The 60948-nt window shown below is 39.9% G+C and overlaps 1 pseudogene and 6 gene segments (V, D, J or C); 4 read left to right on the top strand and 3 right to left on the bottom strand.

The window, feature by feature from the left end:
- LOC136694154 (immunoglobulin kappa variable 4-1-like) overlaps positions 1-445 on the bottom strand; it is a 556-nt gene extending 111 nt beyond the window's left edge. Inside the window, 2 exon segments of the V gene segment in view lie at positions 1-215; positions 397-445. The exon segment at positions 1-215 is cut by the window's left edge and continues 111 nt beyond it. Coding sequence covers positions 1-215; positions 397-445 — 264 coding nt within the window.
- A 23927-nt stretch (positions 446-24372) lies between these two features.
- Positions 24373-26866, top strand: LOC136694159 (Ig kappa chain b5 variant C region-like). The segment is given in 2 exon segments: positions 24373-24427; positions 26550-26866. Coding segments are annotated over 2 exon segments (372 nt in total).
- Positions 26867-40073: 13207 nt separating this feature from the next.
- LOC136695667 (immunoglobulin kappa variable 4-1-like) lies at positions 40074-40823 on the bottom strand (annotated as a pseudogene).
- Positions 40816-48540, top strand: LOC136694161 (Ig kappa chain b5 variant C region-like). The segment is given in 3 exon segments: positions 40816-40828; positions 41617-41700; positions 44897-48540. Coding segments are annotated over 3 exon segments (414 nt in total).
- On the top strand, positions 48242-50364 carry LOC136694162 (Ig kappa chain b5 variant C region-like). The segment is given in 2 exon segments: positions 48242-48254; positions 50048-50364. Coding segments are annotated over 2 exon segments (330 nt in total).
- Positions 50365-52777: 2413 nt separating this feature from the next.
- Positions 52778-54655, bottom strand: LOC136693761 (immunoglobulin kappa variable 3-15-like). The segment is given in 2 exon segments: positions 52778-54302; positions 54485-54655. Coding segments are annotated over 2 exon segments (360 nt in total).
- On the top strand, positions 54532-56658 carry LOC136694164 (Ig kappa chain b5 variant C region-like). The segment is given in 2 exon segments: positions 54532-54544; positions 56342-56658. Coding segments are annotated over 2 exon segments (330 nt in total).
- Positions 56659-60948: the final 4290 nt, after the last annotated feature.

Here is a 60948-nt window from a genome sequence, read left to right on the forward strand (position 1 = left end):
TCCACTGCCACTGAAACGATCTGAAATACCTGACTGTCTAGTGTTAGCCAAGTAGATCAGGCGTTTAGGAGCTTCTCCAGGTTTCTGCTGATACCACGCCATATGGTCGCCATCATGAACTCCGCTACTGGTTCTACAGTTGATGGTGACTGATTGTCCTGTAGAAACAGTTTTCACTTCTGGAGTCTGAGTAACAGTCACCTGACCACTGGATCCTAGGCAAAAAATTAATAAAACAACTGTATTAATTTATACAATAAACTTTTATGTTATACACTAAGTCAATATTATTTAATAAATGTTATTTTTTGCATGAAGCAATACATTATTTTTTTGTCTCTCGAAGTTAATGGAATGAGTGTTACCTCCTGTATAAAAGTTTATTGTGTTTTTTACCTCTCATCCAGAGCGCCAGTGTCCAGATGAAGATGGAGACCAAAGTCATGGTTGCTGTGGGTGAAGTGTGTGGGGCAGCAGCTCTCAGTCATGAAGTGTTAAACTCACAGGACTATAAACACTAGCAGAGCACTGAAGCATGGGCTCATGATGCAAAGTGGACCCTCTCTATGGAAATCATCTTTCTAACAACACTGAGGAAAGATCATCATATTTATTTGATATTGTTTGATCAAACATTTCTGCTCAGTGTGGAGTCTCATGTTTAAAATCCTAAACTCTAACTGTCTCTGCCTTTCATTTGAGGTTTTCTGCAGCTGCTACTGCGGCTCCATCTGTCTGGATCAGGGCTGGAGGACTTTTGGGTGGAGGAAACACAATGATAACAGTAAAATCTTTTAAACTATTAATGAATGCTGAACAGTTTTCAACAGCAGCTCTAATTTTTACTGATTGAATTATTTATGAACACTTCTGATGAAAGTGAACATATAATCACCAACACAGAGAGTGGAGCATGTTTTTATTATTGTCATTAATTGGATCTGGTTTTAATATTAGTTGATATGATTGTATCTGTGATTGTAATTGGAATCTGAGATGAAAACATGTTTCTACATGTAGTTTTATACTTTTATATCAAGTGTTTGTCTGTTGTGGAAATATAAAAGAACAAAGTGTGTCCTGGGTTTAGATATTTTAATGTTTATAAAATAATCCTTGTTGAGAATCTGTAGCTTCTACAGTTTGGGAGTGTTTTCCATTATTAATAGCTGCAGAATCCATTAATATTGTGTTCTAGTTCAGAAATAGTGTGTGTAAAGGCTGAAGAGAGCGGTGTGTTTAGAGCAGGAGGTTTTTGTACGGCCAGTAAACGAGTTTGTATCACTGTGGTGGACTTTTGGTGGAGGAACAAAACTGGATGTTGGAAGTAAGTCCACTTTTACTCTTTATTCAAAAGGAATCTTTAATTAAAATGATTCTGGACAACAGTAGAGATGCACTTGATGATCTTCTGAATAAATGATAATCCAAATGTGAATGTATTTAATTAGAACTGCTCTGAAGTGTGGAGAGTGTGGAGCTTTAGGTTTCACCACCAGCTCCTGTTTCTGAACTGGATTTCTTTTCTTTAAAATACAAATATTTCCTAAAGGTTTCCTGTGAAGTGTTCAGTGATGACATTTCTTTTTAAAAAGATCAAATGTAAAGCTGGATTGTAGAGTCAGTGTTGGGTGATTAGAGCCGTTCTGTCTCCATCTGGACGCCACAATGTGGAGGTTATTATGAGCAGTGTTTTCTGTTCTAAAGCTTTGAAGACGTAGTACATGGAGACTGCAGCTTGATTTAGTTATTGATTATTTACTGTTTTGGAGGAAATCAAATCATCTTTTAAACTTTCACATCATGGGATGTGTGTAATGTTACAATTATAATGAATTAAATGAAAGAAATAGTTTTAAAAGTATTCTGAATGAAATGTATCTATTAATGTAATTGTAAATATTAGTTCATATTTGAAGCGGTTCAGTTTAAGGTTATAATTAGAGCGTTATTTTAATGCTTCACTGAACTCAGTTCTGCTCTGTTAGAAAAACAGTTATATGCAAATGTTTGGGGACGCCTGGTGAAATCATAATGTTCTGTAGATGTTTGTAAGTGAAAACTCTGTAATATTTAATGAAACTGAAATCCTCCTCTGAATGTAATTGTAAATATGAGTTTATTTGTGAAAGTGGTTGAGTTGAAGGTTGTAATTAGAGTGTGATTTTTACTGCATCACTGAAGTCATTTGTGCTGTGTTAGAAATAAGGGAAATGAAACTGTGTGTGTGTGTGTGTGTCCTAGCTCCGACCCGCCCCACCCTCACAGTCCTGCCCTCCTCCAGTCTGGGGCAGGGGAAGACCACACTGGTGTGTTTGGCCAACAAGGGCTTCCCCTCAGACTGGAAGCTGAGCTGGAAGGTGGGTGGAAACCCTCTGACCTCTGGGTTGAGCTGGAGCAGCACCCTGACCCTCCAGGAGGACGAGTGGATGAAGAAGACAGTGACCTGTGAGGCCACCAAAGGAGGCCAGACTACTGTCAGTGAAACACTGAAGAGAGATCAGTGCACTGGACAGTGAGGGTCCACACCTGTGTTGGAGCTGATAGGGCTCCTCTTCATCTTCAGTGTGTTCAAACATGTCTCTGATTAATGCTCAGATCTTCACATCAGCTTCTGGAGCAGCTCAGTACAGAGTTACACTCTCTATATATACACTCTTACACTGTTTGTTGATTATTGTTTCTGCTCTAACCCTATCCCTGGCCTATCTTTCTTTTAAGAATGTTATATTCATTTGTAAAAAATAAAGCTTTGAAAGATCTGCAACTGTTCATTTTTTGGCTCTATTAGTAACTCTAATGTGTTTAATAAAAGTTCAGACTTCCCAAATGTTCTCTCATCATAAAAAGTAAGAAATATGATCAATGGCCTACGACCAGAAAATAATATTGACATCAGTTAATTGATGAGAGTTAAAAGGTCTCCCTGTTTCGAAATTCTGTCTAGTGCAGACCTGGCCACTGTATGGCCCCCGGGCCACATCCAGTCCTTTGTCTGTTTCTCCTCCGGCTGCGTGAGGTCAGTGCTAATTATAAGCGTACTCAGGATAAGATGTAAAATATCCTTTGCCAATCAATTAGAGATTCACACAGGACACACCCCTCTTCCTACCTGCAGCCACAACATGTCTGTTGTTTAAATCCTACACCTAAATACTAAGGTTACTGTGGCCATTTATGATCCTATCAGCTGCCAGCTGTCCTTAACAACTATGTAGGCATCTCCCCCTAGAAATTAAACATAAATCAGTGAACATTATGCAAGAACTACAACCAAACTGCTTTTATTTTGAAGAGGTTGCTTATTCCAGGTCACATAAGTCGTACATTCTTGCATGTGTGAGTGTATAGGAGAGATGTGAATCAGCTGTTAGCTCACAAAAAATGTCAGCTCATGATACAAAAACAAAGGTTGATACAGAATGTAGGGTTTTTAACAACACATTGAGTTCTAAGTATTTTACTAATGTCAAAGTCAAAGTCCTGTGCATAGTTTGTGAAGAACAGGTTGCTCTGTTTAAGGATTACGACTTGAATCCCCATTACAAGACTAAACATGCAGAGAAATACAAGAACTTCACTGATGAAGAGCACACACGGACACCGGAAGCTTTCTAGCTAATCTGCAAAAGAAACAAGGACATTTAACCAAGCTTCACACCTCCAAAGAAGCAGCAGTCAAAACCAGCTTTGTGATATCCCACTCACAAAAATCAATAAGCCTTCCTCTGATGAGAAATTTGTTAAAGAGTGTTTGGTAAACTTTGCTCTGCTAATCTGCCCTGAGAAAAAAGAAGCATGCCTTTGAGAATGTGTCCCTCTCATGGTGAGCCGTAGCCAGAAAGAGTGAGGAAATGGCAGAAAATCTGGAGCCACAGCTGCAAAAAACAGCAGACAGTTTTGACTTTTTCTCTTTGGCTCTGGACGAGAGCTGTGATGTCCATGACACTGTGCAGTTGCTCATCTTTGTACGTGGAATCACAAAAGACTTTGATATTACAGAGGAGCTGGCAGCAATTGGACAGACTGGCAGGTGATACAATTGATGACTGTAACCTGATATCATGGCTGAAACGTACCTATGCTACTAAAAGACCTAAAACGTACATTTAACTATGTTTAACTTGATATGCGTCCCCTAGACCACAGATATCATTGTTAAGTGAAAGTGGTGTGTAACATTTCTGAAGAATAAAATGACTCTCACATATCCTTAGGCCCTTGTGAACACTGACTACTGAATGGATCTAGGCAAGGCAAGGTTTATGATGATGCCTTTTGGCCTACAAGTGGCACCAGCCACATTTCAGTATAAGGTAGGTGGATGATAACATACCAGACACGGCCTTTGTCATGAATGACGTCACTGATAAATGTATGGGTGAATCTTTAAATTACAGCCCACTGTAAGCAGCCCACAGAGTAAGTGCCTGTTTAATAATTAGTAAGAAAATAGAAGTACAGAAGAAATAAAGAGTATGTTAGAATATGTACATGGTTATTACCAAGTTTCCTATGTTGTTTATTTACTGTATTGTGAAGACAGGCGATGGAAAAGAATCTCCGCAGACACGGTTAAGTGTCAGGTGTAAATACACATACACAGAACAGTGAACATCTTTTAATGCTGCACTTAAGACCCTATGTTTAAAATATACGTCAGCTACAAACGTTTTAAACATACATTAAACTAAAGTACCTGTTAATTGCCATACACAAAGTTAAGTTAAGATAAAGTAAATTGTATGTTAAGAGAAGTAATGATTAAGTGGATGTTATCTTCCCACATGGGTACGACAGGGCATATGCATCAAGATTGTTTTCCCTTTTTCCTGCTTACACCCACACAATAGATTTTCTTCATATATCACCCCTCTTATATAAGGTGCTTTTAAAGACCCAGAAAATAAATGAGAGCTCTGCTGACTTTAAACTTTTAGCAGGGAACCGGTATGTTCTGAAATTCTGAAATTAAACTAAACACCCTGTGTGGTGTAAATGTAGCTTAAACTCTCTTCTTTCTTCAAAGCAACCACTAAGTGTGGTGTTAGTATAGCTTAGGTAATCTAAAGTGAAGCTTTTTAATAACAATAATAATAATAATAATAATACATTTTATTTATAAAGTCAATATAAATAAAACAAAATTAAGACACAGGACAAAATATATCAAAGGACAAACAGGGCAGTACAAAAAGGTACAAAACAACTGAGACAAAAAGTAAAACAAGGGTGCACAGAGGCTAACGAGCAGCATCAAGCCGCAGGGTTAAACTAAGTCCCAAGATTGACAGTCATTGCTGTAGATATATTAATGGCTGGTAGCCGGAAGTGGAATAGTACCAGAGTCCACAAACACGAGGAGCACATCCTCCATCCCAAGAGCCTTTTGAACATTTTGAAATGTGAGGGAAAGAAGTATTGTTTGGTGGGAGTGGACATGTTCCCCAAATCGGTGGAATGTTTCCCCTCCAGCAAGAAAGATGCACAGGCTGTGGCAAAGATTCTAGTGCAACACATTATTCCACGTTGGGGTATTCCCCGACACAATCCCTGTGGGAAAACTCATTCCACCATGGTTAAAAGAGCTTGAAAGCTGGTGCGTGGACGTAGCTAGGTCCCAGGGGCAGTTTCAGAGCACCAAATGAGTGACCAATGGAGATTCAATGTGAGCACCTTCTTCTAAGACCCTCCCACATGTGAAATTTGTTTCAGAAGTCAAAATCAAAGAGAAGCAAAGAGAGATACCAGAAGCAAAGGACCTTACCCGAAAAAAATAAAAATAAATAAAAGAAAAAAAAAATATATATATATATATATATATATATATATATATATATAATTTACCACCATGCCAACTGTGAAGGCATCAAATGTAACAGCCTTTTCAGCATTGATCTTGTACTAAAACACAACAGAATGTGGATGAAGCAACTGTACTGAGTACTCTCTGACCGCAACTCAGAAGGGGTCAAGGAGCAAAGATTCCAGTATGTACAGGTAGGTGTTCAATACTGCAGTCTACTCCACAGTACAAGTCTATATTTCTGTACCACTTACATTCAGAAAGATTTTTTCATAGAGAATGTTTCAAATGGATTCCTCAGACCGTCCACATGAATATATTTATATAGATGAAGCTGGGTTCAATCTCACCAAAAGGAGGAGGAGAAGCAGGAACTTGATTGGTCAACAAGCCATTGTTGCAGTCCCTGGCCAGTGTGGTGGCAATGTCAAGTTATGTGCTGCCATCAGCAATCATGGGGTTCTCCACCATCATGCCACATTGGGGCCATACAACACTCACCATCTCTTGGCATTTTTGAGTGATCTTTCATATATTGTGTTAGGGAGTGAGCAGCAGGATCATGAACACACAGGGCATACTGTCTATGTCATTGTGTGGTACAATGTGAGTTTTCACCATGACGTCCAGGTCAGACAATGGTTCAATATCAACCAAGATTTCCTAAATGTTTATCTTCCACCATACTCCCCTTTCCTCAACCCAACAGAGGAGTTCTGTCCTGTAATGACATAGGGGCTATGGAAGTGTCCTGTAATGACATAGAGGTAGATGCATGCCAAGCATGGATCCGGCATACTAGGAGTTATTTCCCACACTGCCTGGCCAGGGAGAATGTGGCTTGTGATGTAGATGAAGTCCTGTGGCCTGACCCAGCACATCGACATGATGCTGCATCATTTGTACACAGTACATAAATACTCATTTTTGTTAAACAAGAGTTTTGTTTTGAAACTGCATTTTCCTTTGTGGATATTATTTCTACAGCTTCATGATCTGATCATTATGTTTTCCTTTTTTTTGGTGTTGTGTATGATGACTGTTCAGTGCTGTTTTTCATTTTGATTGACTCGAGGCTTGATTTGACAGCATTGTTTGGTTTTGAGCACTGCTTGAATGGTTTTGAGGTAATAGCTTGTTTTGCTGGAAGAGTCAGAGGTTTGGTGAATTTAGTGTGTGGGTTTTGTGTTTATAGTTTGGAGAAATGGATGCATGGTTTCAGGAAATGTGTCTTGGCAATTGAGAAAAACTGTAATAAAGATTAGATTTTAAAAAGTTCAAATGTCAGAGATAAAATTTCATCATTCACACAATGTTCCTTTTTAAAAACATTTGGAGTGTATATTTGTATTTGGAGTGACAACCATTGTCAGAGCTATGGAAGAGCAAGCTTATTTTGATATGAATCTGTAGTGTGTTGTGGGTCTGAGTGAGATTTGGAGGAGAAATTAGATTAACCCTTTGGCTGAGGCCTACATTGGTAATGCAGTCTGTGTAAACAGTATTTAAATGACTGCAATTGTCACAAACTCTATTTAAAAAATGTACCTTGGGGGGTACAGTTTGGGTACAAACTTTACAAAAAAAATGTAGGTGAGTGTTTGTGCATGTTGTGTTTGTAAAATTTTGAGGTATTTGTGTCGTGTGTCGTGTGGAGTGTGCACTGATTGTGTTGTTTGTGGAGTGTGCAGTATGTGTTTGTGATTTGTTTGTGTTATGTGCATTGTTTGTGTAGTGTGCTGTGGTTTTGAGGTGATTGTGTTTTGTGTAGTGTGCAGTGTTTGTGTGGTGTATGTTTGTGCACTTTGCAGTGATTGTAGAGTGTGCAATGTTTATGTGGTGTGTGTCTGTGTTATTTGCTGTGTTTGGATTATTATGTTTAGTATGTGATGAAGTCAAGTGGCATTGATTATCACCAAGACGGTGGACACATAATACACCCTAACATTGAATACTATTAAATAAGAACATACAGATATTGGAGTACTTACCTCTGGTCCTATAGGGGTAGACACGCTGCTGGGTAAGCCTTTCTCTGGTGGCCAGAAGTTTCCATGATTATCCTGGGTAAGTTTGGAGGGGTAATCACCTGAAATAAACCTATAGGAAAGAGAAAGAGTAATTAACCCTCTGAAGTCAGAAGCCTTTCAGCAATGTCTGGGGTGATGTGACATGCCTTGACATTTTAACAAATTTCACCTACCTAAAAATGTCTGTTCCCAAAAACTTACACATGCTAATATTCAGCACAAACCCAGTAACAAAAATATACGACAAATATGTATGTCAGTCTTCAGTTTTTTGTTCATTTCCACACGTTGTGTTGTGGTCATAATCCTGCTGGACTAGCATGTTATTATCATATGAATATGAATGGATGGGGGTCTGTGTCTGTGCCTATAGCAACAACCAGAGGGTCCAGTCAGATTAATTTGGCTCTCTGAGCCAGCAAACTAACAGCACAGCAGTGATTGTAGAACACTTGTGTGACGTGGTCCAAAACATTGTAAAAGCACAAGAGGAAAGGGGGAAGATTTCCAGAGACAGGCAGTGAAGCAGGAACAGAGGTATGGCTCACTGCAACACATATTTGGACTAATGCAATCAGAAATGCAGTGCAACCAAAGCGAGTTTTCAGCAGGGTAAAATGAAGCACTGGAAGTGTAAGCAGACAAGGGCATTTGAGAAACCTCTCCTTCATCTCTCTGAATAAATAACATGATTTGTGTTAGACCTTTGCTAATTGTGACCAGTGCTGAGAGGAAGGCTCTTTTAACAGCATCTTATGGTAACGGTTCTTTTGCTTATCAAGATAAGTTAAGTTTCATATCTTCAGTGAATGAAAGCAACTGTGGAGAACTCCACCTTGACTCTTCTAGTGTATGTCAGGCTGTAGCAGAAATATATTCATGCCATCTGGAGCCATAGATTTTTTGGAAGTTGTTAGCCTGTTTACAGTTTTTTTTTCCATTTCCTTCAATGGTGGCACTGCTTTCAATCAATCAATCAATCAAATTTTATTTATATAGCGCTTTTCACAACAAAAAGTCGTCACAAAGCAGCTTTACAGAGATCCGGGTCCAAGCCTCCTATGAGCAAGCCAGGGGCAACAGTGGCAAGGAAAAACTCCCTCAGCACACGAGGAAGAAACCTTGGAAGGAACCAAGACTCATACGGGGAACCCATCCTCCTCGGGTCGACACCGGAGACACAATAGAGAACAGAAGTAAAAGTGAAGGGGTTATAGTAATATAAATGTAGTATATTAGTGATGATGGAGAAGTAGAAATGAAAATGGTGAGGATGATGATATTAGTGATGTATGAGTCTTAGCAAGGCCAGGATCTTGTACAGGACACGGGCTGGATCAGGGCAAAACCTGGAGAGCAGCAGGACATCTCAAAGCATGAGAGAGAGACAGGAGAAAGAAAGCCAGACAAAGGGAACAAATAAAAATACAAAAGGTTAGTAGGGTCATGGTAAAGAACGGGGAAATTTGTCCTGCGAAAAAAGCTTCCACTGGTCAGGCAAGAGAACCCAGCGACAGACAGCGTTGTTGGCAGTTACTACAAAGCTAACTAAGAATGCTGTAGCTATGGTGATATGACAGGATTAATACAGAACAGTGATAATATGAAAACCAGCCCGAACACCAATATAGAAGGAGTAACCTGAAGGTGAGTGATTAACCAAAAGCTTGTTTGAAAAGGTAGGTTTTTAATCTAGATTTAAAGATTGAGAGTGTGTCTGAGCCCCGAACAGTAACCGGAAGGCTATTCCAGAGTTGAGGAGCTTTGTGAGAAAAGGCTCTTCCTCCTGCAGTGTTTTTCTTAATGTGAGGAACAAAGAGTAGATGGGCATCCTGTGAACGAAGTGTACGTGACGGGCGATAAGGTATGAGAAGTTCAGTAAGATACTGCGGGCCTAAATTGTTTAGAGATTTATAAGCTAAGAGGAGTATTTTATAGTCAATGCGAAATTTTACAGGTAGCCAGTGTAGGGACGAGAGAACTGGGGTGATATGTTCAAATTTTCTAGCTCTAGTGAGCACCCTGGCTGCTGCATTTTGAACTAACTGAAGCTTGTGTAACGCTTTGCACGAGCTCCCTGCCAGGAGCGCATTGCAGTAGTCTAGACGTGAAGTTATAAAAGCATGCACTAGTTTCTCTGCATCTTTTAATGATAAAATATGCCGAATTTTGGCAATATTGCGTAGGTGGAAGAAGGCGGTTTTGACTGTATTGGATATGTGGGTATCAAATGTGAGAGTCGAATCAAAGGCTACACCTAAGTTTTTAATGATGGCATTGTGTTTTACTGTTGAATTATCAAGATTAATAGCAGCATTTCTGAGTGAATGTATCTGAGTATCTGTACCTAGTAACAAGACCTCAGTTTTATCAGAATTTAACATGAGAAAGTTTTGCATCATCCAGTCTTTAATTTCAGTTAGACATTCTGTTATTTTACGTAGACAAGCAACATCATTGGGTTTGGCTGATATATACAGTTGTGTGTCATCAGCATAACAGTGGAATTGAATCCCATGCTTACGGATTAGTCTACCCAGTGGCAGCATGTAGAGTGTGAACAATACAGGGCCAAGCACTGATCCTTGTGGGACACCATATTTAACTAAAGTATGATTAGAGGATTTATTATTCAGATAAACAAATTGGTAACGATCGGATAAATAAGATCTGAACCAAGAGAGGGCAGATCCTTTTATTCCTACCAGATTTTCCAGCCTATCAAGAAGCATCACATGATCTATGGTATCAAATGCTGCACTAAGGTCAAGCAGCACCAGAATAGAGATATAGCCCTTATCATGTGAAAGGAGTAAGTCATTAGTTACTCTTGTTAGAGCCGTTTCTGTGCTGTGATTTGGTCTAAATCCAGACTGAAAAATGTCATGAATGTCATTGTTTTCTAGATAAGAGCACAACTGCTGTGACACGACTTTTCCTAGAATCTTAGCAATAAAAGGGAGGTTTGATATTGGCCTGTAGTTTGCGAGTACAAGAGGGTCAAGATTGGGTTTTTTAATAATTGGTTTGATTACCGCTAGTTTCAGAGGTTTTGGTACATATCCAATGTTGAGGGATGAGTTTATTATTGTGAGCAATGGTCTAATGACTTTAGGTAAAATTTATTTAAATAATTGTGTTGGTACAGGACCCAGTAAGCATGTAGTTGATTTAGATGAGCTAATTAAACTAAGCAAGTCATTTTCATCGACAGAATTCAAGTAGTCTAAGTGCACCTCAGAGCTGGCAGGGGGTTCATCTACGAGAGCCGATGTGACTTTGGACTGATTTTGGATTTTGAGGCGAATGCAAGCAATTTTATCATTAAAAAAACTCATAAAGTCATTGCTACAGAAATCAGAGGGAACAATGGGGTTGATTTCCTTTTTGTTTCCAATTAGATTTGATACAGTGCTAAAAAGGAATCTAGGGTTGTCTTTGTTGTTTTCTATAAGGGAAGAGATGTACTGTGATTTGGCTTTAGATAAGGCATGTTTGTAGTCGGTGAGGCTGTGCTGCCATGCAATTCGGAAACATTCTAGTTTTGTGTGTCTCCATTTACGTTCATGGTTACGAGCAGCCAGTTTTAATGCACGCGTGCTGTCACTGTACCATGGAGCAAGCCTTTTCTCTCTAAATTGTTTGGTCTTGACTGGTGCAACACTATCTAGGTTTGTACACAATAAGTGGTGTAGGTTGTTTGTAATGAGCTCCAGGTCATTTGGGTGAGTTGGAAAAGAAATGGTGGTAAGGTCTGGAAGGTTGTTGATAAAATCACTAACTGTTGAGGATGTTATAGTGCGCTTTCTAATATAGCGTGGTTGTGGACAAATATCAAAGTTTAACGCAATTTCATATGTGATTAGATGGTGATCAGAGATGGTCTCATGTAGCGAGAGATTGGAAAGATTCTTTATCTCAATGCCCCGTGTTAACACTAGGTCCAACGTGTGTTTGCATTGATGAGTGGGCCCAGTAACATTCTGAGTGAACCCTAGCGCATCCAAAATTGATTCAAATGCAATTTTAAGTGGATCATGGTCCTTCTCAAAGTGAATATTGAAATCACCAACAATTAAGGCCTTTTCTGATACGATAACTACACTTGAGAGAAAATCAGCAAATTCACAAAGAAATTCTGTATAAGGGCCAGGAGGACGATAGATTGTGATGAGCATAAATGAGTGCTGCCTTTTTGATGCAGTGACTTTAAGAGTAAGTACTTCAAAGGATTTAGTATCATAACTAGATTTTTGTGTTGTGTCAATGGTAGGGTCATAGATTGTGGCTACACCACCACCACGACCAGATGTTCGTGGACAACTGTAATAGCTGAAGCCAGGGGGAGTGGACTCATTTAGGGCAATGTATTCATTGGCTTTAGCCCATGTTTCGCAGAGACATAATGCATAGAGTTTGTTATCAGTAATAATATCACAGACAGTGAGTGCTTTGGATGTTAGAGATCGTATATTTAAAAGCCCTAATTTAATGCTGGAAGTGCTGAAATATTGCGTTCGCTGCAGTGCCTTGGTGTTAATTCTAATTAGGTTGTTAAAACTGATTTTTGGGCGTTTGTGATAACAAGCTTTGCGGGGAACAGACACAGTCTCAATGCTGAAAAATGTATTAGCTTTAATCAGAGTGGGTGATATGGACATGCTACTCATCATACTAGCAGTAGAGAGATGGTCAGGAGGAACATTAGGAATTTTAATATTACTTACCTGCTCGCTATCCATTCCACCTACCTGACTGATGTGACTGGGAATGACCAGTCAGTTCCGGCGCAGAACCACCTTAATGTTCTCAGAGAGAACTGCGGATCCTAGACGGCTCGGATGAAGCCCATCCCAACGATACAGGGCCGGACGCTCACGAAAGCACTCCCAGTTGTCGACGTAGTCCACGCCGACAGTGCCGCACCAATCCAGGAGCCAGGAGTGGAGCCCGAAGAGCCTGCTAAACGCCTCGCATCCTCGACGGTAGGTGGGCAGGGGGCCAGAGACGATGATCCTAGGATCCGTCTTCTTCCGAGCGGTATCCAGAAGCGAACGGTAGTGCTCCTTCAGGACCTCGCTGCGGCGGGCGGAGATGTCGTTCGTTCCCACGTGGAGAACGACGGTGCCGAAGTCCTCACGCTGCCGAAGCGCCGACGGAAGACGCCTGGCAACGTCCAGGACACGTGCGCCGGGGAGACAAGACACGGTTGCATTACTCTTTATCCCCGGCACTTTTAAATGTCTAACTATTGAATCACCAATAATAAGAACACCGTCCTGTTTAGTCTTCGGCGCTGGAGCAGGTGAAGGCCAGGAGCTGAGCACCTCAAACCGGTTGGCAGAAGTGAAGACTGGCTGCGGTGGAGGGGGGGACGGCCTCGGCTTCCCACGCCCACGCTGGCGCTCCCATCCCGGTGCAGGCGTGTAGATGGGTACCCCCGCAAACCGCCGCGGCAGAGGAGCCGGAGAGGCGACGGCCACGTAGGAGGCGTCGCGGGCTGCCTCGAGTCTCGTCTTCTCCCGCTGGAGCTCCGTCTGCTTCTCCAAGAGACGCTGAATCCGGCGACCGAGCTGCTCGAGCTCCGCGCCGAGCTCAGAAAGGGCTCGTTCCTCGGCAGGCGCCATGAAGAGAGAAAAATAAACAATGAGAAATAATATGTACGAAAAAAAATGAAGTTAAGAAGCACGGTGGGTTAGGAATGATGAAGACAGCACACTAGGATAAGCAATGCCAAAGAATATGCAATAAAGATTGTAAATAAACGTCTAGAGGACTAAAACAGCGACAAACGGCAAACAATTTCAAATCAAGCACGCGAGTAGTCAGCCGGAAGTGACGTACCTTTGACGTACCTTGTCTCTCTCTGTCTCTGTACGTACTCTACATTAGCCTTTCTCAATTATTGACAAAAATAAGCTCCTAACCTCTTAACTACGAGGTACAACACTGGATTCTCTGTGAAAATGCTAATTAAGCTGTATTATATTCAAATTGAGTGATTAAGTGCTTAATTTAAAGAAATTCACATAATATTCACATAAAACAAGGATGTATACTCTGTTACATGTGTGTGTGTGTGTGTGTTGGAATGTGTTTTTTTGTGTGGGGCATTGTTTGAGGAAATGTTCTTCTATATTTTTGAGGAAATTTTAGCTACCTGTGGATTCCTATTCTGTGTGGAACTTCAGGAAACTTTTGGTGTGCCTGTGCGTCCTGGTACTTTACATGTCCTCTTCTTGTCTGACATAATCATCCAGTGTACTGTGGTGTCCAGACGCACATCTGGGACTGGAATTCTTGCCGTGGGTCCTCTTTCCTTCTGTGCCATATATTCACTGGCAATTGTTGAGCTTGGACAGCCTCTTTTGTGCTTGAGACTTTTTCCACTTTTTCAAAGGCCTTCAGCAATGTAAGACTTAAATGTGTAAAGCTTCATTTGCTCCTCCTTTTTCATGCCTGCTGCATCACAACCTCTTCTGTACAGCAGCCGTGCAGTCACAGAGATTGTATCCAAGAAATGGAATACCAGTCGGTGGTACCACTTCTTTGGAACAGTACGATCAGTGAGTAAAGAAGATCCCCCCCCTCCATATGCTTATTATACTCCTTCACCACAGCAGGACAGGGGACCTTGAGCTTTTGCTTGCCGTCCCACCTTTCAGCCTCAGTGACTGGGTGTGGTCCAATATAATCACTAAGCAGGGTCACAGAGTGATTATCATACCACTTTACAACACGTAAGTTAGTTTCTCCAACCATGGCAGTGTTCTCTTGAAAAGACCCTTGTCCTGTTTTCTTCTGTTCTTTATCCCCCATTATATTGCTGCCTGGTAATCTGTTGCTACGGACAGTACCAATACAACGAATCCCTTGTTGAGCGAGGGGAAGTACAAGAGGGACAATGGTAAATCAGTTGTCAAAGAAAAGCCTGTGGTTCTTGTGCTTTAGTACATGTTTAGCCAGCCGGAGGACAACATTGCCGCTTGCTCCTACTTCTGCTAATTCAGGGGGTTGTACAACTCTCCCTGTATAAATCCCAAAGTTGTGTGGGACACCATCAGAGCTGGCCAAGAGAAGTACCTTGTATTGCCATTTCCTTGGTTTTGCTGGCAGGTATTGCTTCAGTCTGTTTCTTCCCTTGAATGTAATCATCTGCTCATCTGCAGCCAGCTTCTCACCCATTGGAATCATGTTCAGTTTTGAGGGCAGATGAGTAACTAGTGGACGGATCTTATTCAGTGGATCAAATATTTCCTCTGTTCTATCTTGATTGAAAAACCTCAAACCTGAACTCAATAAGCAGTTACAGATAATGATTGCATGAATGAATGAACATTACAGTACCCAGAAACTGCTCCAGTTCTTTGACAGTGAGATTCAGGGGCTTGTTGAAATCACATTGCATACCATATACATTTGACTGCTCTACAATGACTTGCAAAATGTCTTCAGAAAAAAATACCTTGATGTATGTCAGGTGGGACTGGTTATCATCTGATATTGGAAGGTTGCCCTACCATTCTGGGTAATCAATAAAGTTCACACTGTGTTGGGTTCTTTGTCAGAAACATAATCAACATCATTTTCTCCATCTTCAACCTCAGGCTCAGGGTCATTATCAACAGGGATACATTAGATCTTACGTATTTCATACATATCTTATTTGTATAATTTCATTCTCATACTGGAAGCATAGTACACATTACATTTTACTAACTAACTCCTGACTTCTTAACTTCTTCCCAAACCTGATTTTGGGGTTCATTCTTCTTCCCTGTCACTTGTCTCATACTCACTTTCCTCACTGTCTGAAGGAATGACCCTAACTGCTCGATCAGGTTCCTGTCGGTCATAAAATGTCTGTGTGTCCATTTTCTGTGAGAACTGATAGATAGGACAGCAAAAACATTGAATGAGACCATTATTCTGTACCCCTCGCACATATCCAAACATTCTGCATCACTTATAGATCTAAAACGTAGTCTAATCGCACAATGCTGCAATTATAAAAACATGCAGTTTTAGCATATAAACAAATGATGTATTTAAACAATAAAATGTAGTTTATTAAATATTTATTTACATGTAGATATTTTTTGTGAATTTGTTTATTTAAAAACATGAAAAACTAATGCTTTTTCTTACACTTTGCTAGCACTGTGTCCTATGCAGCACTGCTTGATGAAAGGATTGCTCCACCCTCAGACAGACAATGACACGCACTTCAGCACCCCATGTTAATGGTCACTGACACATCATGTGACATTGGAATTATTTAAATATTTATTTTTATTTAAAGATAAGATTTTAGGGACAAAAAGGTAGTTTGTTGCCTGAGGGCAACACTATGACATAGAGGGTTAAGAAATATTGTCAACAGCCTTTGATCAGAAAATGATACTGATATAAACAGATGTCAGGTTAAAAGTTTGCATTCCAATGTTCTGAAATACATTCTAAGATCTTGTATGTCCACCCTTATTCTAAAGTTCTCCTATGAACACTCTGTTTGCTCTGAGCAGTGTTTTTATATTTCTGTGTAATTTGGGCCTTGTGTTACACATTTGCTCCTGTTCTACTGCACTGAAGGACTGTCACAGGAACTGCCTTCTTCAAACCTGCAGACTGGGAAGGCCATGGCAAAACTTTTACCCTCTTTTTAAACCATACTTCAAGGGACTTCTCTTTATGGCAGGATCCATCAACACTTCATTTGTAGCTTTTTAACTGATGGTAGGAGGCTTTGGTCTAAATGATCTTAATAAATCTTCTAGTGTGTTTACATGTTCCTTACTGGCTTTCTTCTTACTGTCATGTGTTTAGAAATGAGAAATGGAATGAAGGTTTTTCCCTTGAAGAATCCAGATTTTCCTGCTGAAGAAATAAATTTTACTTGTTCAGAGTAATTTCACAAACAAAGACATTACAGTCTCCAGTTAAAATCTCAAAGAACTGAACGGTTCTACAATCCTGAGAACTGTGTTGGTACAGTGCCTTGTGAAAGTATTCAGCCCCCTTGAACTTTTCAACCTTTTGCCACATTTCAGGCTTCAAACATAAAGATATAAAATTTACATTTTTTGTGAAGAATCAACAACAAGTGGGACACAATCGTGAAGTGGAATGAAATTTAATGTGTCAAACTTTATTTAACAAATAAAAAACTGAAAAGTGGGGCGTGCATTATTATTCGGCCCCTTGCGTTAATACTTTGTAGCACCACCTTTTGCTGCAATTACAGCTGCAAGTCACTTGGGGTATGTCTCTATCAGTTTTGCACATCGAGAGACGAATTCTTGCCCATTCTTCCTTCCAAAACAACTTGAGCTCAGTGAGGTTGGATGGAGAGCGTTTGTGAACAGCAGTCTTCAGCTCTTTCCACAGGTTCTCGATTGTATTCAGGTTTGGATTTTGACTTGGCCATTCCAACACCTGGATATGTTTATTTCTGAACCATTCCATGGTAGATTTGGCTTTATGTTTTGGATCATTGTCTTGCTGGAAGATAAATCTCCGTCCCAGTCTCAGGTCTCTTGCAGATTCCAACAGGTTTTCTTCCAGAATGGTCCTGTATTTGGCCCCATCCATCTTCCCATCAATTTTGACCATCTTCCCTGTCCCTGCTGATGAAAAGCAGGCCCAAACCATGATGCCGCCACCACCATATTTGACAGTGGGGATAGTGTGTTCAGGGTGATGAGCTGTGTTGCTTTTATGCCAAACATATTGTTTTGTATTGCGACTAAACAATTCTATTTTGGTTTCATCTGAACAGAGCACCTTCTTCCACATGTGTGGTGTGTCTCCCAGGTGGCTTGTGGCAAACTTTAAACAAGACTTTTTATGGATATCTTTGAGAAATGGTTGTCTTCTTGCCACTCTTCCATAAAGGCCAGATTTGTGCAGTGTACAACTGATAGTTGTCCTATGGACAGACTCTCCCATCTCAGCTGTAGATCTCTGCAGTTCATCCAGAGTGATCATGGGCCTCTTGGCTGCATCTCTGATCACTCTTCTCCTTTTTGAGGTGAAAGTTTAGAGGGACGGCCGGGTCTTGTTAGATTTGCAGTGGTCTGATACTCCTTCCATTTCAATATGATTGCTTGCACAGTGCTCCTTGGGATGTTTAAAGCTTGGGAAATCTTTTTGTATCCAAATCCGGCTTTAAACTTCTCCACAACAGTATCTCGGACCTGCCTGGTGTGTTCCTTGGTCTTCATGATGCTCTCTGTGCTGTGAACAGAACCCTGAGACTATCACAGAGCAGGTGCATTTATACGGAGACTTGATTACACACAGGTGGATTCTATTTATCATCATCAGTCATTTGGGACAACACTGGATCATTCAGAGATCCTGACTGAACTTCTGGAGTGAGTTTGCTGCACTGAAAGTAAAGGGGCCGAATAATAATGCACGCCCCTCTTTTCAGTTTTGTATTTGTTAAAAATGTTTGACACATCCAATAAATTTCATTCCACTTCATGATTGTGTCCCACTTGTTGTTGATTCTACACAAAAAATTTAAATTTTATATCTTTATGTTTGAAGCTTGAAATATGGCAAAAGTTTGAAAAGTTCAAGGGGGCCGAATACTTTCACAAGGCACTGTATATGTATGTCTGGAGTTGACTCCAACAGCGGGATATAACTGAAATATATCTGCAAGATTTTATCCTAGAAAAAAAAATTCAACATACTTTGGAAACCTTGAAGGGTCTACTTTCAAACTATTTATAGGTTGAAACGAAATATATTTTTATATTCTTGTGAGAGAAGCATAAACAACAAGAGGCACATTTTTGAGGCGCAAGCTTCTTTGTTCCGCACATAGATGCATTCTGCCATTCATACGTTAAAAACATTTTAATTCGGCGGCTGTCAGTGGAGGATTAGAATTTGCATGAAAATGCTCATTTGTTCATTGTAAACACAGAGCACATGTAGAAGATTGTTTTCATTCAAAGTGTTCAGCCCATGCCATGTTTGAGGAGATAAGATAAAATGCTGCTCCAAGAAAAACATTAATTAATTCATTCATTGTCTGCAACCCTTATCCAGTTCAGGGTGGTGGTGGCTCCAGAGCAGGAACACACCCTGGAGGGGGCGCTAGTCCTTCACAGGGCAACACACACACAAACTCACACCTATGGACACTTTGGGTCGCCAATCCACCCACCAACATGTGTTTTTGGACATGTGTGGGAGGAAACCAGAGCATCTGGAGGAAACCCACGTGGACACGAGGAGAACACACCAAACTCCTCACAGACACTTGGGACTTGAACCCTCAACTTCCATGTCCCTGGAACTGTGTGAATGTGACACTACCTGCTGCACCACCATGTCTCCCTTAAGAAAACCAAATATATACATTTATTATAACTTTTGGTCTTCAAGAGGCACCAAACACATTTCAGTATGTGATGGATTTGGTACATTTTTTGTACACATTGTAACCCCCTTCAGTAACACATTGCAGTGTCAATGTATTGTGTTGGAACAGACAAGATAATCCTAGTTTCCTCATCATCATCATGATTGGACTTCCGGGTTGCGAGAGATACGCTGGCGCGTTTGGCTGCTACTTCTCCCCCGGTGATAAAGTTTTTAAAGTTTTACAGTTTGTATTTGGTTTTTCTACCCGCTGTGTGCAAAAGTGCTGTGTAACCCAACACATTGTATTGAACTTTGTACTGGATTTACTGTAATATGAGCCTTGTGGATTTCTCCTTGTGGCTCTGAGCTCTCTTCTTAGAGTCGAGCGTCTGTGACTGTGCTTAACATCTGCCGCGAGAGTACCTGTGTTGCCTGTGCTATGTGGATTATTTCGGGTTTATTTCTCTGGCTTTTACTGGGCTGTTACGGCTGCAACTTCCATTGTGGCCTTATCATGACGACAAGGAGGATAAGGTACTCTTTTGGTGAACTTTTTACATTCCGAAATGCTCAGTGTAAAATTCCTGCTCCTCTAATGATCCATCGTCACCCTGGTATTCTGCAACGACCTAAATATTGTCATCAGGGTCTTGGTCGGACTTATAACTACTATCAGCACCCCAACAATATTCCCTTGCTGTGGGCATCGTGTCGCTGTAAATCTTCCCAGGCGACGGCAGGCTCAACTGATCACGCAAACAACCGGAACCTATGTTACGTGTCTACAACATCTCTACATGCCCCGAGCACTGATCATAATCTTAAATGTGCTCTGTTTAATGTTCGTTCCTTAAATATTCGCAGATATTATCCAGGAACATGACATTGACCTGCTCTGTCTCACAGAAACCTGGCAGCGGCCTCAATCAGACTCTGCCTCCACATTATCAATACGTGGATAAACCTCGTTTAACTGGTCGAGGTGGAGGACTTGCAGTGGTGTACAGCCCTGGCCTCAAAGTTAAAACAGTTTTAATCCTAAATATGACATCGTTTAAGTGTTTGACACTGTTGGTCTCTGCTGTTAAACCTGTATTGGTTCTGCTTATCTATCGTCCCCCAAAAACCTCATCTGTTTTTATGCCAGAGTTTTCTGAGCTCATCTCCACACTTATTCCTCTTTATTCTGATTTGTTGATGCTTGGTGACTTTAATATTCACATCAATTCTGGTAACTGTTTGTTTGCTAAAAATTTACAGAGCTTTGATGTTTTTCAGCACGTTGATTTTCCTACACATAACAAGGACCACACCTTGGACATTGTTTGCTCTCTGGGTAAACCCCCTTTTAATGTGAGAGGCATTGATCTGTGTGTATCTGACCATAAAGCTGTGTTCTTTGACTTTCCACTATCATGTCAACAGCGAGGGCAGCGTCAATCATGCCAGTTTACATTCCGGAGCCTTAAAAAAATCAGTCCTCCTGCTGTTATGGAGATACTCAGTCAGAGCCCGGTACCTGATTGCTTAGATCCTGATTTGCTAGTGACCCACTATGACGAAACATTGTCACATATTTTAAACCACCTGGCACCTCTAAGAACACGCTTGGTTCCATTTTCTCAACGTGCTCCCTGGTACACTGCTGAGCTGCGCAAACTGAAAGCTGCTGGTCGTCAGCTTGAACGTCTTTCAAACAACTGGCCTGACTGTGCATGCCCTTGCTTACAGTGATCATGTCTTGTTTTATAAGAAAAACTACAGGAAGCTAAAACACTCTATTATTCTGATGTTATTAATGGTGCCCACAGTAACCCAGAGCTCTTTTTTCAACTGTTAATAAGCTATTGAGCCCTGTGAAAAGTTTCCCTATGGTTCCTTCAGCTGAACTCTCAGTATACTCTCAGTTCCAGCCCACTGCAACCAGGCTAAACATTCCACAACTATCTTCTCAGTTCAGCAGCAGCTATTTTTCCACCTTCAATACTGTAAACCAACAGTATGTTTCACAGATTATTAATCTCTCTAGGGCAACTTCATGTCAATTAGACCCTTTTCCAACATAGCAGGTGAAAGCCTGTTCTCCATTTATCTGTCCTCTTATTACCAAAATTATCAATGCTTCACTTATTTCAGGAATTGTCCCAGCTTCTTTGAAACTGGCAGCTATTACTCCAGTTCTCAAGAAGCCTGGCTTAGATCCTGAGAACCTCGCAAATTATAGGCCCATCTCTAATCTCCCTTTCCTTGCTAAGCTGTTGGAGTGAACAGTAGCTGCTCAGTTAACAGAACATATTCAATCATGTGATCTGTTTGAGGTCTTCCAATCAGGTTTTAGGAGCAATCACAGCACTGAAACTGCTCTTGTTAGGGTTGTCAGTGATTTGCTGATGTCAGCTGACCAAGGATTGCTGAGTCTTCTTGTACTATTGGACCTTACTGCAGCATTTGATACAGTGTGTCATAGCCTTTTACTTACTCGGCTCAAAAACATGGTTGGCATAACTGGTACTGCATTAGCTTGGTTTCAATCGTATCTTTCTGGTAGGCAGCAGTTTGTTTCAATGGGAAGTTTTCGATCTGACACATGCTCCTTGTCACATGGTGTCCCCCAGTGCTCTGTTCTTGGGCCCCTGCTTTTTATTTTGTACATCCTTCCTCTTGGTGACATCATTAGACATCATGGACTGCAGTTTCACTGTTTTGCTGATGATGTCCAGATATACATTTGTACAAAGCCTTCTCACAGCTTGCCACCTAGTGCCTTGCTGAATTGCTTAACTGATGTGAGGGCTTGGATGATCGAGAACTTCCTGAGCTTAAATAATAAAAAGCCATCATAATTGCTTCTTCTGCAACAGTCAGGAGGCTTAGTGACACTACTGTTTGTATCCCTGGTTTTGTTGTCTCTACCTCAACACTAGTGAGAAATCTCGGAGTAATTTTTGACTCTACATTATCATTTGAATCACATATTAACAACACATGTAGGACAGCCTTCTACCATCTTAAAAATATCTCTAGGATTTGCCCTTTTCTCTCTTTCACTGCTGCTGAGACCATAGTCCATGCATTTGTAACTTCCAGACTCGACTACTGCAATGCTCTGTTCTGTGGCCTCCCTGCTCGGGCTTTGAGCAGGCTGCAGTATGTGCAGAACTCTGCTGCTAGGGTGCTAACCCATACAAGATCATAGGAGCATATTACTCCAGTCCTAAGTCATCTTCATTGGCTTCCAGTGAAGTTTCGTATACAGTACCAATGGCTTGTGTTGGTGTTTAAATCATTGCATGACCTTGCCCCTTCTTACTTAAGTAGTTTACTTCAACCGTACTCTCCAGTGCATACTCTTCGGTCATCACGCCTCCATTTGCTTGAGGTTCCACATTTTAAGCTAAGCACCATTGGAAATAGAGCATTTTGTGTTGTGGGTCCAAAGCTGTGGAATAGTCTTCCTGATGAACTGCGAGCTTGTTTATCTGTAGATGTTTTTAAAACCAGACTCAAAACTCATCTTTTTAAACTAGCATATGGATGATATTATGTATATGTCTTTATGGTTATGTATGTATGTATGTATGTATGTTCATTTACATTTTATTTACATTTTATTTTTTTATTTTTATTATCTATTGTACAGTGTCCTTGGATCTCTTGAAAGGTGCTTTCAAACAAAAAATTATTATTATTATTATTATTATTATTATTATTACTGGACATCAATCTGCAGAAAGTGGTCAAGTAAGAGAATTAAGGTCAGACAATGGAACTAATCTGATATCTGCTGAAAAGGAGTTAAAGGAGGCACTGAAGTTTAGGAATTTGGGTCAAATTGTGAGCAGTCTCATACAGGAAGGTGTTAAGTGGACGGTCAGTCCTCCAGCCAGTGCCCATCATGGAGGCATTTGGGAGCACATTATTCAAATGGTGAACAACATTTTATCGTCTATCACAAACAAAAAATCCTTGGATGATGAAGGTCTAATCACAGAGATGTGGGAGGTTGAATGACACCAATGAGTTGGAACCAGTAACACCCAATCACCTACTGCAATTTAAGGTCCAACCCATACCCCCAGGAATATTTAGAAGGGAAGATCTATATGCCAGAGGCAATGGCGACGAATGCAATACATTGCTGATGTTTTCTGGATGTGCTGGATACAGGACTATGTTCCACTCATGTAAGAATGACCTAAATGGTCCCGCATCAGGCCCAATTTCTGTGTGGGAGTCATTGCTGTGGTGGCTGATCCTACAGAACCACGAGGCTCATGGGTGATGGCAAGAGTCATTGAAGCTATAACAGATTCAAAGGGTATCTGTTGTACTGTAAGACTTTAAACTAAATCCGGCAAGGTCTACCTCCTGGTAAAAGCTGAAAGCACAGATTGAACTGAGACTCATGAAAAGTGCACATGCTTCCTTTCGCATTACATTCATATATTTGTTTTGTAATATAAAGGATAAATTGGCTCCCTTTGTGTATAGACACACGCAGTTGCTACAAAGGGTCGAATATGTTGGAGCCTAATACAGTTAAAATTAGCTTTTTGGTTTAGACTCTTTCTTTGATTGCTGGCCTTCAGCCTGGAACTTTATTGTGATATAGCCTTAGGCCACATGTTCAGGTAAAAGATGACATCTTCCACATGTGATCGGTCTAAAGTGATGTGTATCTCTCCTCCACAGAGTGTGTTATTGTGTGTGGAGGTGTGTGTTAGTGAGGTGTGTGTCTCTCCTCCACAGAGTGTGTTATTGTGTGTGGAGGTGTGTGTTAGTGAGGTGTGTGTCTCTCCTCCACAGAGTGTGTTATTGTGTGTGGAGGTGTGTGTTAGTGAGGTGTGTGTCTCTCCTCCACAGAGTGTGTTATTGTGTGTGGAGGTGTGTGTTAGTGAGGTGTGTGTCTCTCCTCCACAGAGTGTGTTATTGTGTGTGGAGGTGTGTGTCTCTCCTCCACAGAGTGTGTTATTGTGTGTGGAGGTGTGTGTTAGTGAGGTGTGTGTCTCTCCTCCACAGAGTGTGTTATTGTGTGTATCATCCTCCCCCTCAGCACCTGCAGTAGGGTGCAGCTGCAGCAGTGCAGTCTCTGACTGAGAGAGGTTTTTGTACGACTCTATTTCACTGTGTGAACACATAGCTACCACTGATAACATGAAAACTCTGACAGTAATAATCTCCTGCATCTTCAGTCTGGACGTTACTGATGGTCAGAGTGAAGTCAGATCCAGATCCACTGCCACTGAAACGATCTGAAATACCTGACGGTCTAGTGTTAGCCAAGTAGATCAGGAGTTTAGGAGCTTCCCCAGGTTTCTGCTGATACCAATGTAATCCTTCTTTTCCATTACTCCAGCGATGCACGGCAGGGCTGGTTTTACAGTTGATGGTGACTGATTGTCCTGTAGAAACTGTTTTAACTGATGGAGTCTGAGTCACAGTCACCTGACCACTGGACCCTAAAGGAAAGCGTAAATATAAATAGTATAAATAAGTTAATATGAATAAATACACTTAGAAAACTGTAAATAAAATGTTTTTTAATTGTTACAATATGCTTGTCAAATTATTCAAAATGTGCTCAGGTGTTTTAATTAATGAATGTTTTATATTATTGTTATTATTATTACTATTTATTTTGCTTGTATTTATTTAACTTTACATGTACATGTCTTCACTGTAGCTGCAAATCATAAGATATTGTTTGATCAAACATTTCTGCTCAGTGTGGAGTCTCATGTTTAAAATCCTAAACTCTAACTGTCTCTGCCTTTCATTTGAGGTTTTCTGCAGCTGCTACTGCGGCTCCATCTGTCTGGATCAGGGCTGGAGGACTTTTGGGTGGAGGAAACACAATGATAACAGTAAGAATCTTTTAAACTATTAATGAATGTTGAACAGTTTTCAACAGCAGCTCTAATTTTTACTGATTGAATTATTTATCAACACTTCTGATGAAAGTGAACATATAATCACCAACACAGAGAGTGGAGCATGTTTTTATTATTGTCATTAATTGGATCTGGTTTTAATATTAGTTGATATGATTGTATCTGTGATTGTGATTGGAATCTGAGATGAAAACATGTTTCTACATGTAGTTTTATACTTTTATATCAAGTGTGTGTCTGTTGTGGAAATACAAAAGAACAAAGTGTGTCCTGGGTTTAGATATTTTAATGTTTATAAAATAATCCTTGTTGAGAATCTGTAGCTTCTACAGTTTGGGAGTGTTTTCCATTATTAATAGCTGCAGAATCCATTAATATTGTGTTCTAGTTCAGAAATAGTGTGTGTAAAGGCTGAAGAGAGTGGTGTGTTTAGAGCAGGAGGTTTTTGTACGGCCAGTAAACGAGTTTGTATCACTGTGGTACACTTTTGGTGGAGGAACAAAACTGGATGTTGGAAGTAAGTCCACTTTTACTCTTTATTCAAAAGGAATCTTTAATTAAAATGATTCTGGACAACAGTAGAGATGCACTTGATGATCTTCTGAATAAATGATAATCCAAATGTGAATGTATTTAATTAGAACTGCTCTGAAGTGTGGAGAGTGTGGAGCTTTAGGTTTCACCACCAGCTCCTGTTTCTGAACTGGATTTCTTTTCTTTAAAATACAAATATTTCCTAAAGGTTTCCTGTGAAGTGTTCAGTGATGACATTTCTTTTTAAAAAGATCAAATGTAAAGCTGGATTGTAGAGTCAGTGTTGGGTGATTAGAGCCGTTCTGTCTCCATCTGGACGCCACAATGTGGAGGTTATTATGAGCAGTGTTTTCTGTTCTAAAGCTTTGAAGACGTAGTACATGGAGACTGCAGCTTGATTTAGTTATTGATTATTTACTGTTTTGGAGGAAATCAAATCATCTTTTAAACTTTCACATCATGGGATGTGTGTAATGTTACAATTATAATGAATTAAATGAAAGAAATAGTTTTAAAAGTATTCTGAATGAAATGTATCTATTAATGTAATTGTAAATATTAGTTCATATTTGAAGCGGTTCAGTTTAAGGTTATAATTAGAGCGTTATTTTAATGCTTCACTGAACTCAGTTCTGCTCTGTTAGAAAAACAGTTATATGCAAATGTTTGGGGACGCCTGGTGAAATCATAATGTTCTGTAGATGTTTGTAAGTGAAAACTCTGTAATATTTAATGAAACTGAAATCCTCCTCTGAATGTAATTGTAAATATGAGTTTATATGTGAAAGTGGTTGAGTTGAAGGTTGTAATTAGAGTGTGATTTTTACTGCATCACTGAAGTCATTTGTGCTGTGTTAGAAATAAGGGAAATGAAACTGTGTGTGTGTGTGTGTGTGTGTGTCCTAGCTCCGACCCGCCCCACCCTCACAGTCCTGCCCTCCTCCAGTCTGGGGCAGGGGAAGACCACACTGGTGTGTTTGGCCAACAAGGGCTTCCCCTCAGACTGGAAGCTGAGCTGGAAGGTGGATGGAAACCCTCTGACCTCTGGGTTTAGTCAGAGTCCTGGGCTTCTGCAGAAGGACACTGGCCTCTACAGCTGGAGCAGCACCCTGACCCTCCAGGAGGACGAGTGGATGAAGAAGACAGTGACCTGTGAGGCCACCAAAGGAGGCCAGACTACTGTCAGTGAAACACTGAAGAGAGATCAGTGCACTGGACAGTGAGGGTCCACACCTGTGTTGGAGCTGATAGAGCTCCTCTTCATCTTCAGTGTGTTCAAACATGTCTCTGATTAATGCTCAGATCTTCACATCAGCTTCTGGAGCAGCTCAGTACAGAGTTACACTCTCTATATATACACTCTTACACTGTTTGTTGCTTCTGTTTCTTTACTTAAATTTGCATTTATTATATAACAAAAAGCTCTATAATTCTCTTTACTGTTCTAAGAATAAAGTTTTAAACCACAAAAATTGATTGTTTGTTTTGTGAACTTTCTATATAATTTTATGTGAAAATAATTAAATAATAAAGTACATTTAATTATGAGTCATACAGAGTAACAGCACACTGCAGACCAATTCTCATGTGGTTGCTTTGGCTTTTGAAGTGGTTGCTAAAGTGTTTCCAGGTCCTTGCTAGGGAATGATATGTCATTGATCAAGTAGTGTCAGCCATAGACACTCAAGTTAAATGAGTCTGCTATCTTCCGTACATGTATCTGACCTCACTGTCTGGATTCTGCCAGTTGTATTTTGATTGGCTATATGTAGCTCGGCATATACACACTTCTGTGTGTCCTTTTGTACTGGTTCTGGTATTTGTCCAACATGAAAGACTGCCTCTATATGTGTCAGTCAAATTCCTTTTTGTGCAGCAGTAGAAAGTTCTTGGCCACGTTTTTCAGATGTTCCTGACCTGAGTTTTGAATGAACAAACCTGTGATCATTATCCCTTGTGTAAATAAACACTGTTTGTTTCGGTCTAACCTGGTGGAATTTTGCCATCTCTACACATTATTTACTGAGTGTTTTGTATTTGACTGTTTTCTTTTGCTTTAATATTGGCTTGTTGCTTCGATTCTCCCTCTTGGTTTTAGCTCTGGTTTGGTAATTTGTGTGTTTTGTTCTCCTGGATTTTGACTTTTTCTTTCTGTTCCTACCCAGGTCTGCTGTGGTTGCTATCATTGTTGTACTATAACTAACATCTAGTCCAGTTAAATCCTGTAAACACTTGTATATTAAAACCTTCTTTAAGTTTTAAGTGCATGACCATGTGGTCTATACTTGCAACGTTATATAAAGATACACCTGCATTATTTTAACCTATACAAGTTGAAATACAGTACAATAAAGACATCCTAATGTAGCTAAAAGCTGTTACTAATCATAATCTTGTCTATAGCATTTTGTACTTGTTTGTGTGCAAGTGTGTTTGAAGTCAGTGTTTCTGATGTATTAACCTTTATCTACTAAGCTTCATGAGATGAAAGATGTACAGATTTCTCCTCAACTATGTTTGGAAACATTTTTTAAGTAACATCAGGCAAACGTAAAACTTAGTTGTGTGGATTGTTGCAGGGTAAGGAGTGTTGAATGTGTTATCTTGACAGTCACAGAGGTGAGCAATAATTGCCCAGTATTTCAAGTAGTTTTTTTACATCACACAGTGAATAACAAGTACATGGGTGTAGTTGACTTCTCTGACCAAAGACTACATAGTTGTCTTATGTAAGTAGCACAATTGGTATAAAACATTATTTTTCCATTTTCTTGACATGGGTGTTGTGAACTCCTACCTGCTTTCTTTTGCTGATCTGTGCCGATCTAGTGACTTCTCCAAGTGTGCCAGTGTCTCACCACATACTGGAACAGATTGCTTGGAATTGCAGCATGTGCAAACAATGCAGCAAAGATGGGAAGGGGAGTGATACGTCATGGTAATGTGCACTGTGTAGAGATGTTACAAGGGGTTGCTTCTATAAATTACATTTTCAGGTGCCATTTCCGGAGACCTACGGAGAAGAGCAAAATATATCACACTTAGTTCTGAAAGTTTATAATTATTATTGTTTTACATAAAATATTTTATTTGTAAAGTATTTATAATATTTTATTATTTTAACATGTTATTTTTTTTAGTTTACAAGTTCATATTCATGTACATAGTTTTGCATTGTGTGAATTATAAATAAAGCAGTGTTTATTTCATCATTTTTTTGGAAAGACTATAGTAATAATGAAACATATTATTATTATTTACTGCTGATCGGCATATTGGCCCTGAACCAATTCTCAAAGGCTTGGCCTGCTATCAGAGGGTTATCAGTCATGGATCCTAGAGATGAGATTATCAAGAAAAGTAAGTCTGTCTGATGCTACTCTTAAATTTTGTTACAGCAATAAGCCGTGTAATAAATTATTTTGCCCGTTTGGTGGGAACAAATGATATGTTGAAACTCATATGCTGCTCAAATTGTTCTTTGAAGAAGGTTATAAGCTTGAGGATGTGTGTTGGTTGTCAGCCTAATAGCAAAACAAGGAAGGATGCTTTTCCCTTACCACACATTCATGAATGTTTGGATGCTTTGGCTGGAGCTTGTTGATTCTCTAATTTGGACTTGGCCGGTGGTTATAACCAAGTGCCAGTTTCAGAGTGAGACAAACCTAGTCTTCTGTATGCTGTTTGGAAATTTTGAGTGTAATCTGCTGCCTGTTGGTTTTGGCAATGCTCCCAGTACCTTTCAGAATTTGATGCAGAGAATGTATGGGGACATGCAATGTCAGGTCCTTTGCACAATTTGATGGCAGAATTGGCTGGTACAAAATCTAAAAGAGGATTAAGTAAGGCCTTGGTGTCACTTTAGATTTGTTAGATTTTTTTTTTTGTCTTTTTTTACACTATGCCATATAAATTATATTTTCTCCATATTTACTTTTTTATTGATTCCATCAATAAAATTCCATATTGTAGCCATCTATAAGCTTCTTGCACTTCTCAGCTGGTATTTTCTTTTACTCTTTCTTTGCAGTCTGGTCGAGTTCTTGAATGTTTGCAGGGTTCTTTTTCCCAGTGGCATATTTCAGCTCACCCCAAAGATTTTCAATGGGATTGAGATCAGGACTCATTGCTGGCCATTTTAAAACAGTTAATTGTTTCCATTCCAACCATTCCTGAGTGCTTTTGGGTGTGTGATTTAGGTCTTTGTCTTGCTAGAGTACCCATGATCTTAGACTCAAACCAAGTTATCTTACACTGGGTAGGACATTTCACTCTAAAATGTCTTTGTAATTCTTTCATTTCATGATTCCTGTGATACAGTTAAGGCCTCCATTACCAGACCCATCAAAGCAGCCCCACAGCATTATGGATACTCCACCATACTTAACTGCTTAACTGGAGGTAAGGTGTTCTTTTCATCATACATTTCATTGCATCTTAGCAATTAAACAAGCAATTAAGCAAGCAATTATTGCAAAGCTCTGTTTTTATTTCATCAGTCACAGAACATTTTCCCAGAAAGACTGTGTTTTATCTATGTGTTTTTTACAACCATTCCCACCAGCCTTTGAAGATATCTCTCATCAGTCTATCTATTCCCTCCACCTCCAGTGAGGTTCTTGACAGTTCCATGCTTGGCAAACTTCTTAATAATATTGGACACTGTTAAAACAGGGATACCAAGGTCTTTGGAGATGGATTTATACCCTTTGGAGGTCTTTTTGTTTTGTTAATAATAGCACTTTTGATGTTCTAAGTCAAAATATGTTTCCATACTGATTTACTGTAAAGGATGCCACATCAAGCGTTAAGTTTTTCTATTTTTCACCATCCCATAGTTTTTTAAAAATGTTTTTCATTTGCTCTTTTGTATCAAACATTATTTCTCTATAGACATACAAGCTGTTACACTTAATAATTTTTTTTTTCCTAGGAGAAATTCCACATTATCTACTTAAATGTTATGGGTGCCAATAATGATGAGCGGTACGTTGCTGTCCAATTAAAAACACATATCTCCAAAAACTTTTCAGGAACAACAAAATACCACTATATTTATCTGATGGTAAGGGTATAAATAAACCACGGATAATGCAGTTTATACACAATATGGCTCAGAAATTTAAAAACATCTTTATAGGGACCAATAGTTTCAACTGTTAAAAAAACGTTTCATATGTTAAACGGGCTTGCGTGTATTTTAGACAGCACATATTGACAAATCAGCATATTTGTTCTTTACTGTGATATATATATATATATATATATATATATATATATATATATATATATATATATATATATTACTCTTCTATATATTTTTTATATATCTTTCTCTCTCTGAAAACACTTTCATCTCTGCTCTGCCTCATTTACATAAGAACAGGTAGCTAATACTCCAATACTGGGCTCTTCATTATGCCTCTCATCATGGGAACAAGACTGGGCTTCTAACCTACCACAGGTTTTTTGTTATAATAGTACCCCTCATCAGAGCATGGGAGAATCTCCTTTCTGTTTGGGTGGTAGCCAAGTCCCCCTGTGGATTTCCTGCTTGGTCAGGTTTATGACCCAGTTCTGGGAGATGTATGAAAGTGGATAGTTGATCATAAGGCACAACTTTAAATGGCCTTTGATGGTGTGAGAGCTCTGTTTTAGGAGGATGCGGGATGCCAGAAAGAACGGCATAATCAGAGAATGTACAATGCACCTTTAACCTTTGGAGTCTACAGTTTTCAGCTCTGTCTGAGGTAATCTGACATAATCATCATCATTATATTTTCTGCTTATCCATTTCAGGGTCGCGGTGGCAACAGGGCGAGCAAAGAAGCTCAGACTCTCTGTCCCCTGCAACTCATATATTGACTATTCATGAGATAGGTGTGAAACACGAGAAATCCCTCCCTGCTGTCAGAGATAATGGCCCATTAGCCTCCACCCCATCAGTGAGACCAACTGAATTGTTTGTTTGTAAATTGTGATATTTTAGTTTAACAACGACACAGACTGCTTTGGAGCAACAAAGCCATAAATATGAGCTTCAGTGCTTGAAAGCAGCAGGGAGCATCCAAATTATACCATAAGCATTTTTTCCCCCCTATCAGCTGCACTCTGCACAATTACAAAACATTTACCACCAGCTTTACAAATTCCATTGCTGGATTATATACTGAACTAATGTAGCATCAATGCTAATCAGCACCAAACATGCGTTTGGTATTGACTCAAATATATTTCACTTACTCATCACAAATTTAAGCCATTCCTCCGCAGGCAGCTGAAAAGCATGACTATGCCGTCTTGAAGCTTGGCGCTCAGTGGGAAAACATGGCAATGTTTACATGACTAAAATGGGCATTTCCACATGTAGTTTTGCGGTCATAATTCTCCAATAAGAGCGGCCAGATTATCATATGAATATGAATGTGTGGGCTATTAAGGGTCACGAGTCCCAGAGAGATACATGCCTCTTGTTACTTAACATTCTATAATAAAAACAAGCTAAAATTATTATTTTTTTCTTTAAAAGTAGACCCTTTAAGGTTTCTTGGGGTATGTTTATTATGTTTCTAGGACAACAACTTGATGAGTTGCATTAGTGTTTTTGCATAAGTTTTGATTTATCCTGTCAGTGGGAGTACAGACTCCAGAGGTTTAAGCATGTGTATCATGAGCTGTTAAAGGCTCAGGTTTGTGCAGAGCCTCCAGTGAGCCTTTCTATGTCTTCCCCTGCAGTATTGCCAGTGTAGGATGATGGCTCCAGTGAGGGGGTTGATTGGTGGTTCTCTGGGTCCTCTGCATCCCCTCCTGTAGTAATGCTTACATGCTCAGATGCAACACCTCCTGTAGTTTATTCAGATGCTGTGCAGCCCCTTGAGAGTTGTCCAGTAGAGGCTGAGTCTGGCATGGGGAGTCCAGCAAGTCTGGGGACTTTGTCATCTGAAGTTTATCCTTCAGTGGTGGTGGATCAGTCTAGTTCTAATCAGTCAGTAGTGCAGCTGAATGCATTGTCCACAACAGGACAGCATAAATATATATATCATCTTTCATGTTCTGTCTTTGGGTTCCAGAACAGTTCCTCCATCCGGTCTTGTGTCAAGTGTTCAGGCTGTGTTGTTTCAACATTGACATTAGGATTTTCTTCTTTTTTTAAAAACAAATTATGGTCGATAATACAAAAGCAGGGTTAGATTGTGGCCTTGTTTGGTTCACCTGACTGTTGGCAGTTGGGGCCAATTTATGCGTAGGCTGTTTCATTGGCCGCCTGGATTCTATTGGGCTATATGTGGGCCAGGAGACTGCTACCTGTTGGCATGTCTTCTGTTGTTCCCACCCCACTTCATCGCATCTGTGCTGCCAGGATGGTGTGTATGCAGCGAGATGCAAGTGGTCTCATTCTTCAGGATGGTGAACCCCCACAACACCAAACACCAAGCCCAAACACACACAAAAAAAAACTGAAAACAACATTTAAACAACATTCAATTGCCCCCTAAACAACAAAAACGATGGCCACTGATCATGCTGGAAGCTTCCCTGTGAGCTCCTCAGCTCTTTCCCCACCACACTGTAATTAAATATCCAATTGTGTACAGTCTTAATATCATTCAAGTGTTCTATATTGAGGTCAGGGGTTCTATATAGAACCATTAACACTCAGAACCATTTGCATGCTTTAAAGTTTTCTTTGCATGATGATAAGTTTCTTCAGATAGATGGAGATTTTTTTTTTTTTTTTTTTTTGTATGGCATCAAGAGGTTTGTCTGTTAAATTCATAACAATAACAAAACATATAGAGTTAAAATGATATAATAGTAACAATAATAATATTAATAATAATGGACAAGACAAAGCAGCTTCATTTATATACCACATTTAAAAGACAGTGATTTTCAACCAAAGTTTTTCACCATAAAAATGCAATCAAAGAAATGATAAAACAGGTATCTGGATGCAATTGCTAAAGCTCCTGCTTAGAGATTTATTGTGTCATACACTCTGGCCATTGTAAAACTGTGGGTAAAAACCTGGATCAAATGTCTGTCTTAGAAGTGCAGCTAGAGTTTGCAGCACACAATTCACAAGTTTTTAAAAAGCTTTTAACTTTTAACATAAGGAAATATTTCTGAAGTTTACAACAATTTTCCACACCATTGCACTATTAATAGCTATACAAAGACTAATGGGACTAACTAATGGTGACTGCAGTTAAATTAACTTAATGAGCTCAAGTAGGATTTTCCATTTGACAATGTTACATAATTAAATTAAACTAATTTAATACTTACAGGTTAAGGCTAATGACATAAATAGAGTAAATATCACAGTAAACACAAGTGCTGAACATTTTGTCACCTTACAGCCACAAATGTAAATGTATTTTACTGAGCTTTTAAGTGATAGACCAACACAAAGTAGCACATAATTGTGAAGTGGAACAAAAACGATACATGTTTTTCAAAGTTTTAATCAAATAAAAACTGAAAAGTGTGATGTGCAAAAGTATTATAATACTTTGTAGAGCCATCTTGAACGAATATTCTTAGATCTAAACCATTGCCCTGTACTTATATCCATCCATCTTCCCATCAACTCTGACCAGCTTTCTCTGCAAAGAAAACCATCCCCACAGCATGATGCTGCCACCACCATGTTTCACAGTGGGCACGGTGTGTTCAAGGTGGTGAGCAGTATTATTTTCCACCACACTGGTCTCATCTGACCACAGCACCTTCTTCCACATGTTTGCTGTGTGCCTTACATGGTTTGTGGAAAACTGCAAATGGCACTACTTATGGCTTTCTTTCAACAATGGTTTTCCTTTTCTCATTTTTCCATAAAGGCCAGATATGTGGAGTGCATGACTTAGTCGTCCTGTGGACAGATTCTTCCACCTGAGCTGTGGATTTCTGCAGCTCCTCTTGGCTGCTTCTCTGACTAGTGCTCTCCTTTCTTAATCTATCAGTTTGGGTGCATGGCCAGGTCTGGGTAGATTTGCAGTTGTAGAATACTTTTTCCAGGTTTGGATGATGGAACAGTGCTCCTTGAGATACTCAAAGCTTGGGATATGTTTTTATAACCTTACCCAGCTTTAAACTTCTCCACAATTTTATCTCTGACCTTTCTGGTAAGTTCCTTGGTCTTCATGATTCTGTTTGTTCACTAGTGTTCTCTAACAAACCACTGAGGCCTTCACAGAACAGATGTATTTATACTGAGTCTAAATTACACACAGCTGGACTTCTGAAGACTATTGATTGGACTGGATGTTATTTAGGGAAATCAGAGTGAAGGGGACTGAATACTTTTGGATGTCACACTTTTCAGATTTTTATTTGACACCTCACAATTACGTGATACTTTGTGTTGGTCTAGCAGTTAAAATCTCAACAAAATAGATAAACAATGAATCAACGTTTTATGTTTAAATTACTTATTCACCAACATTCCACCTTGCCACATTTGCCATGTGTATTGTTTTCCATAATTAATTCTCTGACTTTTCCATCATCCACATACTTCAGCAAAAAAATAAATAAAAAATCAAAGTGCAAAGTTGTACAAAGAAATCAATAATTCAATGCATGGGTTCTGAAGCCTGGTTTTAAACCATTGGTGCTGAAGCATTCAGTCAGTCAAGCAGTCTTAGCAGTTTTTGCAGTCAGTCAAATGAGGCCTTTAGTTCCTGAAATGAAATGAATTGCAGTTCTGAAGACTGAGAAAATAGGCGCAGTTACTCGGAGAACCCAGAACCGAGAAAGAAAATGTAGAGAAAGGAGCAAAGAGGGGGATGATAAAGGAGTTAAAGGCAGAAATGGAAAGAAAGAAATGAGGAAGTTCAGCTAAAAGAGCCATTGCCTCAAGACAATAGAAATTCCAGCAGAAGTCTTACTTCTATTGTCTATTATCAATATTCTATTTCTATTGTCTGTTTCCTTTGACAAATCGAGGCTGTGGTGGAAAATTGTGGCAGAAATGAAAAACTGAGTCTTTATTAAAGTGAGTAACAAATTTATTGGAGTAAGGAAATGCATTGCATAGACCCTTCTAATCTCCTTCTCCACTGGAACAGTTTCTCACAAAGCCTTTATACCCCTAGCCCCTCCCTAATTATACAACAACTATCATTCTCTAGTCTCATATGGCCATGAACAAAGTTACATTACGCAGGTGTTCACTCTGTTTCTAACTATCTGTGATGTTCTGATGTATTCCGCTCCCATAGTCCCCTTCCAGACTGTTTCAACTAGCTTCAGTTATGTCAACTCAGTACGGAGAGGAAGGGAACTGAAGGTCAAGATGTGCCAGCACACCATTATCTGACACACATACACACCTTAGCCTGCTGCCTTCACAGAGTGTTCAAGAAGGGAAAACAACGTTAGTAACACAAGCATTGTCACACCTTGCTCATTGGTGAGGGTAGTGTGTCTCGACAAGGTTATGGGTTAAGAAAATAAATAACTATAAATTAATCAAATGATGGCAAACCACAATAGCACCTTCAGCGCAAGGGTGCTTTATTCAGCGAAATGTGAGGAAAAAAAAAAAACTAATTACAAATTACATACAGAAGATTAGAGAGAACAATCTTTTCTCTTCCAATATAAAGATACTTTCTCGGCACTTCGCTTCAGCCTTCGCTTCAGCCTTCGCTCCCCCCTTCTGTCCTCAAAATGAGTCTTTATATAGACTCCTAGTGGCTTAACTAATTCAGTATGTACCACTCCTCCTCTTCTACAGGGGGAGACAGCTACAATCAGAGGAAAATAAAATAAAAAAAAAAATATGCAATTGTACTCTGCAAAACCCTTGTTCAAAAAGTGACTACTTGATACTAATCAAACTACAAACACACATCATGAACAAGGTTAAATCTAAAATGAAAATAAAAGAAAAATATTTCCAATCATACAACCCCCCCCCCCCCCAAATGGACCAACCCAACCTGGCTCCAACAGGCAGGTCTGAATTTGCTCAGGCACTATTTAAGGACACCTAAAACTCAGTTTGGGCTTTTTTTTTTTTTTTTTTTTTTTAACAGGAAGGTGCAGTAAGTCCTATGTAAGTATGAAATACCTGTTTTACAACTCAGTAGTATATTTTAACTGAAAGGGTGAGATTGTTTACCAAGCTAGCAATATGGATGTAAAATTGAAAAAAGAATAATGGGTGTGTGGGCTACTGGGAGATAAAACAGGAACAGAAAGGGCTATGAGGAATAAAGGGGGAACAGAAATATTTATCTAGTGGTCTTGTATTGTCCGTTCTATCACAAGCATATATGGCTTTTGCTGATAAAGATGAAACTAACAACCCTTTTAATTTATTATGAATCATTTCAATGAACAAATTCCATCACAATGGTAAAGGCCCTTTCCCCCTTAGAGTTGTCACCTGCTAAGGCTGTGTCTCTGAGCAAAACCCAAGGAATGAAGAGTAATGGAAGATGGCCGCTATGGCATCTTTGAAGTCCTTTGCATCTCTTCTCATCTCCATGGACGAAGTAAGGTCATGGTTAATTTAACTCAGAGGTTGGTTTTGAGTTGCATTGCTGGGATAAACTCTAGAGCATTTAAGAATTAAGGGTAGTTATCATTAAAAATTCCCTCTTGTATTAATCACATCCCCCCTTTGATTCTAATAAATCATATCTACAGATTATTGTCATCAAACAAACGTCCCTATGATGGCCAGCAGACAGCTCCTTGGTTGGGTGGGCCGCTGAAGGGCGAGCTAATATTTAATATGCGAGTGGGATGTTTCCTTTCAGCCTATTGTCCAGTTCCCTGAGTAGCTGCTGAACATCAGGGTAGAGTTCAGGCGATGGGGGTGGTGGAAGTGGAGGAAAGTCATCCGTTTCATCATGTCCCAATGGTTGGACGTAGGGAGAAGGAGGTTGGTCCTGCTTGCTCGTGTGCTGCTTCAGCTGGGTTCTGGTTTCTCACTGGCGCTGGTCTCTTCGGAGGGGCAGCGTCAAGGTCAGGATCAGCAGCAACTGAGACACTGGTTTAGTTTTTTCCCCTCTCCCTATTCTCTCTCTCTCTCTCTCTCTCTCTCTCTCTCTCTCTCTCTCTCTGTCTTTGAACTTGTTCAGATATTTCACACTGAGGCTCCCAGGGATCGGAAATCTGAAATAGTTTATCTACAATGGGACATACATTTAGCTCATTCCACTATATTATATGTAATGTCCCCCAACATGATGGCCTCCTTGTCCAAGCTGAGGAAAAAATGCTACATATTACAGTGTAGATAAGATAACTTATTAAACACCATATATGTGTTATAAAATGATGAATCAGATTTGTAAATATCTACTTTATGCATTCTAAGTTAATCTTTCTTGGATATACCAGTGTTTCCCATGAACTATTAATTGTTGCTCTGCCGAAAATAATGAATTTAGACCTATAGCTTTGACATCAATAGTTGTGGAATGTTTTGAAAAGTATATGGTGTCTCTTAAAAATTCAGGTAAACCAAAAATTAGATCATTGGCAGTTTGCCTATAACTGCCACAGAAGTGTGAGTAAACACCCACATAATTACATTGTTACATTTTCAGATGACACTGCCATCTTGGGCCTATTACATAGGGACCAGGACACAGCATCTTACCATTCAGAAATTAAACAGTTTGTAGACTGGTGTGATGTTTATCATCTTGTTGTCAATGTAAAGAAATTTAATTTGACCCTAGAGCGGTTTCTGAATTCCTGAGTCCTGTGTGTATTCATAATACTCCCATATGTCAGGTCTCTGCATATAAATATTTAAGTGTTTTATGGACACATCCTTATAGAATGCCTTTGCACTAAGCTTCAGCAGAAGATGTATTTTTTAAAAATATTGAGACTGTAAGGTGTCAGTAGCAGGCTTCTGTTATATATATTTTTTTTTAAATGATCTTAGACAGTGTGATACAGTATGTCATGCAGACCTGGTCTGGTAATCTGACAGTTGAATTAAAGTCCAAGTGTTTGGTCAAAACTGCACTAAAGATTGTAGGTCACCCAGACCAGGGCCACATAGAGTCTCTCTATGAAAAGTCAATATTTAGGGAGGCAATGAACATTTTAGACGACTCCACACACATCCAGTATCAGGAGTTTGCTCTGCTACTAATGCTTTACAAATGCGTAAATGTTAATCCACAAATTAAACACAAGTCACAAATATATTTCACTATTCACAAATGAATACGTCCCAATCTGTGTCTCACAGTCTGCAGTTTGTACAAATACAATTACATTCATGACTACATGTGTTGGTTTTTCAACTGAGTAAAGATGCTTGGATAGATAGGAGGCTATTTTGCTTATAATATGTTATGCAGTGTACAGTATTGATTGAGTTGTCTGCTAGTGTAACTGTGGTGAGTGGTGCTGTACGTGTTATTGTTGAGTTTTATTTATGTCTGAGCGGTGTAAGTCTGTGACACAGTGACTGTGAATTCCCCCTTGGGGGCAATAAATACTTACTTTAGATTTTATCTCTGTGTGTGTGTTGGAGGTAAGTGTTTCTGATGTTATTGTTTATTGCTTAGACTTTGTCAGTATATATATATATGAATGAGTGTCTTATTGTGTGTGTGGAGGTGTGTGTTAGTTAGGTGTGTGTGTCTCCTCCACAGAGTGTGTTATTGTGTGTGGAGCTGTGTGTTAGTGAGGTGTGTGTCTCTCCTCCACAGAGTGTGTTATTGTGTGTGGAGCTGTGTGTTAGTGAGGTGTGTGTCTCTCCACCACAGTGTGTTATTGTGTGTGGAGGTGTGTGTTAGTGAGGTGTGTGTGTCTCCTCCACAGAGTGTGTTATTGTGTGTGGAGGTGTGTGTTAGTTAGGTGTGTGTGTCTCCTCCACAGAGTGTGTTATTGTGTGTGGAGCTGTGTGTTAGTGAGGTGTGTGTCTCTCCTCCACAGAGTGTGTTATTGTGTGTGGAGGTGTGTGTTAGTGAGGTGTGTGTCTCTCCTCCACAGAGTGTGTTATTGTGTGTGGAGGTGTGTGTTAGTGAGGTGTGTGTCTCTCCTCCACAGAGTGTGTTATTGTGTGTGGAGGTGTGTGTTAGTGAGGTATGTGTCTCTCCTCCACAGAGTGTGTTATTTTGTGTGGAGCTGTGTGTTAGTGAGGTGTGTGTCTCTCCTCCACAGAGTGTGTTATTGAGTGTGGAGGTGTGTTAGTGAGGTGTGTGTCTCTCCTCCACAGAGTGTGTTAGTGTGTGTGGAGGTGTGTGTTAGTGTGGTGTGTGTCTCTCCTCCACAGAGTGTGTTATTGTGTGTGGAGGTGTGTGTTAGTGAGGTGTGTGTCTCTCCTCCACAGAGTGTGTTATTGTGTGTATCATCCTCCCCCTCAGCACCTGCAGTAGGGTGCAACTGCAGCAGTGCAGTCTCTGTGCAGTCTCTGACTGAGGGAGGTTTTTGTACGACTCTATTTCACTGTGTGAACACCCAGATGCTACTGATGTAATGGTAACTCTGACAGTAATAATCTCCTGCATCTTCAGTCTGGATGTTACTGATGGTCAGAGTGAAGTCAGATCCAGATCCACTGCCACTGAAACGATCTGAAATACCTGACGGTCTACTGTTAGCCAAGTAGATCAGGAGTTTAGGGAGCTTCTCCAGGTTTCTGCTGATACCAGGCAAGATAGTTGCCATTATAAACTCCGCTACTGGTTCTACAGTTGATGGTGACTGATTGTCCTGTAGAAACAGTTTTCACTGAAGGAGTCTGAGTAACAGTCACCTGACCACTGGACCCTAATGGAAAATTAAACAAAAATTGTAATAAATAATAATAACAGAATAATTTTAAATAATGTAAGTAATATTTTTATTTAATTAAAAAGTATTTATTTAAATAATATAAAAGTTGGGAAGTTCATAAAATATATATTCTACTTTATACTATTTTTTAGACATTATTTATTAAAAACCTTTTTATTTTGGTTTAGTTCTTATCTTAATTGATATGTTCTCAGGTAAATACAAAAACTAGTTTTGATCAGATTTACAGATCTCCTAGATAATTATAATAATAATTTTAATATTTACATCCATACATTCGGATCGGCTCTAAGAGAAAAACAAAGATTCTGGAAGGATAAGTAGTTAATAAGCTGTGTTACCTCTCGTCCAGAGCGCCAGTGTCCAGATGAAGATGGAGACCAAAGTCATGGTTGCTGTGGGTGAAGTTTGTGGGGCAGCAGCTCTCAGTCATGAAGTGTTAAACTCACAGGACTATAAACACTAGCAGAGCACTGAAGCATGGGCTCATGATGCAAAGTGGAGCCTCTCTATGGAAATCATCTTTCTAACAACACTGAGGAAAGATCATCATATTTATTTGATATTGTTTGATCAAACATTTCTGCTCAGTGTGGAGTCTCATGTTTAAAATCCTAAACTCTAACTGTCTCTGCCTTTCATTTGAGGTTTTCTGCAGCTGCTACTGCGGCTCCATCTGTCTGGATCAGGGCTGGAGGACTTTTGGGTGGAGGAAACACAATGATAACAGTAAGAATCTTTTAAACTATTAATGAATGTTGAACAGTTTTCAACAGCAGCTCTAATTTTTACTGATTGAATTATTTATCAACACTTCTGATGAAAGTGAACATATAATCACCAACACAGAGAGTGGAGCATGTTTTTATTATTGTCATTAATTGGATCTGGTTTTAATATTAGTTGATATGATTGTATCTGTGATTGTAATTGGAATCTGAGATGAAAACATGTTTCTACATGTAGTTTTATACTTTTATATCAAGTGTTTGTCTGTTGTGGAAATACAAAAGAACAAAGTGTGTCCTGGGTTTAGATATTTTAATGTTTATAAAATAATCCTTGTTGAGAATCTGTAGCTTCTACAGTTTGGGAGTGTTTTCCATTATTAATAGCTGCAAAATCCATTAATATTGTGTTCTAGTTCAGAAATAGTGTGTGTAAAGGCTGAAGAGAGTGGTGTGTTTAGAGCAGGAGGTTTTTGTACGGCCAGTAAACGAGTTTGTATCACTGTGGTGGACTTTTGGTGGAGGAACAAAACTGGATGTTGGAAGTAAGTCCACTTTTACTCTTTATTCAAAAGGAATCTTTAATTAAAATGATTCTGGACAACAGTAGAGATGCACTCGATGATCTTCTGAATAAATACATACATTTTCTTTTCTGCTTCTCCATTTCAGGGTCGTGGTGGCAACAGGGCGAGCAAAGAAGCCCAGACGTCTCTGTACCTTGCAACATCCACCAATTCCTCCTGGGGGATCCCAAGGCGTTCCCAGGACAGCCGGGAGATATAATCCCTCCAGCGTGTCCTGGGTCTACCTCGGGGCCTCCTTCCAGTTGGACGTGCCTGGTATACCTCCAGTGGGAGGCGTCCAGGAGGCATCCTGATCAAATGCCCAAACCACCTCAACTGACTTCTCTCAATGCGAAGGAGCAGCGACTCTACTCCGAACTCCTCCCTAGTCACTGAGCTCCTCACCTGATCACGGCGAGTACGCCCAGTGACCCGTCGGAGAAAGCTCATTTCGGCCGCTTGTATCCACGATCTTGTTCTTTCGGTCATTACAGAGAGCTCATGACCATAGGTGAGAGTGGGGACATAGACTGACCGGTAAATTGAGAGCTTTGCTTTATGGCTCAGCTCTCTCTTCACCACAATGGTGCGGTACAGTGACCGCATTACTGCAGACACTGCACCTATCCTACGGTCAATCTCATCATCCCTCTTCCCATCACCCGTGAACAAGAACCTGAGATACTTGAACTCCTTCACTTGGGGCAGGTTCTCACCCCTTACCTGAAGGGAGCATGCCATCTGTTTCCGGGAGATAACTATGGCCTCAGACTTGGAGGTGCTGATCCGCATACCGACCGCTTCACACTCGGCTGCAAACTGCTCAAGTGAACCCCCTCTCTTTACCCAAGTGTCCAAAACATATGGCCTCAGGTCAGAAGACACAACCACAAAGTTGATCATTGACCTTTGGCCCAGAGTGCTCTGGTACCAAGTACACTAATGAGCAATCTTATGTTCGAACATGGTGTTCATTATGGACAAACCATGGCTAGCACAGAAGTCCAACAACATCACACCACACGGGTTTATATCAGGCAGTCCGTTCCTCCCAATCACTCCTCTCCAGGTTTCCCAGACATTGCCAACGTGAGCATTGAAGTCTGCCAGTAAAATAATAGAGTCAGTGCATGGAATCCACTCTAGAACTCCAATCATTGCCTCCAAGAAGGCCAAATACTCTGAGCTGCTGTTCGGTGCATACGCACACACAACAGTCAAAGTTTTCCTCTCTGCAAGCCGGAGCCGCATTGAGGCTACCCTCTCGTTTACTGGGACAAACTCCAGCTGTACAGGCACCAGCCGGGGACTTGTGAGTATCCCCACACCCGCCCGGCGCTTCTCACCCTGTGCAACTCCTGAGTAGGAGAGAGACCAACCCCTATTGAGAAGTTTGGTTCCAGAGCCTAAACTGTGTGTAGAGGTGAGCCCAACTATATCTAGCTGGTATCTCTCAACCTCACGCACCAGCTCTGGCTCTTTCCCCCCCAGTGAGGTTATGTTCCACATACCAAGAACCAGTTTCTGCTGACAAGTTCCACGACGCCAGGGGGCCCTTCGCCCCTGCTCTGTGCCCGATGGGGATTGCACCGCACCCCTACTCTGGATCTTGCGGGTGGTGAGCCCACATGATCCTCCCACGTTGCCATTTCGGGCTGAGCCCGGCCGGGTTACGTGGGCTGCCCGGCCACCAGGCGCTCACCGTCGGACACTACCCCCAGGCCTGGCTCAAGGGGTAGGTCCCGGTAACCCTTTCCCAGGCAGGGTACACTGAATTTTAATGGGTGTACTCATAGGAATGCTTTTGGATCATGTTTGTCTGGATCTTCACTCCAGACCTGTTCGCCATGGGAGACCCTACTGGGAGCTAACAGCTCCTGACGACATAGCCCTGGAGGTCATGAGACCACACAAGCCCTTCCGCCACGACAAGGCCCTGATACAGGAAGGGTCTTCTGAATAAATGATAATCCAAATGTGAATGTATTTAATTAGAACTGCTCTGAAGTGTGGAGAGTGTGGGGCTTTAGGTGTTGAGGTATATTTAATCATAAGGCCTCATAAGGCACAGTATTAAGGAATGTTTAGTGTTTTTTATGTTCAGCCATATGCTCTATGTCTGTGCTACACAGAGAGAAATGTTTAGGATAAGCTGTCAATGAAGGCAGGAAACTATCAATTTTACACCCTCCCTTAAGAACATGCAAATGTAAACTATCCTCTATGTTTGCCTTATTTGGAGAGAAGGGAGAAGCATATAGAGCAGGGTCTGAGCCAGGAGGGGGGAGAGATTTTTAGACATGGAAGAGAGATCTTAGACATGGGACAGAATCTGAGCTCGGAATTGAACACTTCTCTCACGGGATCCTTAAGAACCTGTAAGACAGTGTTTTAACAACAGTTTCACCACCAGCTCCTGTTTCTGAACTGGATTTCTTTTCTTTAAAATACAAATATTTCCTAAAGGTTTCCTGTGAAGTGTTCAGTGATGACATTTCTTTTTAAAAAGATCAAATGTAAAGCTGGATTGTAGAGTCAGTGTTGGGTGATTAGAGCCGTTCTGTCTCCATCTGGACGCCACAATGTGGAGGTTATTATGAGCAGTGTTTTCTGTTCTAAAGCTTTGAAGACGTAGTACATGGAGACTGCAGCTTGATTTAGTTATTGATTATTTACTGTTTTGGAGGAAATCAAATCATCTTTTAAACTTTCACATCATGGGATGTGTGTAATGTTAAAATTATAATGAATTAAATGAAAGAAATAGTTTTGAAAGTATTCTGAATGAAATGTATCTATTAATGTAATTGTAAATATTAGTTCATATTTGAAGCGGTTCAGTTTAAGGTTATAATTAGAGCGTTATTTAATGATTCACTGAACTCAGTTCTGCTCTGTTAGAAAAACAGTTATATGCAAATGTTTGGGGACGCCTGGTGAAATCATAATGTTCTGTAGATGTTTGTAAGTGAAAGCTCTGTAATATTTAATGAAACTGAAATCCTCCTCTGAATGTAATTGTAAATATGAGTTTATATGTGAAAGTGGTTGAGTTGAAGGCTGTAATTAGAGTGTGATTTTTACTGCATCACTGAAGTCATTTGTGCTGTATTAGAAATAAGGGAAATGAAACTGTGTGCGTGTCTGTGTGTTTGTGTGTGTGTGTGTGTCCTAGCTCCGACCCGCCCCACCCTCAAAGTCCTGCCCCCCTCCAGCCTGAGGCAGGGGAAGACCACACTGGTGTGTTTGGCCAACAAGGGCTTCCCCTCAGACTGGAAGCTGAGCTGGAAGGTGGATGGAAACCCTCTGACCTCTGGGTTTAGTCAGAGTCCTGGGCTTCTGCAGAAGGACACTGGCCTCTACAGCTGGAGCATCACCCTGACCCTCCAGGAGGACGAGTGGATGAAGAAGACAGTGACCTGTGAGGCCACCAAAGGAGGCCAGACTACTGTCAGTGAAACACTGAAGAGAGATCAGTGCACTCGACAGTGAGGGTCCACACTTGTGTTGGAGCTGATAGAGCTCCTCTTCATCTTCAGTGTGTTCAAACATGTCTCTGATTAATGCTCAGATCTTCACATCAGCTTCTGGAGCAGCTCATTTCAGAGTTACACTCTCTATATATACACTCTTTCACGGAGGCAGGGGGCCCTGCGACGACGTCCACGGAGGCAGGGGGCCCTGCGACGACGTCCACGGAGGCAGGGGCTTGTTTTGCATGTGCTGGAGCTGTAGAGGGGTTAGGGGGCTTGACGGGCGCACTCCTGAGATCCCCTAGAGGTGTGCCCCTGTTAGCCTCACCTCCGTTGTCCTGAGGTTTGAGGCTAACAGCCCCTACCCTTAACCCCCCCCCCTCAAAAATTTCCCCGGACCTGAGGGGGTAGTCCTCGGGAGCAGAGGGTCTTGCGGAGATGTCCTCGGGAGTCGATCGGGAGAATCTGGCTCTCAATAGTTCACAAAAGTCTCCACTGTAATATGCAGGGCTCTCTCTCCCAGCACTCGATCAGCCCACTCCAATGCTCTCCCTTTGAGAAGGGATCTCATAAACATTACTTGGATAATTCCATGTGGCGCAGGAACAGTCAGGTAGTTAAAATACAGTTGGCACTGAAGCAGAAATCCCTCAACGTTTGGAGTCCCCTCAAACTCAGGGGGAACTCCCATATAGGATTGCAGGGCAGCAGGTTGATCCCCCACCTTTACCGCTGTTGGGTCGTTAATTCTGTTAGTGTGAGCTGGGCAGACTGATGGAGGCGGACGCACATGCTAATAACACAGACTTTATTTAACAAGAAATTAACAAAACAAACATTAACGAACTAGAGGGCAAACACTAAGCGGGGAAAGAACTTTCCTGAGACACAGAGAAAAAAAGTTTATAGTCCTTATGTTCTTACTGAGAGATTATCCTAAACATTTCCCCCTTTGGAGCACAGACATAGAACATACGAATAAACTCAGAACAGTTAACATCTCTACATGCTGCACTTAAGACTATATTTATAAAATATACGTCATAATTTTCCTCCCTTTGAGACTGTAAAAGTATCGTAAAATTAAACAACCCATACATGTTTATAGTTATAACATATTATCACTATACCCCTACACACAAATCTAGCATTACATGCATTATGATATATGATATAGTAAATATTCATGGAGTGTGAAAGCGAAAAAACCTGCCAGACAGCCATCTTTCTTGAAATTTCCTTCAAATATTTTAGACAGAATAAATTCTCTCACAATCCCTCTGCCCAAGGCAATCACATAAAGTACGCCTATCCAATTTGAATTTACACTATATGTGTAGGGAGTTGACATGAGTAAATGTGTGTAGAAATCTCAGAAAGTAAAATCAAACCAATGTCCAAATTCAGGCTGGTCGACCCATTGGACCTTCCTATAGACCTGTCCCTACCTGACACACCCCATGGCCGTAACATCGAGAAAAAACAAAACATCTGAGATCCCAATACACTTACACAGATTAAATTGCATCCGTCTATAAATCATCATAATAAACAGTTGTTATCATTTTAAATATCACTTGTATTATGTTTTATCAATGTTAATGATAACAAAAAATAAACAATTCAATAGAAAAAATATGACATATTGTATTATACTACAGCACTTCAGCAATATCACCTTCTGAATTTCAGCAAGTTTTCACAGTTCTGTTTCAAAGTCCTTCAGTTTTATTGACTTCTTTTGAATGTTTGGATCCCTGTAATACTTCAGGAACCTCGATCAACCATGCACCCTTACAGTGTTCTTCTTCCCTTTTTATTCTGGAAGAAAGAAACAACAACCAGTATGTTTTGCAAAAATAACAGATACAAATAGAAATATCAAATACAAATCAGTACTAGCAATATTAATACATTAGTATATTTCAAGCTACAGTTTCTACTTCACCCTATAATCATTATAATAGATTACTAAATAGTAAAATTAACAAAATAGTAGAATGTCATAACTTAATTAAAAGTATAATAGTAGATATTTAAAATGAATATTTCTCCACCAGGTCGCTTTCCAAAATTTCTTCCTCATATTTGTCTGAGTCAGTTCTAATTAATAATGGCATCTGCACTTGATCTTCAGGCATCACAACTCCAACCCATTTCAAAATCATAGCCTTTGTGCAAGTTAACGACAGTGTACAAAAACCTAGACATTAAACACAATGCTAAAAGAGCTACTCCAAAAACCTGGGCCAACATTGCTCTTAGCAGTTTGTAGTTTAGCCCTTGTGTTTAATGTCCCTCTGTCTAGTTTCCTTTAAGTTATTATTATTAAAATCTCCTGCACTTACCTCGCTCCTTGACCACTCCTACACACCCCGCTTTATTACAGATATGGAGTTCATTCACTCCACTCTTTTTAATATTTAATATAAGTTCAGTGAAATGCGGATATGGAAATATCAGGCTTTAAAAGTACAGAATTCAGCCTGTTAAATTCTGATCTGGGGACACTTATATATTGTTCACACAACAGACGTCTCTTCAGTTATTTTATGCTAGACTGAGTCTGACTGAGGGAGGTTCTTGTACAACTCCCTAACACTGTGTGAACACTCCAGCATTATGTGTCAGACAGTAATAATCTCCTGCATCTTCAGTCTGGACGTTACTGATGGTCAGAGTGAAGTCAGATCTAGATCCACTGCCACTGAAACGATCTGGAAAACCTGACTGTAACTGATTGACAAATTTAATTAGGAGTTTAGGAACTTCCCCAGGTTTGATCAGGTACCAGTGGAGCTCTTCATTGCTGCCCCAGTAGGATACTGCAGAGCTGAGTTTACAGTTGATGGTGACTGTTTGAAGTGGAGAAACAATTTTCACTGTAGGACTCTGAGTAAGAGTTACTGGACCACTGGACACTGTAGAGACAATGTTAGGTAAAATAAAAGTGGACAAGTATACAAGCAGCATTCACTCCTGTTTGCAGAAACAGGTTACCTCTCGTCCAGAGCGCCAGTGTCCAGATGAAGATGGAGACCAAAGTCATGGTTGCTGTGGGTGAAGTTTGTGGGGCAGCAGCTCTCAGTCATGAAGTGTTAAACTCACAGGACTATAAACACTAGCAGAGCACTGAAGCATGGGCTCATGATGCAAAGTGGAGCCTCTCTATGGAAATCATCTTTCTAACAACACTGAGGAAAGATCATCATATTTATTTGATATTGTTTGATCAAACATTTCTGCTCAGTGTGGAGTCTCATGTTTAAAATCCTAAACTCTAACTGTCTCTGCCTTTCATTTGAGGTTTTCTGCAGCTGCTACTGCGGCTCCATCTGTCTGGATCAGGGCTGGAGGACTTTTGGGTGGAGGAAACACAATGATAACAGTAAGAATCTTTTAAACTATTAATGAATGTTGAACAGTTTTCAACAGCAGCTCTAATTTTTACTGATTGAATTATTTATCAACACTTCTGATGAAAGTGAACATATAATCACCAACACAGAGAGTGGAGCATGTTTTTATTATTGTCATTAATTAGATCTGGTCTTAATATTAGTTGATATGATTGTATCTGTGATTGTAATTGGAATCTGAGATGAAAACATGTTTCTACATGTAGTTTTATACTTTTATATCAAGTGTTTGTCTGTTGTGGAAATACAAAAGAACAAAGTGTGTCCTGGGTTTAGATATTTTAATGTTTATAAAATAATCCTTGTTGAGAATCTGTAGCTTCTACAGTTTGGGAGTGTTTTCCTTTATTAATAGCTGCAGAATCCATTAATATTGTGTTCTAGTTCAGAAATAGTGTGTGTAAAGGCTGAAGAGAGTGGTGTGTTTAGAGCAGGAGGTTTTTGTACGGCCAGTAAACGAGTTTGTATCACTGTGGGTCACTTTTGGTGGAGGAACAAAACTGGATGTTGGAAGTAAGTCCACTTTTACTCTTTATTCAAAAGGAATCTTTAATTAAAATGATTCTGGACAACAGTAGAGATGCACTTGATGATCTTCTGAATAAATGATAATCCAAATGTGAATGTATTTAATTAGAACTGCTCTGAAGTGTGGAGAGTGTGGAGCTTTAGGTTTCACCACCAGCTCCTGTTTCTGAACTGGATTTCTTTTCTTTAAAATACAAATATTTCCTAAAGGTTTCCTGTGAAGTGTTCAGTGATGACATTTCTTTTTAAAAAGATCAAATGTAAAGCTGGATTGTAGAGTCAGTGTTGGGTGATTAGAGCCGTTCTGTCTCCATCTGGATGCCACAATGTGGAGGTTATTATGAGCAGTGTTTTCTGTTCTAAAGCTTTGAAGACGTAGTACATGGAGACTGCAGCTTGATTTAGTTATTGATTATTGACTGTTTTGGAGGAAATCAAATCATGTTTTAAACTTTCACATCATGGGATGTGTGTAATGTTACAATTATAATGAATTAAATGAAAGAAATAGTTTTAAAAGTATTCTGAATGAAATGTATCTATTAATGTAATTGTAAATATTAGTTCATATTTGAAGCGGTTCAGTTTAAGGTTATAATTAGAGCGTTATTTTAATGCTTCACTGAACTCAGTTCTGCTCTGTTAGAAAAACAGTTATATGCAAATGTTTGGGGACGCCTGGTGAAATCATAATGTTCTGTAGATGTTTGTAAGTGAAAACTCTGTAATATTTAATGAAACTGAAATCCTCCTCTGAATGTAATTGTAAATATGAGTTTATATGTGAAAGTGGTTGAGTTGAAGGTTGTAATTAGAGTGTGATTTTTACTGCATCACTGAAGTCATTTGTGCTGTGTTAGAAATAAGGGAAATGAAACTGTGTGTGTGTGTGTGTGTGTGTCCTAGCTCCGACCCGCCCCACCCTCACAGTCCTGCCCTCCTCCAGTCTGGGGCAGAGGGAGACCACACTGGTGTGTTTGGCCAACAAGGGCTTCCCCTCAGACTGGAAGCTGAGCTGGAAGGTGGATGGAAACCCTCTGACCTCTGGGTTTAGTCAGAGTCCTGGGCTTCTGCAGAAGGACACTGGCCTCTACAGCTGGAGCAGCACCCTGACCCTCCAGGGGGACGAGTGGATGAAGAAGACAGTGACCTGTGAGGCCACCAAAGGAGGCCAGACTACTGTCAGTGAAACACTGAAGGGAGATCAGTGCACTGGACAGTGAGGGTCCACACCTGTGTTGGCGCTGATAGAGCTCCTCTTCATCTTCAGTGTGTTCAAACATGTCTCTGATTAATGCTCAGATCTTCACATCAGCTTCTGGAGCAGCTCAGTACAGAGTTACACTCTCTATATATACACTCTTACACTGTTTGTTGATTATATGTCTTTCTTTATCTGCAATCATTAATTTTTCTACTTAACAAAATAATGCTACACTCTTTTGTAAAAATAAAGCATTTAAATCAACACAAAATGTGTGATTTTTCATTTTTAACTCCTCTTTAAACTTTTACTGAAACAGGCGAGTGGTAACGTCCACTTTGAACTGACAGAAGGGGGAGACTGATAAAGTTATTTCAATAAATCACTAATTAATGAAAGTTCAGAATTCCTGAATGTTCCTTAAGCATCAAAAGTGATAAATATGATCAAAAGCCAAAGACCAGAAAATAATAGTGATATAAATGAACAGATATCAGTTCAAAAGTCTGCTTCCCTCTGTTCTGAAATACATTTACTACCAGAGCCACAGGCTGTGCATTTACACAAATCTGTCTGCACACAGCTACCAGTCCTACAGCAACTACACCTTCTCACGTCAATCACAAACAGAGACTGAGTCGACTCCAAGAGTTCAGATTCTCTGAGTGATTCACCAAGATTTGATCCTGACTCCCAGACACTTGTAGGATTGATTCTTTGGGAGTCGATTCCTCTTCATTAAATCTGTTCATTTTGACTCTATTCCACCACTCTCACTGTGTACAGAGACACTACTCAGCAGGACGGCTTTAGAACAATAATCTGAATATAACTGTGGATATTTCAGAGCAGTGTCTGCCCCATGTCGTTAGAAAGAGGGGTTTAGTCGACAGAAATGAAGAGTTGACTCCAGACGTTTAAGAGCAGAATCTCCTCACACTCCTAAAAGAAAACCCTGTTTCTTCCCCATAATCCTTCAACACACTGGGGCTGGGTCTTTGTGCTGTGTGTAAAATGATTTCAGACTGTGACTCTAGAGCTGTCCTTCTTAGCAGCAGCTCTGTGAACAGAGAGAGGAGTGACCACAGCCCCAGAAACAGACGGAGCATTCTCCTGATTCTTATTAAGATTTTCTGTTTACAAATCAGAGATCAGATCACGGGTTGTTTTCCTTTTTCCTTTTTCCATTTAAACATGAAAATCAAATGTAGAAAAGGTACACAGACCCAACAAACATATAGCTATAATTTAATTATGAATATAAGGGTCACACTTGTACAGACACAGAGTCTCGGGTTGTCCAGCCCTGGTCTAATGTCCTGAATGTCCACCCTGATCCCTAAAAGACCTCCTCTGCTACATTTGTGTATGTTCTGAGCAGGGTTTTTTTCCTCTAAGGTCTCGTTTTATCCTGTTCTCTGCACATGTTCTCCAGTTCTACCAGACTGTCTCATGTCCTTTGTTTAAAGATTTTCTCTCATGTTCGAGTCTGGAGTCTGAGAAGGACATGGATAAACATCCATCTTATTTTTGAACCATGCTTCACGTGACTTTGCTTTATGGCTTGGATCATTCTCTTGGTGCAGTGTCCATCATGATGTCGTTATATTAAAATTTTTCATAAGCCCATGTTATCACACTCCTACGGAGCCCCTAAAGGGACTGAGGGGAAAATTAAAAAGAACCACTGATTCTGCGTTCCCTCGCAAATACATTGCACTCCTTTGCAAATGATTTATGTTACACAATTGTCTTCGTGGCTCAGTTAACACATCAGGACACTGCACTTTCCAGGGAAATCCAGCCACTTGAAACAGATATTATATATGTATTTATTTATCTCTACTAACACACAGTTTCATTGCCAGTGCGAATTGTTCATACATCTGTAAGGAACTGCCTCACATCAGAAGTTGTTGTGAACAACAAGTTTATATACGTTCGGTAGCATCCTGAAAGTGCTGGTAAGAACGCCTTTTTTTTCCAAGTCCCTTTAGGGGCTCCGTACACTCCAATCTTACTCTCTTGTGTCTGGAAGGAAGCAGTGGTTTACTGAGTGTCTTTAACCTAAAGAATCCAGACATGTTTACACTGTGCTTCACTGTGGAGATGTGGACCTACATTTCATTTCCCTGTTTGCTGTTTGTTTTGGATTCTGGCAGAGGTCTAAAACAGTATTTTTTTAGTTATTTTTTATTGATCTTCCACATCTTGGTAAATTTTCCATGTCCATGTTTCTTCTATGAATTATGACCTTGTTGCTGTCAGCAAACAGTTTGAGCTGCTCATTATCTACTGCAGTTATAACCTCAAGTCTACTCTAACACATCTGATGTCACTCTTTAGGGTTCAGCGCTGGCATTAATTTCAGACACACATTTATACTTAATCCACTTTAATAATTTCATTGTTTATCAGAGGGATTGTGATGTTTGAGCTAACATTTAGAGATACATTTTGACTGAAAGTGAGCTGTTAAAATTAGGATTACACAGTGAGGTGTGTGCATTGTTCCATGGTGATGTTAATTGAGAATTGTCTTGATGAGAATCTCAGCACTTGATCAGGATCATTGTCTGAGATCCAGTGTATTATCTGTATCTTATCAGTTCAATATCTGATACATCATCTACATGAGAACAATATACACAGTCTGATCAGAATAGTACGACCACCTCCTTGTTTCTACACTCACTGTCCATTCTCTCAGCTCCACTGACCACACAGGAGCACTTTGTAGTTCTACAATTACAGACTGTAGTCCAGCTGTTGCTCTGCATACTTTGTTAGCCCCCTTTCACCCTGCTCTTCAGTGGTCAGGACCCCCTAATCTTTGTTTGTTCATATAGTGACATCACATAGAAACACAGTATTGTTGTGTAGTTAAAAGCTCAATAATCTGAACTGTGCTTTAATCTTGAGCAGTGTCTTGGTGAGGAATAAATTCTCAGTGATTCTTCATCATACAGTTCACTAAAAAGTACAATCTCTGTTGTTAAAATTGGGAGTAGCTGTAGATTCAGTGCGGTGCTGAGTGATGTGCTTCAATGTGACTGACTGAAACAAGCTGAACATTTTTGGACAGATGCAGAATCATCATGAACCCCAGACAGACGGCTTTAAGGATGGATAGAAATGGACAGGTTTTGGAAGAACAATGTTTCTAATATTATACAAAAACACACAGATTAAGAAGATCTAATTGTAGAAGAACTGACATAATGTTAGACCAGAGCAAAGGTCACTGGTCAGTGGTGTAACATCATTACATTATTCGGTTAAGTTAATATTAATATTTAATTCAGTAAATTTACATAATGCAGTCAGAATAGATTAATGAATGAAGCTGAAAGTCAAGCTCTAATGTAATTAGTAACGGTGTGTAGAGCTTGTGAAGATTGTGTGTAGTGTGTACAGTGTGTAGTGTTTATCTGCTGCTGCTCCTAGTGAGATACTCCATCTCCTGATGTAAATCCCTGTTCCACAGTGAGGAAAACTCCCCAAAGAGAGAACACTCTTCACTACTGTAGTGTTCTGGTGCTGATGAGTTCAGTTGAGTGCAGCTTTAGCACCTGTTCTCAGATCAGTGAGTGTTTCTGAGTCAGAGCAGTTCCTCTACAGCTGAAGGAGGTTTTTGTACGACGCTCTAACACTGTGTGAACGGATAGCTGCTACCCTGCTGACAGTAATAATCTCCTGCATCTTCAGGCTTTACTCCAGTGATTTTTAGAGTAAAGTCTGTACCAGATCCACTCCCACTGAAACGATCTGAGACTCCAGACTGACGGGTGGATGCTCCATAGATCAGGAGTTTAGGAGCTTCTCCAGGTTTCTGCTGATACCAGGCGAGATTGCTGCCTACACTCTGATTGGCTCTGCAGCTGATAGTAACAGTGTGTCCTGGAGAAACAGACTGAGATCCTGGAGACTGAGTCATTATTATATCTCCAAACGAATCTATAATGGAAAAATAAACAGATAGATATTAATGGACACAAACATTTTTTCAAAGGGAAAGGGAAATACATGACACATAAAAAGTCTATAATGTTATTTTCAGATGAAAATGTTGATATTAAATCAATTTTTTATTTTACATCAGACATAGAATCAAACACAAAATCAATAGGTTTCCTCACCTCTTGTCCAGAGCACCAGTGTCCAGATGAAGATGGAGACCAAAGTCATGGTTGCTGTGGGTGAAGTTTGTGGGGCAGCAGCTCTCAGTCATGAAGTGTTAAACTCACAGGACTATAAACACTAGCAGAGCACTGAAGCATGGGCTCATGATGCAAAGTGGACCCTCTCTATGGAAATCATCTTTCTAACAACACTGAGGAAAGATCATCATATTTATTTGATATTGTTTGATCAAACATTTCTGCTCAGTGTGGAGTCTCATGTTTAAAATCCTAAACTCTAACTGTCTCTGCCTTTCATTTGAGGTTTTCTGCAGCTGCTACTGTGGCTCCATCTGTCTGGATCAGGGCTGGAGGACTTTTGGGTGGAGGAAACACAATGATAACAGTAAGAATCTTTTAAACTATTAATGAATGTTGAACAGTTTTCAACAGCAGCTCTAATTTTTACTGATTGAATTATTTATCAACACTTCTGATGAAAGTGAACATATAATCACCAACACAGAGAGTGGAGCATGTTTTTATTATTGTCATTAATTGGATCTGGTTTTAATATTAGTTGATATGATTGTATCTGTGATTGTAATTGGAATCTGAGATGAAAACATGTTTCTACATGTAGTTTTATACTTTTATATCAAGTGTTTGTCTGTTGTGGAAATACAAAAGAACAAAGTGTGTCCTGGGTTTAGATATTTTAATGTTTATAAAATAATCCTTGTTGAGAATCTGTAGCTTCTACAGTTTGGGAGTGTTTTCCATTATTAATAGCTGCAGAATCCATTAATATTGTGTTCTAGTTCAGAAATAGTGTGTGTAAAGGCTGAAGAGAGGGGTGTGTTTAGAGCAGGAGGTTTTTGTACGGCCAGTAAACGAGTTTGTATCACTGTGGTGGACTTTTGGTGGAGGAACAAAACTGGAATTTGGAAGTAAGTCCACTTTTACTCTTTATTCAAAAGGAATCTTTAATTAAAATGATTCTGGACAACAGTAGAGATGCACTTGATGATCTTCTGAATAAATGATAATCCAAATGTGAATGTATTTAATTAGAACTGCTCTGAAGTGTGGAGAGTGTGGAGCTTTAGGTTTCACCACCAGCTCCTGTTTCTGAACTGGATTTCTTTTCTTTAAAATACAAATATTTCCTAAAGGTTTCCTGTGAAGTGTTCAGTGATGACATTTCTTTTTAAAAAGATCAAATGTAAAGCTGGATTGTAGAGTCAGTGTTGGGTGATTAGAGCCGTTCTGTCTCCATCTGGACGCCACAATGTGGAGGTTATTATGAGCAGTGTTTTCTGTTCTAAAGCTTTGAAGACGTAGTACATGGAGACTGCAGCTTGATTTAGTTATTGATTATTTACTGTTTTGGAGGAAATCAAATCATCTTTTAAACTTTCACATCATGGGATGTGTGTAATGTTACAATTATAATGAATTAAATGAAAGAAATAGTTTTAAAAGTATTCTGAATGAAATGTATCTATTAATGTAATTGTAAATATTAGTTCATATTTGAAGCGGTTCAGTTTAAGGTTATAATTAGAGCGTTATTTTAATGCTTCACTGAACTCAGTTCTGCTCTGTTAGAAAAACAGTTATATGCAAATGTTTGGGGACGCCTGGTGAAATCATAATGTACTGTAGATGTTTGTAAGTGAAAACTCTGTAATATTTAATGAAACTGAAATCCTCCTCTGAATGTAATTGTAAATATGAGTTTATATGTGAAAGTGGTTGAGTTGAAGGTTGTAATTAGAGTGTGATTTTTACTGCATCACTGAAGTCATTTGTGCTGTGTTAGAAATAAGGGAAATGAAACTCTGTGTGTGTGTGTGTGTGTGTGTGTCCTAGCTCCGACCCGCCCCACCCTCACAGTCCTGCCCTCCTCCAGTCTGGGGCAGGGGGAGACCACACTGGTGTGTTTGGCCAACAAGGGCTTCCCCTCAGACTGGAAGCTGAGCTGGAAGGTGGGTGGAAACCCTCTGACCTCTGGGTTTAGTCAGAGTCCTGGGCTTCTGCAGAAGGACACTGGCCTCTACAGCTGGAGCAGCACCCTGACCCTCCAGGAGGACGAGTGGATGAAGAAGACAGTGACCTGTGAGGCCACCAAAGGAGGCCAGACTACTGTCAGTGAAACACTGAAGAGAGATCAGTGCACTGGACAGTGAGGGTCCACACCTGTGTTGGAGCTGATAGAGCTCCTCTTCATCTTCAGTGTGTTCAAACATGTCTCTGATTAATGCTCAGATCTTCACATCAGCTTCTGGAGCAGCTCAGTACAGAGATACACTCTCTATATATACACTCTTACACTGTTTGTTGATTATTTGTCTGCCTTAAAGTCTAGTCATTAACTTTCCCTTGTAACACAAATGCTTTATTCTTTGGTGAAAATAAAACTTTATCAACAATGTTTCACTGCTTTCTGACTCTTCATCAAAAATAAAATCAAATCATACTTCATTTATATAGCACTTTCTATAACTGATTGTTGCAAAGCATCTTTACAGAATTGGTATCAGAGCAGATAGTGATCATGTGCATTCAATCTGACATTACAGGAGGGCTATATTTAGAAAGTCAGGAATTAATGGAAATATAGAGTCCCCAGCTGTACTTTTTTATGAAAAATATATATATTTCAGCCTACTTTTTTGGAAGACTGGTGGTCCCTAATAATGTATCAGTAATAAAATGTGACACCCCCCCACACAACCCAGTGTTACTTTGTTGCTTCAGAGCAACAGTGTGCAACAGTTGTACTACAACACCAAGGATTTCTATATGTTTAATATGTGAAATAATATAGAAACATGCAATATATGCATTAGAATGTTTTATTACAACAAGCTTCATCCAGAATCTGTTAATCACCACAAAATAAAACATATACAATTGTAACATTGGAACTCTTTCTTTACTGTAGGTATTGTGTGTGTGTGTGTGTGTGTGTTGGAATGTGTTTTTTTGTGTGGGGCATTGTTTGAGGAAATGTTCTTCTATATTTTTGAGGAAATTTTAGCTAACAGTGAATTCCTATTCTGTGTGGAACTTCAGGAAACTTTTGGTGTGCCTGTGCATCCTGGTACTTTACATGTCCCCTTCTTGTCTGACATAATCATCCAGTGTACTATGGTGTCCAGACGCACATCTGGGACTGAAATTCTTGCCGTGGGTCCTCTTTTCTTATGTGCCATATATTCACTGGCAATTGTTGAGCTTGGACAGCCTCTTTTGTGCTCGAGACTTTTTCCACTTTTGCAAAGGCCTTCAGCAATGTAAGACTTAAATGTGTAAAGCCTCATTTGCTCCTCCTTTTTCATGCCTGTGGCATCACAATCTCTTCTGTACAGCAGCTATGCAGTCACAGAGATTGTATCCAAGAAATGGAATACCAGTCGGTGTTACCACTTCTTTGGTACAGTGAGATCAATGAGTCAAGCAGATCCACCCCACCCATAAGCTTATTATACTCCTTCACCACAGCAGAACAGGGGACCTTGAGCTTTTGCTTGCTGTCCCACCTTTCAACCTCAGTGACCTCATGGGTATGGTCCAATATAATCAATAAGCAGGGTCACAGAGCGATTATCATACCACTTCACAACACGTAAGTTAGTTTCTCCAACCATGGCAGTGTTCTCTTGAAAAGACCCTTGTCCTGTTTTATTCTGTTCTTTATCACCCATTACATTGCTGCCTGGTAATCTGTTGCTACGGACAGTACCAATACAACGAATCCCTTGTTGAGCGAGGGGAAGTACAAGAGGGACAATGGTAAATCAGTTGTCAAAGAAAAGCTTGTGGTTCTTGTGCTTTAGTACAGGTTTAGCCAGCCGGAGGACAACATTGCTGCTTGCTCCTACTTCTGCTAATTCAGGGGGTTGTACAACTCTCCCCATATAAATCCCAAAGTTGTGTGGGACACCATCAGAGCTGGCCAAGAGAAGTACCTTGTATTGCCATTTCCTTGGTTTTGCTGGCAGGTATTGCTTCAGTCTGTTTCTTCCCTTGAATGGAATCATCTGCTCATCTACAGCCAGCTTCTCACCCATTGGAATCATGTTCAGTTTTGAGGGCAGATGAGTAACTAGTGGACGGATCTTATTCAGTGGATCAAATATTTCCTCTGTTCTATCTTGATTGTTGCAGAAGTGCAGTTTTTTTATGGCCTTGCACCCAATGATTCCAGGTATGCTCTGGACCCACCTTGACCCTGAACTCAATAAGCAGTTACAGATAATGATTCCATGAATGAATGAACATTACAGTACCCAGAAACTGCTCCAGTTCTTTGACAGTGAGATTCAGGGGCTTGTTGAAATCACATTGCATAGCATATGCATTTGACTGCTCTACAATGACTTGCAAAATGTCTTCAGAAAAAAATACCTTGATGTATGTCAGGTGGGACTGGTTATCATCTGATATTGGAAGGTTGCCCTACCATTCTGGGTAATCAATAAAGTTCACACTGTGTTGGGTTCTTTGTCAGATACATAATCAACATCATTTTCTCCATCTTCAACCTCAGGCTCAGGGTCATTATCAACAGGGATAAATTAGATCTTACGTATTTCATACATATCTTATTTGTATAATTTCATTCCCATACTGGAAGCATAGTACACATTACATTCTACTAACTGACTCCTGACTTCTTAACTTCTTCCCAAAACTGATTTTTGGGGTTCTTTCTTCCTCCCTGTCACTTGTCTCAAGCTCACTTTCCTCACTGTCTGAAGGAATGACCCTAACTGCTCGATCAGGTTCATAAAATGTCTGTGTGTCCATTTTCTGTGAGAACTGATAGTTAGGACAGCAAAAACATTGAATGAGACCATTATTTTGCACCCTAGCACATATCCAAACATTCTGCCTGGCATATAGCTGCTCTAAAATGTAGTCTAATTGCACAATGCTGCAATTATAAAATTAGCATATTTAGCATATAAACTGTTTTAGCATATAAACAAATGATGTATTTAAACAATAAAATATAGTTTATTAAATATTTATTTACATATAGATATTTTTGTGTGAATTTATGTTTATTTAAAAACATGAAAAACTAATGCTTTTTTTTACACTTTGCTAGCACTGTGCCCTATGCAGCACTGCTTGCTGAATGGATTGCGCCACCCTCAGACAGACAATGACACGCACTTCAGCACCCCATGTTAATGATCACTGACACATCATGTGACATTGGAATTATTTAAATATTTTTTTTTATTTAAAGATAAGATTTTAGAGACAAAAAGGTAGTTTGTTGCCTGAGGGCAACACTATGACAGAGGGTTAAGAAATATTGTCAACAGCCTTCGATCAGAAAATGATACTGATATAAACTGATGTCAGGTTAAAAGTTTGCATTCCAATGTTATGAAATACATTCTAAGATCTTGTATGTCCACCCTTATTCTAAAGTTCTCCTATGAACACTCTGTTTGCTCTGAGCTGTGTTTTAATATTTCTGTGTAATTTGGACCTTGTGTTACACATTTGCTCCTGTTCAACTGCACTGACGGACTGTCACAGGAACTGCCTTCTTCAAACCTGCAGACTGGGAAGGCCATGGCAAAACTTTCACCTTCTTTTTACACCATACTTCAAGGGACTTCTCTTTATGGCAGGATCCATCAACACTTCAATTGTAGCTTTTTTTACTGATGGTAGGAGGCTTTGGTCCAAATGCTCTTAATCAATCTTCTAGTGTGTTTACATGTTCCTTACTGGCTTACTTCTTACTGTCATGTGTTTAGAAATGAGAAATGGAATTATGAAGGCTTTTCCCTTGAAGAATCCAGATCTGTGTCACTGTGCTTCACTGTAGAGAATATGTGGATTTTCCTGCTGAATAAATATGTTTTACTTGTTCAGAGTAATTTCACCCACAAAGACATTACAGTCTCCAGTTAAAATCTCAAAGAACTGAACTGTTCTACAATCCTGAGAACTGTGTTGGTACAGTGCCATGCAAAAGTATTCGGCCCCCTTGAACTTTTCAACTTTTTGCCACATTTCAGGCTTCAAACATAAAGATATAAAATTTACATTTTTTTGTGAAGAATCAAAAACAAGTGGGACACAATCGTGAAGTGGAATGAAATTTAATGTGTCAAACTTTTAACAAATAAAAAACTGAAAAGTGGGGCGTGCATTATTATTCGGCCCCCTTGCATTAATACTTTGTAGCACCACCTATTGCTGCAATTACAGCTGCAAGATGCTTGGGGTATGTCTCTATCAACTTTGCACATCAAGAGACCCATCTTGCCCATTCTTCCTTGCAAAACAGCTCGAGCTATGTGAGGTTGAATGGAGAGCATTTGTGAACAGCAGTCTTCAGCTTTTTCCACAGATTCTCGATTGTATTCAGGTCTGGACTTTGACTTGGCCATTCCAACACCTGGATACGTTTATTTGTGAACCATTCCATGGTAGATTTGGCTTTG

Source organism: Hoplias malabaricus, chromosome 4 (genome assembly GCF_029633855.1).
Source record: "Hoplias malabaricus isolate fHopMal1 chromosome 4, fHopMal1.hap1, whole genome shotgun sequence".
NCBI classification, from domain to species: domain Eukaryota; kingdom Metazoa; phylum Chordata; class Actinopteri; order Characiformes; family Erythrinidae; genus Hoplias; species Hoplias malabaricus.